This window comes from Humulus lupulus, chromosome 6, assembly GCF_963169125.1.
Source record: "Humulus lupulus chromosome 6, drHumLupu1.1, whole genome shotgun sequence".
NCBI lineage: Eukaryota > Viridiplantae > Streptophyta > Magnoliopsida > Rosales > Cannabaceae > Humulus > Humulus lupulus.
This window is the reverse complement of record NC_084798.1, coordinates 18296160-18368248: the sequence shown is the minus strand read 5'-3', so window position 1 is coordinate 18368248 and position 72089 is coordinate 18296160. Positions and strand designations below refer to the sequence as shown.

Here is a 72089-nt window from a genome sequence, read left to right as displayed (position 1 = left end):
AGGCTGTGCCTCAGGGTCCATCTGCGGGACATCGTCCTGAGGTGCCGGTGGATGCTCGGGCCTTTGTGGGCTCGAGGGTTGGATAGGCAGGCTAGGATTGGGACCCCTGTGGGGTGGCCCATTCGTAGGTTGATCAGGCTGCGAGGGCAGGAGCAGCCTGATTCCTAGCCAGTTGTAGGGCTACCTCGAGGGCTGCCATGGCCTCCCTCTGGCGACGGTCCATCTCCGCCTATCTTTCACTCAGCTCCAGGCGCTGCCATTCAATTTCTTGTTGCTGCTGCGCCATGATTTCAGCAGGACTTTCCTGGCCGGCCCTCAGATTGGCCAGTTCCTCCTGTAATACCCCTAGGGTATTCTTCAGCGTTTCGAAGTCCATTTCTTCCTCATCAAATTCCAAATGTGGCTCATCCTCAGCCACGTTTGGAGGAAGAGGAGGCGGGGGAGATGGTGCAGCGCCGGCCGCCTGTCCAGTTTTCTTGGTAGTTTTCGCCATTTATTTTTCAACGATGATTTATCAAGCTCTCAATGAAAGCACTAGAATGTTGACCCTGATTTTGGTCAACTGACACGGAGTCAAATTTGCTTGATGTGGACAAACACGTTGGAAAGAATGTGATGACGAAAATAATAAAGAACACAAGAGTTTATAGTGGTACGGCCCCAGAATCTGGTAATAACCTACGTCCACTTGAATTGTTATTGATATAGGATTCAAAGGAGTGATCAAAGAACTAGGGTTCAATGAGTTTCACCAACCTCTGAAGAACTTGACAATATATCAAATGATCAGAAAGCGAAAAAGATGAAGATGATCCAGATCCCTTTCCCTTGAGCTCTCCTTCTCTATTTATAGGCTCAAGGAAGATTTACATTAATTTGTTACATATATTATTTCCTAAATAATCAGATACTCAGGAAATCATGGGAGATAATTTCGGATACTATCATAACTGTATAAGATCTCCCCCGCATATAACATGCGTACAGCTAGGCTGGTCGTATGAAGAGATCGAACGTTGCGACAATAGATGTCTTTCTGGTCGAGAGTCGAGCACGAATTCTGCCAGATGTTATCCACGTGTACTAAATGTTTGCCATGTCATCCATGCTTGTTTTTTGGATAACAGTATGAAATTGATTGATATGTTAGGGTATTAATTGGATGGTACATGTTATTGGTACATGTTTATGTTTTCTTATGTAAATTTAGCAATAATTTAGTTGTTTTGGTTTAAAAAACTGCACAGATTAATTTTTTTTTGGACTGATTTTGCAGTGTGCATGCTCGTGATGCATGAAGCCACCACTGGGATCCTGTTGTACGGACGTCCGTACGGATCCGTACAGCGTCAGTGCCGGACCATGTGTTGGCATTTTTTCGCAAATTTTTTTATTTTTTTATTTTTTTAAATTGGATATTTTGTGCAGTTAAGTTTAAAATATTTAAAGTTGATTATCTGATTATTTTAGATATTTTAACTTTTTAAAATATTTTGAATTGGTTATCTGATAATAAGGATATTTTAAGATATTTTTTTATTTTGTTATAAATAAAATATTAAAATTAGTTTTCTTATTATTCAAGAAATTTTTATTGTTTAAAATATTTATAATTAGTTATCAGATAATTCTAGATATTTTAGATATTTTAAATTTGGGTAAAATATATTTTTATATTTTAAAATTGGTTCAAATATTTAAAAAGAAAATATCTTGTCATTCCAAACAACTTAATAGCCTAGGTTAAATTAATTATTGGAAATTGAATTTCGTTTGATAAATTCTATTTTAATTAATTTAATATTTTGCAACTTATTTAATTAATTATATTGAATTTTGTGTGAAGAATTCTATGTCAATTAATTATGGTATTTTGGAAAATAGTATATTGTTATGGTATATTTGCATAATTTAATAATACATGCTTATGGAGTAACATGTTAGGCCCATCCAATTATTAACATATCAAGCATCATTATTAAGTTATTTTTTGCATTTGGGCTTTAAATATAAGTATAATGATGGCCTTATTTTTGTGTTTGAAAAATGTGGGAAAACTCAAATAAAAATTTCATAAAATATTAGGTTTTATTTGGGCCCAATTGAACATGTAAATTTTAAATTCCTCTCTTGTGGGTGGTTCCACTTGTGAAGGCCCATTTGCTTTGCATTACTAAATTGGGCATCATCAATTGAATAATAATTAATAAAACAAAGGTTCAAATTCTAGTCTTTTTAGGCTTTGTGTGGAAGTTAGGGAGCCTTAGTAGCGAGTCCGACATACTGAACCCCACTCTCATCCATGCAAGCTTGAATTGTTAAGGCTCATTTACCTAAGTTGGACTTAATTGTATTAGGTTATATTTTTTAGTTGGACCTAATAATTGATTAGAAACAAATTCATTATAATTTTTTATTTAATTTTCAATGGTAATTTTAGAATTAATGAAAAAAAATTATAAGCTATGGTTTATTAATTTGGTAAGCCTAAGTTGGTTTATTGGTTATTTTAATAATTTTGGCAAATCTAAGTTGGTTTATTGATTATTTTAATAATTTGGCGAACCTAAGTTGATTTTTTTTCTCCAAAATAATAAAATACTAAAATATTTAATAATGAGTTTTAAAAATATTTAAATTTGATCTCCACCGTTGATTTAACAAGGTTAGAGTTCAGTGGGGCCTCATGGCGCTTTGATTTTGTCTCCCTACAGAAGGTGTTCACTAGACTTCTTAACATGGTTAAATTTCTTAAGACAGATGGACCTTCTATAGACTCATCCCTACGGTGACCACAGGAATTAAGTCTATAATAATCGAAACCGTGGGTCAAACTCATAAAGTAAGAAATATTTGTGACTCTCGCCTACCGGGACACATGAGTTTTCGTTACTTTGATCGGATGGAATAGGTAGTTAATAAAAGTCTATGACGTTTTATTAATTGAGATGTTTATCTATTTAACTAAGTGAATATTTGTGACTCTCGCCTACCGGGACACATGGGTTCATGGCTAGTTAAAGTACCTAAGAAATAGAAGATAAGTGTTTCAGTATTTTGCTTATCTCAAAACATTTTGTATGTTATGCTATTTCTAAAAATTTAAATGAATAAATGTTTGTCAAGCAATGCGTTGATTTCTACTTAGTTGATAATCGTAGCTCTAGGCTTCCCACCTCATCCTCTCTCCAATCTCTAAAAGGTTACTCTATTGAGAGAACCTCACGAAATGTTTGTCCAACGTCAACATGGTTTGATTATGGACAACATCGAGTTTGTGATAATCAAAGATATTCCTATTTTTCCTATGCAACGATCACCAAATCCTTCAAAGAGGATTGTTGATGGTGGTTCAAGCAAAGGAAATAATGCTAATACTACTAAACAAGCGCAAGGAGAAGCTGCTTTAAGCTTCTTCTTCAAAGAGGAAGAGAGGAATAAATTCATACAAAAAGAACAAGAAGTCCACTAGCAAGGCACCAAATGCTACAAAGCATTTTCGACCAGGGCCTGATTATAAGTACACAATAAAGGGGAGTGTTTTCCAACTGCAAGGAAACTGGGAATTGGAACAAGATTTTCCAAAACTCAAGGCATATGGAACCCAAGATAATTAAATTTATCTTGGATGCCTGTGATTTTAGATGATGATACTTCAGTTTTGAATCACTGAATCAAGATCTACTAAACATGCATGTATTTTTTTACACATTTTTTTTAGCACTGGGAAAGCCATGAAGGATAAAAAGCCAAAGCTTGGAATCCATCAAGGGTTTTTCATATCAAACAAGGCAAAATGATAAGCTTGAATGAATTTTGGCAATAAATATATTGTTTTAAGACAATGTTTATTTTATTTCGATTTTCAATTGAAATTTTAATTTCAGTTTTTCTTATTACATCAACAACAATTTGTAGTTACTTTCACAAGTAATAAAATCCTATTTCTTTAAATGGATGTAAATTATGGGGTGGATGTATGAAAAATGGGCTATACCTATTGCAACTAAATGAACCCTGTGTTCTAAATAATGAGTTGTTCAAGATGGCTAATTCTAGGACCGTTAAATGACAAAAGATCAATAACGTTAGAAATGACGAACCTTTGGCATTTTCGCTTTGTTCATATTTTCTATGATAAGATTCAAAGACTAACAAAGGCTAGGTTTTTGAGGGAACTCACCTAGGGTGACCTACCTGTTTGTGATTCTAGTCTCGAGGGCAGAATGACAAAGTGTCCATTCTCTATGATAGGAGAAAAGGCCAAAGAACCACTAGTGCTAGTATGTTCAAATGTCGGTGGTTATGAGTATTTCATCACCTTCATTGAAGATTGCTCTAGAGACTCATGTAAGTACCTAAAGCATAGGAATTCTGAGAATTTGTTAAGAAGTTGAAAGAATTCATTGATATGGCCTTAAAACCAAATTAGGTAAAACGTTAAAGATCTTGCGATCTGATAGGGGTGGAGGATATTTGGATAATCATAACCTAGATCATTTAATTGAACTTGGAGAAGTGTCTAAAGCAACTGCTTCAAGGACTCAGCAACAGAACAGTGTTAATGAACGTTGTGAATCACACATTTATGAACATGTGTGTTCTAAGATAAGCTATTCAACTTTACCAACTTCTTACCCATATCTTTTCTGGAGACATACTACCTAGATTGCATGTGAAATTTTTTAAATGTTGTGATGTCTCAATGCTGTCTCCAAGACACCACTAGCATTATGGAATGGTTGTGAACCTGGCTTACATCATTATGGAACTTGGGGTTGTCATGTTTATGTCCTGAGGAAAAAGGTAAGAAAGCTAGAACAACGAATTGAGGTTTGCTTATTTGTTGGTTATTCTAAAGGTACTCAAGGTGTTCTGTTTTATAGTTCAGTAGGCAAGAAAGTGTTTGGTTCTACAAATGTTACTTTTCTGGATAACGACTACATAATTAATTTCATGTCTCGTAGCAAAATAGTATTCGATGGAAAAGCGATAAACTATTTTTCCATCCTCACCGACGCAAGTTGATGAAAACAAGGTAGATTTAGAAACCACTAATCCAAGTCAGAAAGTTATGATGCCTCGTCATAGTGGGAGGGTTTCTCGGAACCTGATACCTATGATATGGATAGTGAAACTCGCAAGTTGGTTGGGGACACAAGTAACAATGATCTATTGGCCTTCAAACAGGCAATGGGTAAGTCTGAAAAAGATCTTTGACTCGAAGCCAAGTACCAAGAAATAGAGTCTAAGTACTCTTAATTTGTTTGAGATCTTGTAGATGTGCCATTGGACTTTAGGCCCATGGGGTGCAAGTGGATCTATAAGAAGAAGAGAGGAGTTGATGGAAAGGTCGAGACATTTAAGGCTCGAATCGTGGCAGAGAGAGAAAGTTGACTTAGAGAAAACTTTTTCTCTAGTAGCCATGTTAAAATTCATTTAGTTTACTCTTATCCATAGCCACGAATCTTGATTAAGAGATAAGGCAAATGGACATAAAAAAAGCATTTTTAATGGCTATCTTGATGAGACCATTAACATGGAACAATTAGAAGGATTTTGAAGTAGTTGGACAAGAAAGTCGACAAGCTGAGTAGGTCAATCTATGGACTTAAACAAGCTTCGCGCTCCTAGAACTTAAGGTTAAATGGAAACATTAAGACCTGAGGTTTTGAACAAAATGTAGTTGACCCTTGTGTTTGAAAACTTAGGGAAAATACATTGTGGTGTTCGTAATCCTTTATGTAGATGATATCTTATTCATTGGAAACAATGTCAAGAAATTATCAAACATAAAGAATTGGCTGGAAACGAAATTCCAGATTTCATTGTAGCAAGTCGTGTTCTTGGTATCCAGAACATCAGGGATAGAAATAACTGAATTAAGGCTCTAACTCAAGAGACCTACTTTGGTGAGGAGCTTGGTCGTTACTCTATAACGAATTCTGAGAAAGGATGTTTAGCATCTTGACATGGAGTTTATTTTTCTAAGCAACAATCTTCATAGACTCCTGAAGAGAAAGAAAAGATGTAACGAATTCCTTATGCATTTGCAATTAGAAGTCTAATTCATACTATATTGTGCGTTGTGACTGGAGATCTATTATGCAGTGGGAGTAGTGAACAAGTGTCAGTAAAACCTTGGAAATGAACAATAGATGGAGGTTGGTATCTTGGATGGACTAGAAACTATATGTTAATTTTTTTCTTCAGGTGGATCTATGAACTTGTTAGGCTACATAGTTTGAGTTTTTAGACTGATGTTGATGACAAAAAGTCTACTTCTGAAAAATGTGTTTACTCTTGGGGGTGGAGCAATGATTTGGAAAAGCGATAGGTTGTCTGCCATCTCAGTAGCTGTGATTTGGAGAAGCATTAGGCTATATGCCATTTCAGAATCCACTTTGGAGGCTAAGCACATAGGTGCGTCTATGGTGGCTAAGGAAATAGTCTAGCTAAGAAAGTTATATACGAATCTTGGTGTTATTTCAGAAATGGATAAACCACTCATTTTATCTAGTGACTGTAATGAGGCAATAGCAAATTCGAAAGAACCTCAAAACTACAAAAGAGCAAAGCATATAGAGAGAAAGTACCACATTATATAGGATGTGTAGCGAAGGCCTGATGTGAAGGTGATGAAGATAACATTGGAAGACAATCTTTCATATCCCTTTACGAAGATATAAGCAGAGATCATAATTGTGAACCATGTAGAATGCATGGTTTTGATAAACATGTCCCATTTTTTTAAAAAGGGAAAGTGGGAGTTTGTTGGGTTTTATGCCCTTATAAACCATGTCGAACATGTAACGTGATTTCATATTGTCGATAAAAGTAGTTGAAATCATTTAGTTTGACAACCGTGTTGTTTGCTTATTTTATTACATGGTTATTGAAATAATACAAACATTTATAAAATCTCGAACATATGGATAGTTACAATTATAGTGACTAGGTCACAGTGGATTATAGTTGTAATTATATGTTCAAAAGAACGAGTCCTAAGATTAGATCAGTGCATTGGATTTTCACTGATTAGGCTATCTACGATATGATCTACTTACACATTCGGGGTGTGATGTCTTGTCCAAGGCATTGGCAAAGTAGATAAGATCGGATGTATTTAGTTACATCGGACAAGGTTCAATATTTATTATTGATAGATAAATAAGTATCGTTGTTATCGAATCTAATCAATGCACAACGTTGACCATAGGTTAAGTCGATCTTAATTCAGAGTGATAATATTCTGCTAGTTATATTATTTAAATCTTTTGACTTGTTCATTACCAGCTTACCCTACGGTCTAGCCCATACTTACATCTTGGAGATTTAGTAGTGTTATTGAGTGGGAGTATTATTTATAGATATGAAATCTATAACTTCTGTATGAGAAGTGAAAAGATGATTTCCTTAATTGCTTTGTTCAAAAGGTTAAATGATTGAGATATCATTTCTGTGATTAAGTTCACGGAAATATCATTTATAAGGAACTTAGTGGGAGTTAAGGATAAAATAATTATAGCATCCCAAATTTGTTAATAAGGCTTAGGGCCTTGATTAGCGTGCCTGGAGGAAAATAATTGATTTATTGTATTAAAATGTGAATTTGATGACTATGTGATTAGAAATGCATGTTTAGGTGAATTAATTATGCATGTGGGCCCCATTTGATTGTTAGGGGCATGTTTGTAATTTTAGCCCGTTGAGGGCATAAATGCAATATTTGTGTATATAGTGGTTGACACCATGTGTGAGTGTTGATATGTTTGTGATGCACGATCCGAGACAGTCCTAGGGAGCGGTTTAGCTAGAACGTCACAACGAGACCCGATACCTGACTCGGGGCTAGTCAAGGGGTACTTTGGGCAATAGACATTTTATTGGGTTGTCGGGTTATGAAAATAAATAATTGCATATACATTTGAAGTTAGAAAGTCTAGGAGGGAATGCTGGAGAAATTTACCATTTTGCCCTCGAGTACGTTTTTGGTACCCCGAGCCTTGGGATAAATTTAGTAACTTAAGGGGCAAAGACAAAGTAGTAGAACACCTTGGGAACTGCCTAAACTGACCCTATCTTCCTTCTCTCTCTCTCTTGTTTTCTCTAGACCTTTCCAAGGAAACCATTGAAGCTAAAAGGATAAATTGGGTTAGAAACACAAGGATTTGAGCTAAAGGTCTTGGGGATTAACTCAGTAGCAGTTTGGGAGATTAAACTTTTATCAAGGTAAGCTTTGAATTATGAGTTTTGATCATTTAATTTTGTATTTTCTTGGCTGGTTCCTAGTGCTCCCAAACTCTTTAAGTTTATGAATTGAGTTGGAGTTTTGATGAGTTTGGAGTTTGGTTTTCTGTTGGTTTTTGTTGCTGGGAACATTTTAGAGTTGTTGTATTGGTTGAATTGTGTTATTGGGGTGATTTTGAGTTGATTTGGTTGGGAATTGGCTGTGGAAAATGGAGGTTTTTATGGGTTCGAAGGGGTCGGGCTGCAACTCTGTTCTTGGTGTGTCGCGGCCCTCTAGATCAGATGGGAGCCAAGGTAGAGGGCGGGTCGCGGCGCCACTATGGCTGGGCCGTGGCGCGTGTATGAGGCTTAGGGAGGCTAAGCCTCTGGTTGAGGCGGGTCGCAACACTAGGGCATGTGGTTGCGACTCTTACGGGCTTTGGACCCCGAGAAGTTTTTGGCTCGAGAACCCAAAAGTTAAGACTCGGGATGGATTTTATCACTCGAATTGATAGAATTCAAGGTCCCGGAAACAAGAACTATATCCCAAAGTTATTTAATGGATTAGAGCTTGATGGATGGATGTTTTCAGTACATTGTGACTAGGTTTTCGGTGAGGCTCAGACTAGGGGACTGTGCTCGGGATATCGGTGCTTAAGAATCTTGGGACAGGTAAGAAAACTGTTGTACCCATAGAGCGGGGCGTGGCCCTATAGTTTGTATTGCAGGGCACGACCCTATGTGATTGAATTCCAGGGCATAGCCCTATTGTTTTTATTCTGTATTTGTTTAAGTATTTTTTGATTATATGCTATGTATTGCATATTTGTGAATGAACGGCGAAGGCTGGGAACGACGAAGACCGAGAACGGCAGGAAGCCGAGTACGGCAAGGGTCCGAGAATGACATTAAGTACGTGGAGTGCAAGGCCTAGTACGGAAAAGGGCCAGGAATAGTGTTAAGCACACGGAGTGCGAGTTGTTAGGGTGAGACCCTTCTCGGATGCTTAAGTCATCCTCACGGTGTAGATCGCAAACCCAGGGCCTGGTAAAGCGCTTGGGACAGCATGGCCGTTATATGTTTATCCTGTTGGCTGCTCTGTTATATGTTGATTAATAGATATGCATATGTTGATTATTTGTGTTGAGTTTTCTTGCTGGGTTTCGGCTCATGGGTGCTCTATGGTGCAAGTAAAGGCAAGTGAAAGGTCGACCAACCATGAGTACGGAGAGCGTGAAGCGACGTGTACATGTTCGGCCTGCTTGATTGCCACGGCCAGGGGTATTTTTGGGAAATGATATGTATTAACTTGAGTTTTGTCGTTTAGTCAACCTTAAATGTATTTTGAGTTGTAAATATTTTCTAAATAGTATTTTGGGATCCCAACTGTAAAACCTTCTGAGTTTTCAATGAGTATTCAAATATTTTGTATTTAATAACTGGAATGGGTTTTATCTTAACTTAGCTACACTTTTAACCTAAAACCTCGATTAGCGAGTGATTAGCACATTTTAAACTCACTTAGTAACGACTATAAGGAAGTAGGGCGTTACAATAATGATGAGGGGTAAAACGGTAATTTGCACCCATCTCGTTTGTAAGTCATCGATAGAGGATTGACTGACTATAATGGTTATAACAATGGATAAAGTATTTATGGTTTGAAAAATACGTTCTATGAATTCAAGAGTTCAATTCAGAGTCTATAGTGGAGTCATGAGGAATTAATAAGGTAGTGAAATTATTCGTAAATAAATTCACGGTAACTTATTGGAGCTTGATTTCATGGATCCATGGTCCCCGCATCACCTTTGAGTAAATCATCAAGAATGTCTCAATTAATTGATTTAATTATCAATTAGGATTTGTAAAGTTGACTAGGTCAATTTTGGAAAAACTTTACTGAGATATGAGATTTAGAGAATAAAAGAGAATCTTCGGGTAAATTTATTAATATTGATAAATTGGTGTCTGTTGATGCGATTTTTCGCCAACAGTGTATTGAAGAAATAATAAGGTTGAATTAGTGCTAAATGATAAAACAAAATATGAAATGAATTCAGAAGAACACAAATCTTTTTACGCGGTTCATAGTCCACGAGTCTATATTATTGTTGTCTCTCTCTCTATTTTGGCAGAGTTTTAGTATTACAGAATAATCCCCTTTCCACTATCCAATATTCTCAGAATTTATAGAGAAATTCCTTGGACAGGTTTGGGTAACCGCGTGAGTCAATCATAGATTTACATATTTATTATTTTTAATACAAATAATTCACATTTATACTGGGATATGATTTGATCATAAAATAAATGGTCTCCTAATGTCTGGGACATTAAATATGACAGGCTGGTCATAAATAATCGTATAAAAGTACCTGAGTCTTTGGGGATTCGCGAGTACGCAATATATTCGAATTGTCACGAGCTGGATATCTCTCCGAGCTCATACTTTGGCAGCCATTTGAATATCATGAGCTCGTGCTTTCACAACCTTCATATCTGTAGCTCGGGTTAAACCCAGGACGCCTAACATCACTCGTGCCTAGGTGAAATCGGAATTTCTTACGTAAATGATAAACAGACGTCATTTCCTTAGTTATTTCTCTGCATATTTATTTGCCAGCTGTACCCGAGCTGAGTGAAGGACTCGTGCTGAAATTAGGGTACAACAGTGTAAATATAAATAAATAATATTAAATCAAGTTTCAAATTATAATTATTTAATTTGAATAAGGATTTAATTAATTAATTAAGAAAAATAAATAAATAAAAGGTTTCGAATTTAGGTCCAATTGGGATTTAAATTCAAAACAAAGAGATTGGGCCCAAGTCCATTTATGGCAGCCCAAGGCTTTTATGTTTTGTTTATTATTTTTAATTAATTTAAATTTAAATAAAGCCCATTAAGTTGTCTATATAAAGAATATGATATCTAGGTTTTTCATATGGAAGGAAGTTAGTTTCAATTGATTCATTGGGTAAGTGAAAACCTAGACAGTCTGACCTTTCTTGGCCACTCTGTCTCCTTCGTCTCTTCTAAATCTCTGTCTCACGTGTTAAGAACCAGCCTAAACTAGTTCTAGGTTGATCAAACGCTTGGTGAGGAAGACTGTGTTTCTGATCTACTTCAATCTCTTGATAATACTCTGCTACAGAAAGGAATCAAGGGTTAGAGAGATTGAATGAAGGAGTTGTTCCAGTTCCGCTGCGTAATGTAAGTTTTTACTTTACTCTCTATTTATATCAATTTCATAGGAGCATGTTCCAGGAATTTGCATGTTTGTTTGATAATATGTAAATTGCATGAAAATAAATAAAGATCCTGCAATATGTATTTCCTACACACTGTACCTTGGATAAAATCATCTAGATAGTCTCAATTAATTGATTTAATTATCAAAGTTGACCAGGTCAATTTTGGATAGTTTCACAAAGTTATACAATTTAGAGAAGAAAAGACAAATTAGGGCAGATTTATTAATTAAGATAAATTGGTATCTAAATTAATAAATAATTTTAAATTAAGGTTCAAATTATAAATAATTAATTTGATAAAGGATTTGAATAATTGTTTAATTAATTAAATCAATAGAAAATAATATAGGCCTTGATTTTAAGTCCAATGGGCTTATAATCAAATGAGAAATTTCACGGGCCTAAAGCCCATGATAATTTCGACCTAGGGCTGATATTATCTAATATTTTATTGATTTTTTAATTAAATTTAATGGCCTAATTCAGTCTTTAAAAGGAGTGCTTAGTGAAAGTTCAAAACATAAGTTGAATCACAAGTTTCTGATAGGTTTTAGGTTCTCTCTACTGCATAATTCTTTTTATAAGCCTCATTACTCTTGTTTTCTTATTCTCTTTGTATCTATCTCATGTGTTGAAAATTGCCCACCCTAGTCTAGGTGATTCTAAAGATACTTTGGAAGACTGTGAATAAAATTTAAGAACGGTTCAATTTCTTTGTAATACTCTGCGACAGAAATGATACAAGTGTTAAAGAAACTGAAGGAATGACTCATTCATTCCACTGCGTATAATGTAAGTATTCTTATCATTATTTCTCTTTGAATTCACTTTTTGAAACATCTTCTAGGTATTCTCATATTAACTTGTTTAATATCAGATCTGCATGAAAATAAATAAAGATCATGTGTAAGTTTTCCCAATAGTAACCATATCTTGAATAATCGTCAATAAAGGTGACAAAATGTTCATACCCTCCTCTTGCTTGCACATTAAGTGGACCACAGACATCAGTGTTTACAAGATGAAATGGTTCTATGGCTCTTGAGCCTTTTGCTGAGAAAGGCCTTTTCTTTATCTTGCCTTCTAGACAGGATTCACATACTGGAAAAGAACCAACAATTAATTCTCTTAAAAGTCCTTCCCTTGCAAGTCTGTTAATTCTATCGAAACAAATATGCCCTAATCTCAAATGCCATATATATTTTTCACAGTTGGATTTAGCTTTTAGACGTTTAATAGATCTTGGGTTTGCAACTTTAAACATTTCAGAGTTGTATACATACGCTCTTTTGCCTTATGTTTATACAACCCATCATCAGATTTTGCATGACATATTTCAATACCAGATCTTGAGATAACAATCGAATTATTATTGAAAGAAATATAAAATCCTTGTTCATGCAACATAAAAATAATAAAGTTCCCAATTAATAATCAAATTACTAATCATAAACTAAAATTTCTAAGATATTAGTTTTCTTTGTTCTAAATAGAAATCTAAAATTTCTAAAACAAAATTAAAGAAATAAAATTGTTCAAAATAGCATTAAATTTCTAAAACTAATGATGGGCCTTCCAGTTGTTCTTTGAAGTCGATGCCTTTCATTTAAAAGTTGACTCTTTTGGAGTAAGAGCCATCATTTCTGCAAGGAACAGAAAAATAATTTTAGAATCATGCATTATAACATTCATAGTTTTAATAAAGCATCAATCACACAAGTGTAAGAGTAAATGCAAATCAAAATTTACCTTTTGTGTCCTTTTTCACCAACTCCCTTATATTTGGTGATCCAACATCTTTATGTATGCCACAATTCATACGGTGTCTTGATGTGTTTGTACTCTTTTGGCAGCTTTTTGAGTATCTAAAAGCGCCCCTGTGATTATTCTTTAACCATTTGGTATATTTTTCATGCATGTTATAGATATGATCTATAGGTGGCTCTTTAAGTGACGCTTGCATACAATATGAGAAATTCCAATTTGGCTCAGAATGTACAACATACAGACGTGGCAAACATGAATTCTTTTTGTATCAAAATCAGCATTTTCAAGAGTATAGTCAATTTGTCGAGAGAGATATTCAGACATGATTGCTGAAAAAAATAAATAACATCACAAAATGAATTAAGCATATATTATGAATATCAGTAAGTTTTTGGAATAGTAAATATGATGCATGAATGCAACAACACATAGAAAATAGTTATTACTAATTTTGTGATAAATTAATTTTGAAATTAATTGACTAGCCTTACGGTAGGTCAGACTAATCTTAAATTAATTTTGAGACACTTCTCAAATTAATAAGTGAAAACTTAAAATCAACTATTTTATCTTTTGACTTACAAACAACCACTTATTTGGTCAAGATTAACTAGTTCGCTCGAAAGCCTAGTTAAGCTTTGTGAGCGTAATCCATTATTTTAGATTAATGACATAACTCAAGAGTGTCCCTCAGGGTCAGTGAAACTTGAAATACATCATCCATCCTATTCATTAAAAAAGTTGTCTTGAATAATAACACAGTCAGAAACCTTCCTTGGGGGGACGTAAGCAAAGGCGCCTCGATGCCCATTCCATGAAACATCGGTGTTAACTAATAATGGAGACGGTAGGAGTTATTGTTATTACCCATTCTCCCACTCACTATTTTAGAATATGTGTTTTCTCAAAACATCCTATGATTTTTAATTAATTAAAGTAATCCAAATAATTTATGAAATGATATTCTAATAATTACTAATCTCATTAAGCATTTAATCATTAAACAAGACTTAATCAAGCTACTAAATAAGCCCTTAAACTATCTAGTCAATAAATGCATTAATTATTAAGAATATCACTTGCTATTATTAAATAGGTCTTTGAATTGACACTTAAAAAATCAATTTACCGGTTTGTTCAAGATTAATTAAATGATTCATTTAATGCATATAATCAAATAGGAAGTTCCTAATTCAAACATGTTTCTACTCGATATGAGATGTATGCTTGAATTAGATATACTGTGTGGGTTATATGAATGATATGTTATAATGAATGACAATGTTATTAAACACTTTTAATACATTCAAACATTTAAATAAATAAATAAATAAAAATAATAAAAAAGTAAATAAATACTAGCCTGGTATTTTGGGTATTTCTAGCAAAATTACAACACTTGCAATAATTTATAAAATAAATAAAATTAAAACCAAGGCATCATGTAGAATCTCCATCTCCATCTTTTGGGCCTTCTATTATCACTACAACAAATTTGATATACAATGACTCCCTACAATGTCTTACACCATTAGTGTAAGACATTAAAACTTATTAGGGATTTTAAATGTCTGATGGTGGGAGTCATTGAAAGTTTTTATTAATGGCTATAATTGGAAGACATTAAAAATGGTGGAAGACTGTACGCCCTGATTTTCCCACGGGCTGCTTAGCAGGCCGAGCTACGGACTAATCATGATTAGCCCACTAACATCCCCAAGACCGGAGCTCCCGTTTCGAGGTCGTACCTTCTTAGCTCGAGCAATCCCTAAGGACTCGCCAAGGTTGCCCAGGACTGGGGGAAGGAATCCGAAGGCCGAAGGTCGGGTCAGGGGAGCAGCACGTGGCACGAGCTATGTATGGAGCTCTGACCCTCTGTAAAGTCAACACATGCAAGATAAACGTGCATATATCTGACATCACGTGTCCGATATCTCCCTGACTTCTCGGACACGTAGCAGGAACGTGCGTGTTCAGATATCCACGGCTGGGTTGGGCCGTGCGGCCCATTATCTCCTTACCTATCGATTTGACCATACTTATGTGTCAGGTTTAGGAATTAATCATGAATGTCACAGAGTTGATATGACAAATAATAAGGTCACGGGATGACCTCCTTACCAACTTCCAGGTGCCTTCTCCTATAAATATGGAGAACCTGGGAGTTGGTAAGGGTTGGGAAAAATAGTCTCTGAATAGATATATGTTTTGTAACCAAATACCCAGAATATATCAATAATATTGACTAGTGGAGTAGAAGGATTTTAACCTTCGAACCACTTAAAAACGTGTCTTGAGTCACCTAGTTCATTCTCTAAGATTCTATATCTGCGACGGTTCTATATTCAGCACTAATCCCTTTCTCTTCTTCTCTTAATTACCTGTTGGCGAAGAACCGCGTCAACAGTTTGGTCCTTTCATTGAGAGCAAGTTCGATTAGTGCTGCCGCAAACATCCAACTATGGTGACCACTCGGTCCAGGCATGGCAACGAAACAGAGCAGCATGATGGGCAGGAGGCTCATCATATTGCCATCCCTGATGAACAAATTCCTGAAGTCCAACAGAGGCCAGGAAAGCAGCCGGCGTGCCAGGACGATACAGGTAGTTCGGCGCCCCGGCCACCTAATCCGAACCCATGTTATTATACTGCGATGGAGATGGAGAATGCTCAACTGAGGAGCCAGTTAGCAGCAGCCGGTCAGCAAATCTAGGATATTCTGGCCCGACTACCCCCTCTCACAACCAACGTTAATGTTGGAGAGAGGCAAGGTGAGGCTCTAAAGTCTCGCCGGGGTAATCGGTCCAGGCGTAGTCGTTCGGATAGACTTCCGGCAGCCAACTCCACCCCTTCATCACACCATCGAGAGGCCAACTTCAGGGAAATGCCTGGGACCGGACAACAGTAATACAGTCGTTCGGTCAGGACGTCAACTCCTAGCTCTCAACCTTCCTCGAAAACGCCCAGGAGAAATCGAGGGAATTCCCGAAGGAGGTCCGGGGAGGGCCCACGACGTCAGCCCGTCCCCGAAGACCGCACTGCGCCCCGTCCAGATCGGCAGGCGCGGGACCAGCAAGTTGGCAGGGCCGAAAGGCCCCCACCAAATTTGATCCGTCCAAACGGAACCAGGATCGCTTCTCCAGTCAGGCATCCTCCATCTCCGATCAGATATCCGTCTCCTCCTCGGCCCGTCCGAGACATCCCAGCTTACGGAAGTAGTAGGAGAAACCCACCATCATCGGGACCTTCCCGGCGTAGCAGGGTGCCTGAAGGAAGCTCAGGTTCTCACCACCAAAGGCGGACTCCAGGCCTATCCTGCAGGAGTCATTGGACCGACAGTCGCCGGAGTGATCTCTCTGGAGGAGACCTGCGTCAGCGACTAAGTTCAGCACAAAGCCACCAAACCACTCAGGGAGGCGACCTTCGAGATCGCCTCAACTCTCACAGAGAGGACCGAGCTAGAGATGGTAGCCAGGCTCGCTCGGGGGGGGGGGGTCCGATCCGAAGTACATAATGGAGGGAGTGTCCCAAATAACCTATCTCAAGATGGGAGGGGCAATAACCCACCTAATATGTACAATGGGCCCAGAGCTGTTGAGCAGCCCCGGAATGACCCAGGATCTCAGGACCAAACCCTCGAGCGCCTAACTCAGATGGAGGAACTGATGAGGAAGCTCCTATTAGAAAAAGAAAAAGACGAATATGATTCGGGAGACGAGATGGAACTCTTCGCCCCCAACATAGCAGCGACGGCATACCCATCTGGTTTTTGTATGCCTCACTGGTCAAAGTTCAACGGGGATGGAGATCCGTCGGACCATTTAGGGATGTTCAACACCCTAATGATGGCCCATAACATTGGCCCGGAGCTGCGTTGCTTGATCTTCCCTTCCACACTGACTGGACCTGCCAAGCAGTGGTTCAAGCAGAGTAAAAGACAGTCAATCAGCTCCTGGAAGACCTTCTCAGCTGATTTCAAAAGGGCGTTCCGCGCCTCTCAGGCCGCCCGTGTTCAGGCCGACTCCCTAGCCGACGTAAGGCAGCAGCCCGGGGAGACGCTGAAAGCCTACTTGAGCAGATTCGCGAATGTCGCTGCTCGGGCCTGGGACGCAGATGATAGCTCCAAGCTCATGGCCATGAGAACCGGAATCCTGGTCGGGGGAGACCTGTGGAAAGACATTCAGAGGAAGGGAGTCAGCTCGGTTAACGAATTCCTTAACAGAGCCCAAGAGTGGATAAACTTGGAAGAAGATGAAGCTTCAGCCGCGGGGACCAGCCAGGTTCCCGAGAAGCCCGCTGGAACGGGGACGGAGATCGTGATGGCAACCCCCGACGTCGCGCAGAACAACCAGCCCGGTGGTGGCAAAAGAAAGGGGAATGGTGAAAATAGTCAGCACGGTCAAAAGAAGAATAAGTCCGTGGATAAGTTCAAACCCGTGTTCACAACATATACCGAGCTCACCCAGTCCAGGGAAAGTATCTTCCTGGCCAACTCTACTCGGGTCCCCTGGAAGAGGCCGGAACCATTGAAACACCACAAGGGAAAGAGAGACACTTCCAAATTCTGCCGTTTTCACAACGACGTCGGCCACAATACCGACGATTGCAGGCATCTAAAAGATGAGATCGAGACTCTCATCCGAGCAGGCCCCTTGGCGCAATACTCACGAAACAGGGTCCCAGCGAGTCGACCCGCTCCAGAAGTCCCAGCCAGTCAGCCCGGGCCTCATGTAGATCAGGACGTCCCTCCTCCCGTGGTCGAAGGAGAGATATCCACCATCTCTGGAGGACCGCACATGGCTGGAACGAGCAGAGGCGCCCAGAAGAGATACGTGAATGAATTAAAGGCCCACAACGGAGCGGAGTTCGTCCCGGAGCCGCGTCAGTCGAAACAGCAGCGGTTAGAAAAGCAACCGATCACTTTTACGGAGGAAGACGCAGACCATGTCCAATTCCCTCATACTGATCCCTTGGTCGTAGCAGTCCAGCTCGCCAACCGGAGAGTAAGGAGAGTGTTGGTGGACAACGGAAGCTCGGTAAACCTCCTATTTCGATCCACCTTAGAAAAGATGGGATTGACTGTCGCCGAGCTAAAGGCGACCTCCATGATGTTGTATGGCTTTCCGGGAGAAGGGTCGGCAGCGATAGGGACGATCGAGCTGGTGATCACCCTAGGAGAAGAATCTCGAACAGTCTCCAAGCTACTTGAGTTCGTGGTCATTGACTGCTCCGCTGCCTACAACGCCATTTTAGGCCGGCCTACCCTCATAGCTTTCGAGGCTGTCACTTCCATTCGACACCGCGCCATGAAGTTCCCTACTTCAACCGGAATCTGTACTATCAAGGGCGATCAGCTCGCTGCCAGGGAATGCTACAGCATTTCCATGAAGGGAAAATCTAAACCCGGGCAGCTGGCAATGGCCATTCAGGGCAAAGAGGAATCTCGGGGACCCTTGGTGGATCCCGAGATTGAAAAACCTCAGAGTACCGAAGAGGAAAAGGTCGCCTTGAGTGAGGACATTGATCCCCGGGTAGGCGAGGACAGATCCGGGCTCCAGGCCATTGAGGAGCTCGAGGAGGTGAACCTCGATCCGCAAATTCCATCACGGATGGTCAAGCTCGGGAAAAACCTCTGTAGCAAGAGGAAGACGGAGCTGATTACGTTTCTCCGGGCTAATTTAGATGTATTTGCCTGGTCCCACGAGGACATGGTAGAAATTAGCCCGAGTGTCATCATGCACACGCTCCATCTGGATAAAAGCGTTCCTGCCAAGTCTCAAAAGCAAAGGCGTTTAGGGACAACCCGAGCTGAAGCCCTAGAAGAAGAGGTAGCCCGACTCAAAAAATGTGGCTTTATCCGGGAAGCCAAATTTCCAATTTGGGTCGCCAATCCCGTGCTAGTTCCGAAGCCCAACGGGAAATGGCGGACCTGCATTGACTTCTCTGATCTGAATAAGGCCTGCCCCAAGGATTGTTTTCCATTGCCAAGGATCGACCAGCTGGTGGACGCCACGACGGGGCACGAGCTTATGTCCTTTATGGACGCGTACTCAGGCTACAATCAGATCGCGATGAATCCGGCGGATCAGGAACACACTAGCTTCATGACCCCGACTAATGTCTATTGCTACAAGGACATGTCGTTCGGTCTGAAGAACACCGGAGCTACCTACCAAAGGTTAGTAAACAGAATGTTCGCGGACCAGATCGGAAAGAACATGGAAGTATATGTTGATGACATGCTCGTCAAGTCAAAGAATGCCGACAACCATGTTTCCGACCTGGAAGAATGTTTTAAAATACTACGGAAATACGACATGAGGCTCAATCCCCAGAAATGCACTTTTGGTGTCGCATCCGGGAAATTCCTGGGGTTCATAGTTAATACCCGAGGAATCGAGGCAAACCCCGACAAGATCAGGTCAGTGCTCGAGCTTCCTTCCCCCAGGTCGCGAAAAGATGTCCAAGGCCTCACAGGAAGGGTAGCAGCACTCAACTAGTTCATTTCCAAGTCAACCGATAAATGTTTGCCCTTCTACAACCTGCTCCGGGGAAACAAGAAGTTTGAATGGACAGTAGAATGCAAAAGCGCATTCCTCGACCTGAAGGCACATCTGGCCGAACCACCTGTGCTATCCAAGCCCAAGGCAGGAGAGTCTCTCTTCCTCTACCTGGCCGTCACTAAGGACGCGGCCAGTGCCGTACTAGTACGAGAGGAAGACCAAGTGCAGAAGCCAGTTTATTACATCAGCAAGAGACTCCTCGGAGCAGAATCACGGTACCCACTGATGGAAAAATTGGCGTTCTGCCTAATCACGGCCTCGCGAAAGCTTAGACCGTACTTCCAGTCCCACTCGATACACGTCATGACCGATCAGCCTCTAAGGCAGGTTTTGCAAAAACCTGAAGCATCGGGGCGTTTGTTAAAGTGGGCGGTCGAACTCAGTCAGTTCGAGATTTTCTATACTCCACGAACTTCCATAAAAAGTCAGGCCTTGGCCGACTTCGTGGCAGAGTGCACGGGATTCCAGGAGGATCCATCAGAAGGATCATCTCAGCTCACCTCGCCCGAATCGTTGTGGAAGATCTTTGTGGATGGTTCATCCAACGAGAACGGTTTCGGGGCCGGAATCATTCTGATCTCCCCCGAGGGACATAGGTTCCACTCGGCGCTAAGGTTCGGGTTCAAGGCCTCCAACAACGAGGCGAAATACGAAGCTTTGTTAGCCAGGTTGAGGATAGCCAATGAGTTAAAGGCGAGCTCCGTCCAGTGCTTTAGTGACTCCCAGCTCGTGGTAAACCAGGTTCTGGGCGAATATCAGGCGCGGGGACCCAAGATGGCCGCCTATTTGGCAAAGGTAAAATCCGAGCTGTCCGCATTTGAGCGAGGATCGATCGAACAGATACCTCGAGAATAGAATGCCAATGCGGATGCCCTTGCCAAACTCGCCACCTCGGGAGAGACGGAGACCCTGGGGTTGGTGCCAATAGAATTCTTGGAAAAACCAAGTATAGAAGGAGATCGGGCAAAGGTCGAGATGATTGATGCTCGACCGACCTGGATGACCCCCATTCTTGAATATCTCGTCGAGGGCAAGCTGCCTGAAGGACGTAACGACGCGCGGCGAGTCCTATATCAAGTCCCTAGATATACAATAGTTGATGGGTTATTGTACCGACGTGGGCACTCCCTACCTCTCCTCTGATGCGTTCTTCCAGGTGAGGCGAAGGCCATCCTGCAGGAGATTCACGAAGGATTCTGCGGAGACCACACTGGGGGGAAAAGCCTGGCCTTAAAGGTTCTCAGGCAAGGTTATTACTGGCCAACTTTGTCCAAAGACGCGATCTCATACGTGAAGAAGTGCGACAAATGCCAGCGATTCGCTGCAGTTACCCGAGCCCCTCCAGTCGAGCTGAGGATGATCTCGGCCCCTTGGCCGTTTGCTGTTTGGGGAATAGACCTAGTGGGCGCTCTGCCCACTGGAAAGGGCGGGGTCCGTTACACCGTGGTAGCCATAGACTACTTCACTAAGTGGGCCGAGGCAGAGCCGTTGGCAACAATAACATCGAAGAAGGTACTCGACTTCGTGGTTAAAAGCATCATCTGTCGATTCGGTCTACCAAAGAAAATCGTCTCCGACAACGGCACTCAGTTCGATAGCGACCTGTTCACCGAGTTTTGTGAAAGGCACGGGATTGTAAAAAGCTTATCCTCCATGGCCTATCCTCAGGCGAACGACCAGGTCGAGGCTGTCAACAAGACTCTAAAGGTGAGCCTCAAGAAAAGATTAGATGAGGCAAAGGGGGTCTGGCCAGAACAGCTCCCCCAGGTCCTATGGGCATACCGGACCTCGCATCGGACTCCTACGGGTCATACTCCTTTCTCCCTAACCTTTGGGAGTGAAGCAGTCCTCCCCGTGGAAGTTGAGGTTCTGTCACATAGAGTCCAGTCTTACGACCAAGATCGAAACCATGAGCTCCTGTGCCATTCCCTCGATCTAATTGATGAAAGGCGAGAGGATTCGCAACTCCAGCTCGCCCATTATCAGCAGAAGATCACTCGCTACTTCAACTCTAAAGTTAAAAAACGCGCCTTTAGCGTTGGCGACTTGGTCCTAAGGAGAGTTTTCCTGGCCGGAAAAGATCCCAAAGATGGAGTGTTGGGACCAAACTGGGAAGGACCATACCAAGTCATCGAAGTCGTCAAGGAGGGAACTTATAAGTTAGCCCGACTTGATGAAGGAGCCGTACCACGGACCTGGAACGCCATCCACTTAAAGAAGTATTATCAATGATCCACTTGTAAGGCCTGGAAGGCCACTTTCTATATATTTATAAAAATCAGCTTTTTACGCACATTTGCAATTGTAATCTTAAAGTAACCACGAAAGACCATTTCCTAGTTACTTGGGGGGCATATGGTACCTGGATATAACCAGGTCTCCTTAACGACTTAGATGTTGGTTTTTATCTATGGATCGTTGCTCCTCTTAAAGAGCTCGAGACACGGATAAGGGTTAACGCCAACTAAGTCCTATCCTGGTTTTAACTAGGTCATAAAACTTGGAAGTTAACTTAAATTTATTGATCATGGTTCTTCTTAAAGAACTCGAGATATGGATAAAAGTTAACACGAACTAAGTTTTCAAAATAAGTTCCTGGTTTTAACTAGGTCATAAAAACTTGGAAGTTAACTTAAATTTATTGATCGCGGTTCTTCTTAAAGAACTCGAGATATGGATAAAAGTTAACACGAACTAAGTTTTCAAAATAAGTTCCTGGTTTTAACTAGGTCATAAAAACTTGGAAGTTAACTTAAATTTATTGATCGCGGTTCTTCTTAAAGAACTCGAGATATGGATAAAAGTTAACACGAACTAAGTTTTCAAAATAAGTTCCTGGTTTTAACTAGGTCATAAAAACTTGGAAGTTAACTTAAATCTATTGATCGCGGTTCTTCTTAAAGAACTCGAGATATGGATAAAAGTTAACATGAACTAAGTTTTCAAAATAAGTTCCTGGTTTTAACTAGGTCATAAAAACTTGGAAGTTAACTTAAATTTATTGATCGTGGTTCTTCTTAAAGAACCCGAGATTTGGATAAAAGTTAACACGGCCTAAGTTTTCAAAATAAGTTCCTGGTTTTAACTAGGTCATAAAACTTGGAAGTTAATTTAAATCTATTTATCGTTGTTCTTCTTAAAGAGTTCAAGATATGGATAAAAATTAATACGAGCTAAGTTTATCAAAAAAAGATATATATATTGTAGCCGAAAGCATGAAAAAATATGAGTTAAAAGCGCAAGGCAACGCCTCTTTGTCGAGGCGAGCTTGGAACTTCACCAACAGGCGCGCCCAGAAATTCGGTGGCATGAAAGAGAAGTCAGCCTCCGGATTATGGAGCCAACAGTGGTAGAATAGATCCTGCATGGACTGCTCCGAGATGGTCCTCTCTTCCTCCAGGGCTGCCTGGGCGGCCTGGATTTCTGTCCTCGCTGCCTCAAGGTCCGCCTGCAAGGTGGCAAGGGATGTCTCGAGCTCCTGGACCTTCGAGCGGGTCTTCTCCAGATCGACCTGGGCCCTCTCCAATTCGCCCTTCGAGGCCGTCAGGGCATCCTTGGCCGCCTTAACCTCCTGAAGGGTGGCCTGGTGCTCGGTCCTCATGTCATCGAGCTGAGTCCTGGCCCTGATGATGCTTCGGTGAAGGGCGACGACACCCTGCGAGGAATGAAAGATAAACTGGCTCAGAGAAAAAATAAGGCAAAGTGTAATGGTAAAAGCTTTAAAAGAATAGGGCAGCTTACCGTTAGGGTCATGCTCATGGAAGAGTCCATGACGTCAACCGGGCTCATCGTCTCAATGGTCCGGAGTTCCTTCTCGGTGAACTTGTAGATATGGTTAACGGCGTAGCTCGCCGATTCGTACACCATTCCCCGAAAGACCTCTGGGATCTTCTCCAGGTCCTGGGGATTGACCGGGATGCGCACATCGGAGACCGCCGCAGACGAAGTCCCGATCTCCATTCCTCCGTCCTGGGGGGCAGGCGGAACTCGCTGAGGCGGTGGAGGCATTTGTCTTGCTCCGGCAGTTGGAAGGATCGCCCCCACGACCTGGGCTGGCGGGGTTTTCTCCTTCTCCTTTGCAGGAGATTTAGTGGAGACCCTAGCAGAGCTCTTGGAACCCCGGAGCCTTTTCGCTCTTGGCCCGGCTGGGGGGTTCCCCCCGAAGACTATGCCCCGCAAGCTATCCTCGGGCTGAGACATCTCTTCTGTCAAAAAAAAAAAAAAAACATGGTTATTACAAGTTAGCAATCATACAAAGATAAAGACAAAAGGTTAAAGCTAAAAAAGCATATGAATACTGAGGGAGCCCTACCCCCCGAGCTGGAAGAACCTAAGACGATTATTTCACGAACTGGCGCAGGTTCTAGGTCTGGTTCTAACTCAGGGCTAGACTCTTCTACATATTGCCTAAGCCCCAGAGCATAGATACCCCTCTGGAGTGATGGCCATGTGCGTAGGTTAGTCCCATACTCCTCGAATAAGATCGACCTAAAAGCTAGGGTGTTATCTACTACTACGGTACCCCTAGGCCGGCTCTCTTGGTGATCCAGCACAAGCCGGTCAACACAATGGAGCAGGAGTGTGTTCAGGTCCGGATTCCTTCGGTGACGATGGACGATCTGCCTAGGATTGAACCTAACCAGCCGGGGGTCTGCAGTGGCCCTATCTAGACTCTTAAACAAGTAAGGGTTACCTTGGCCAGAAGGACCCGCGGCTACTCCGGATTGGACCCTCTCCTCGCCCATCCTCTGGGCGACCTCCAAGGTCCTCTTCCTATTCCTCACGAGCGGAACTTCAGCCGCCTCGCCCTCCTCGTCTTCCTCTGCTGCGACCTCCTCCACGATGATAGGTCTGTTGTCGTGAGCTGGGGGCGGCCCCCGGGGCCTCTTCAGGTTCAGGGTCTGATTTGGGAAGATCAGTTTGCAGAACACCATCGTCTCGTCCGTCACGAGCACACGATAGTCCTTCTCACTGGGGGGCAAGCCCGCCAGTGTTTCATATTGGCCCCCGAGGGTCACAGACTTTTCGGTCCTCGCGTAGATGGCTGCAAGATTGGCTGGAATCAGAATGGAATACGGGAGGAGCTAAAATAAAATAACACTTAAAAGGCGAGCTAAGATCAGGGATTACTTACGAGGACGATTGAAATAGTGGTGGTCGCAGTTCCGGAACCCAGTTGACATGAAGAACTGGTCCTTGAAGTCATTTGGGTGGCTGGGCAGCTCGATCACCGCCGCCGTATTGGGAAAACAGGTTAAATAGTAAAACCCGTCACCTCGCCCCCGCTGATCCAGGCTGGCTTTGAGGCAAAAGAAATATAAAATATCAGCAGGAGTAGGGACCTCCCACTCCTGCTTCTTGAATAAATACCTCAACCCTGCCAGTAGACGGTAGGAGTTGAGGGGGAGCTGAAAAGGGGCCAACCCCACGTAGTTCAGGAAATCAGCGAAGTACTGATCCAGGGGAAGAAAGGCCCCTGCCTTGAAGTGTTCACCGCTCCAGGCCGCGAACGATTCATCGAGCGGCGTGCAGCTCCGCTCGCCATCCGCGGCAGGTCGGGCAATAACGGAGGCTTTCCCCAGTGGAATGTTGTGAGTGAGGAAGAGTTTGTTGATCTTCGTCTGGTCGGTTACCTTTGAGATGATTCTCTCTGCCTCAAAGAATGCGTCGGGGGCCACCTCGACCTCCTTCTCCACGGCTGGCCCGAAGCGGGGGATCGGGGAACTAGGCATCACCGCCTTTCCTTTTTCTTGCTGGGAGGCCGAGCTTCCAACGTTCTTCTGAGGGAGGTTCTTTTTTGGAGCCATCTGGTCGCTTAGTGAACAAAAGAAAACACTTTAGAAAAGGCGACCCCAGCAGAAGAAAGAAGCAATTATTATTTGCACGAGCTGAGGTAAGCCCAGCTCGTGGAGAGTGGAACCACGCGGTTCAGTGAACACGCGCGTATGCTCCCAACAGATCCCAGATTACTCGGAATTCGGGTGTCAGGGGATTCAGAATAGAATTTTCCTTGGGGGGAAAGTTTCAATAGGCAGAAAATTACAAAACTGCTTATGAGGCGTGTTCCCTAAGCTACCCGGTTTTGCACCCAAAAATTCCCAAAACTCCTACCCAGAAATTTGTCCAGAAAAAGCACCCTGAAACCCATACTCTAAAGCGATTTCTTACAACAAATGTGCCCTAACCTAAAAAGGGCTGTCACCCTCCATATCCACACAACCCAAAAAACTCTTGCATGCGGCTACAGTGAAATTTTTTTCCCAAGCTACAGTAGCATGTTTTCAAAGTGAACAGGGTCAGGAAACTTACAGTGTATGGCTGGGAGGTAGACGAGGGCGTTGCGTTGGTAGGAGCTTCGTCGGTGTAGTAGCTTCCAAAGCTTTGGAGAAATCCGTGCGCCTAAGCTTCGTGAACGATGAAAATGGCAGCAACAGGGTTGAGGGTTTCATTCTTCTGAAATATGGAGAAGGAAGAGAAAAGGAGATTTGGAAAATTTTGAATGAAAGGGTGGCCCGTGCGTGGGGTGGCCACCCCTTTTTTATATACGTGAAGGATCACGTGTAGAAGGCTCTTGGGTGGCCCTGGTGAGGGATCCGAGGCCTTCCACTCGAAATACGAAACGACGGCTGGGCATAGGCTAGGCCATTAAATGAGGTTCTCGTAAGACGTACCGTCACCACCCACGGCGTTCCACGTATTAGACGCCTGCGTAAAGAGTGGAATGTGAAGAGTTTATGGGGAAGTCTAAAAGCCCCTACTGTGGTCTTATATACGACGTCATGTACCACGAGCAGGAGCTTGGGGAGCAGATGTACGCCCTGGTTTTCCCACGGGCTGCTTAGCAGGCCGAGCTACGGACTAATCACGATTAGCCCACTAACATCCCCAAGACCGGAGCTCCCGTTTCGAGGTCGTACCTTCTTAGCTCGAGCAATCCCTAAGGACTCGCCAAGGTTGCCCAGGACTGGGGGAAGGAATCCGAAGGCCGAAGGTCGGGTCAGGGGAGCAGCACGTGGCACGAGCTATGTATGGAGCTCTGACCCTCTGTAAAGTCAACACACGCAAGATAAATGTGCATATATCTGACATCACGTGTCCGATATCTCCCTGACTTCTCGGACGCAGCAGGAACGTGCGTGTTCAGATATCCACGGCTGGGTTGGGTCGTGCAGCCCATTATCTCCTTACCTATTGATTTGACCATACTTATGTGTCAGGTTTAGGAATTAATCATGAATGTCACAGAGTTGATATGACAAATAATAAGGTCACGGGATGACCTCCTTACCAACTTCCAGGTGCCTTCTCCTATAAATATGGAGAACCTGGTAAGGGTTGGGAAAAATAGTCTCTGAATAGATATATGCTCTGTAACCAAATACCCAGAATATATCAATAATATTGACTAGTGGAGTAGAAGGATTTTAACCTTCGAACCACTTAAAAACGTGTCTTGAGTCACCTAGTTCATTCTCTAAGATTCTATATCTGCGACGGTTCTATATTCAGCACTAATCCCTTTCTCTTCTTCTCTTAATTACCTGTTGGCGAAGAACCGCGTCAACAAAGACGTTGAAAATAGGCTGGATACGTGGGCAGGGGGACATCCAACGTCTCCCACTAGGAGACGTAAGACACGTGGCATGACTCCCATTGGGAGACGTTAGATGTATAAGGAGGATATCTAACGTCTCCCACTGGGAGACGTGCCACGTGTCCCACGTCTCCCAATGGGAGACGTTGGATGTATAAGCGAGACATCCAACGTCTCCCACTGGGAGACGTGAGACACGTGGCATATCTCCCAGTGGGAGACGTTGGATGTATAAGAAAAATGGTCAGTGCATATATTTCTTTCTCCCACGTTTCTACCAATAACTAAATAACATTAATTAAAACATTTATTTATTTTAAAAAGCCAGCTATATAGCACAACACACACTCTCTCTTATACGGTTATTTGTTATTTTCTGTCTTTTTATATTAAAAATAAATCACAAATAGTGTAAAACAAATAAACAAACCCTACAACTCTCACTATCTCTTTCTCTCATTTTTTCCCAGCCGCCCCTTCCCACCTCCCTCATTTCTTTCTCTTTTTTCTCTCAAGCCTCTTCAGTTTCTTCCTCTCCATCTCTATATTCCTCTCACTTTCTCTTTGTTCATATGTAGATAGCGGCAAAGATTGAGTTCCAGTGACGATGGGTGCGACAACGATGGTGCAAGGATGGGCTGGGCACGCCGAAGTCGGCAGCGAGGGTTGATGGTCTATTTTTCTTTTTCATTCTTTGATTTTTTTTCCGGGCAAATTTGGGTGCCAATGGAGTTTAAAAGACCTTCAAATGATGGAGCTTTTGTCCCCATATTTGATTTTTGTGTTTCAGAGTTTATTTGAGATATAGGTTTTAGATTTGAACAATGTTTAGTGATTTTTTTTCTTTTTGAAATGGATTTTAGGGTATGTATGTTAGTTTTGGTATTTGTATTTTATGCATTTTTCAGATTTGAGATTGTATTGTATTCTTGAGTGTATCAATAATAAATTTGATTATGATCAATTTTTATATTGATTTTATAATGTGATAATGAAATTACTTTGTAATGATTCAGGAAAACAAAATGAATATTAAATTAATTGATTCAATTTCATTATAAATAACAATATATGAAAAAAGATATAATATCATCCGTATATTTAATATCTAATATCATCAATTTATAAAAGAAATCTGGGTATTATAAACCGTGTATATTTAATTAATTGGAAATAATTTAAAATGAAAAAAAAAGATACAACGTCTCCCATATAGAGACATAATATATATAATACTTTAATACATTGAGACTTTCAATGTCTCCCACTAGGAGAGGTGAGAGACTTCTCACGTCACCTAGTGGGAGAGGTTGAAAGTCCACGTTTTTGGACGCCTTTCAACCTCTCCCACTGGGAGACGTAGGATGTCTCTCACCTCTCCCATCGGGAGACATGAGATATACATTTACAATGACTCCACCTACAACGTCTCCCCATATGGGAGACATTGTAGACTTTCAATGTCTCCCAAATAAAGTCATAAAACACATATTTTGTTGTAGTGTATTTTTATGCCATTTAGCTCAAATTTCAATTATAAACGATTTCAATAGTTTTAAACAATCTTTTAAATTTTTTAGTTGATTTAGACATTTTAGGCAATGTTGGGGTAGTTTGCATTGGAGATGCTCTAAGAACTTTTGGGAAATTTCTACAGTAGGAGCTTAAAAAAGAACTTTATCGGTGAGATTTTTTTATGTTATCGACGTGTGAATATTTTTCAGCATGATTTTTTTTATGACCGTATATATTGTAGTTATTTAGAGCATTCTGCAAATTTTCAAAATATTCCAAATAATTTACACTACCAAAAATTAGTTTAAAAACAGATTGTTGTATGCGTGACTACTTTTTTACGCGCGTAAAAAATAGTATGTTTGAACCCAGTTTTCGATACCGTAAATTATTCAAAATTTTCTGAAAATGTACATGATACTATAAATAACTATAATATACACGGTGATAAAAAAAATAATACTAAAAGCTATTCACTCGTAGAAAATACAAAATAACCCTAACGGTTACTCTTTTTAAAGTGCCTACCATATAATCCTCCCTAATTTTGATACCTCCTTTTACTTTTGGTTAAATAAAAAAAAAAGTGAAAAAAGATAAGATAAAAACGAATAATGGGGAAATTTCCCACAATAGTGTTTTGATACGTTAGTGCAAATACAAACAAATCATCCAAACAGATCACAGCAGCACCGCAGTAATATTATATAGAAATATAAATATATTAATATTAAAAATAATGAAAGAGAGAGAAGGACGTGGAGAGAAGCTTGTGGATTGTGGCGACTGATTACCCCAAACGCCAAAACTCTCATTCACTTCTCTCATCACACCCATTTGTTCATCTCTCTGTCTTTCTAGAGAGAGAAAATCCGAGTACAGAGAGAGAGAGACACACACACAGAGCCTAACAATGGCTGAAGGAGGAGGCTGTTGTCCCCCGATGGATCTGTTCAGGTCCGAGCCGATGCAACTCGTTCAACTCATCATCCCTATCGAGTCCGCTCACCTCACCGTCTCCTACCTCGGCGACCTCGGTCTTCTCCAGTTCAAAGACGTATGTTCCTTCTCCTCAATCCCCTTTCCGAAAACCCTCCTTACTTGTCCCTTCTCAATTATGGATTTTTTTTTTGCTTGTTCTGCTGGCATTAGGTTCGGAGGTTTCGGAATCGCGATCGGTTTTTATTTTAGGATTCGTGGTGTGGTTTTTGAAATTAGGGTTTTAGCTGAGCCTTTTTGTGGTGTGGATTGATCGATAATGTGGTTTTTGATTGATGGATTGAGTGAAGGGGTTCAATTTGGGGGGACCTAGTTGAGAATTTGTTTTGATTGAATTTGCTTCCGTAGATCGTGGATTGATATGATCTTGTTGCGGATTTCAAATCAAATGCTGCTGCGATTAGATATTGGGCTCGTTAGGTGTTGCAAGTTTTGAATTGTTAGATTTGGGGTATGTTGCATCTTTGGCTCTGCTAGCAGTGATGGTTTAGAATATGACTGTATGAATGTGGAAGGAGCTAGCTTTTTCGGTTTGCCATTAGTCAGTTGTAGTTTTTTTGTGAATCGATGAATTACACTATTTGAAGTGGCATATTACTTGTATTTAGGAAAATTTTACTTCTTTATCTTACCATTCATGCCTAAGTTGGGTTGAATGAAATCGTAAGGAAGGGGAGAAGTGGTACTTATATCTTTTGATTACCAACCAATACTTGTTTGGAACTGCTGCTGAAGGAAAAGACACTAAATTTATTATTTCATTAAAAAAAAGTGGAAATTTAGAGCTTAAGGAGATGATGAGAATGAATAAGAAATACCAGATTAATGTAGTAAATTGACATGCTCTACAGCCTCTCTATGTTTCTTCTTAATTGAATTACTATGATATGTAGCCTTGAACGTTCTCCAGTTTCTCACTCCTTGTATTTTTTTTATCACTATATTTTGTTGCAGCTCAATTCAGATAAGAGCCCATTTCAGAGAACTTATGCCACTCAGGTGATTTTATGTTCTGTATTTTTAGTTTTAGAATTATTGCATTGCAGATCTTAATTTTATTATTACCTGATTATCTCAAGTGGATGTTTTTTAATATCAATAATGGAAGTAAACAACTCACAATAGAATCTAGATTAATAAATTTGCAAAAATTTACAATTCTGTTAAATCTTCAACATATAACAAATAGATAGATATTCATCGGTGGTGATGGGTTTAAGGGTTTTCTAGGGCTTAAGTTTGGTTTTTTGTTTTTACTTCTTTGGATTTTATTTACCCAGTTAATTATAATTAGCACATTCAATGCTGGTATTTGAAGGATCAACTCCACTCAGTTTAGGACAAGTATTTAGTCATGGTAACTTATGTTACCTAGTGTATTTTTGGACTAAGCTTAAAGAAGTACAAGGACATCATTCTAGGTTTTCTTGGGTTTTTGAAGTAATTTTATTTATTATTTTTTATTCTGATGTTCTCTCATCTCATGTATCTTACAGCTGAGATTATGCTATTTTATGTATGCTAGTCTATTATTGTTGAATGCACTATTGTACTAGATGTGCTGGTTGTACCACCTGCTGTTTCTCCCTACCCCTCCCGCTGCAGATATAACTTGTTTGTTATTATAGTATGGAAAATGCTCAATTACACCTTTATAAATGCAGAAAGCTTTCCTTGCTATTATGTGCTCAGGTTAAATAGTTTTTATTTATTTATTTATTTTTCTGTGATAATCTATTACCGAGGCTTGGCCAATTCAGGGAGACTGATATCAAGTATCAACTAGCTAGCCTCTTAGGTCGCTTTAATGTAGAAAATGAGACCAGAATATGTACATAATATAGCCATATTCTGATTGTCCATATCTTGAATTGTTAAAATAAAATACATGGTTTTGATCATGTGTGTTAATATACTACTTAATTTCTATCTTTCAAATTATTATTTTTTTGTTATTGTATTTAATATTACTTTTCCAATAAAGATAAAAAGATGTGGAGAGTTGGCACGCAAACTACGGTTCTTCAAGGATCAGATGTCGAAGGCAGGGTTCTCTCCAAAGACACCTACAACTCGAGCTGAAATCAATTTGGATGACCTAGAGGTAGACTATGAGTTCAAGACAACTATTACTTTATCTCCTGTATTTTTCTCTTATTGTTGTTTAATTGCCGTGTTTATGTTCATGCTAGGTTAAACTTGGTGAACTTGAGTCAGAGCTGATTGAAATGAATGCAAATAGCGAGAAGTTGCAACGTTCTTATAATGAACTTGCAGAGTATAAACTTGTCCTGCAGAAGGTACAATCTTCTTTTGCATTCTTTATTTGTAAAGTTCAATTGCAGCTCTTCCTCGTGAAATATCATGAGATGGGAATATTTTTATTATTTGATGCACCCATGCTTTTGTTAATTCCTAGTGCTGATTCTTACACTAATGGGAAACCGTTAATTTAGAGGAATGGATAGTGCCCCTTTCTTATTCCCAAGTTGACATTTAAAGATATATGATGTTTGTGAATTGATAATAAAATGGATAGATGCATTTTCAAGATAAATGATAACTTAAACTGAGATGAAGTAATAACATGGTATCAAACTTAATTATATTCTGCTTTTCAGGCAGCTGATTTTTTTCACTCAGCTCATAGCAGTGCCCTGGAGTTGCAGAGAGAATCTGAATCACGTCAAGCAGACGATTTGCTGGAAACCCCTCTATTATTAGACCAAGTACGAGGGCCAACTTTGATTTTATTTAAAGTTGTATTGACAACAATCTTTCAAAATTAAATAATTGTTTCTATTTGGCTGTTCATCTAGGAAGTATCAACTGATTCATCCAAGCAAGTGAAGTTGGGGTATCTCACTGGCCTTGTTCCTAGGGAAAAGTCAATGGCATTTGAGAGGATATTATTTCGTGCTACTAGGGGTAATCTTTTTCTGAAGCAGGCCACATTGGAGCATCCTGTTACTGATCCCATTTCAGGAGAAAAGGTAACTGACATTTTTTTCAATAGAAAAACTTAAATTGTGAAAATATGAGAAATAATTGAAGTGCAATCATAACTCAAAGTATTTAAGTCCCCCCTTCCCCCTTTCTCTCTTTCTCACTTAGGTTCATAAAATTATTAACAGAATTCACAATTATTTATATCCGTGACAGTTTATTTGTACTGTTCAATTAATTTTTTACTTTTGTTTTGAAAATTTTCCTGTCCATTTGTTAACTGCCATACTTGAGCAAAAGTAAATATTGTGCTTATTGTTTGGTTATAATTTTAATTTTCTTTGTTGCATGCCTCATTTTTCTCTGACATGTGATTGTTAATGCGCAGGTTGAGAAAAATGTTTTTCTGGTTTTCTACTCTGGAGAAAGAGCAAAGAACAAAATTCTTAAAATATGTGAAGCATTTGGTGCAAATCGTTATCCTTTTACTGAGGACCTGGGCAGACAAGTTCAATCCATCAATGAGGTAGGGGTGCTGCTTGCTTGTTTGCATTAGTTGTTATCATATTGTTGGAACGTAGATCTCTTTCTTGACATGAGTTTCTTCATTTTCTTATCTAAGCCTTGGTGATTCTAGTTCTTGCTTCTTTGTTAGTCTTGTCTTAGTTTGATGTGGGCGCATTTATCTTTGATTAGTGCGATGTAGCACATACTCATTAAGGGCGGTCATATCATGCTTGGTCTGCAAATTTTGTATTTGGGATGTGCTTAGTATACATCAAGCAATGTTAACTGAATATGGTGAACTCTATGCCAGTTGAATTTGTCAGAATTTTCTACTTTCAAGCATAAGATGTTGACTAAGGTTTTCATTTTCTATAAAACTAAATAATTGTTGTTGTTCTCTGGCTTAGAAGACTTCTACACGAGTTGATGCATTGCTTTTGCAGAGAATGCCCTATTATGTTGGTTCGAAATGAATGAGTTAGGTAAATATTAATAGGCGTCGAGCATCAAAAGTATGAGATTATTTTAATTAGAAACATCATGCGTGACAGTAATAGCTATAAAGGTCTCATCCTAGTAGAATTTGATTTGATATTAGCTACAAAGTTCAGGTTAAATAATTGGACTCAAGAGAGGTAGGTCAAATGGTCAAATATATGGTTTGCTCCCACAAAGTCTGAGGTTCGAGTCACTCCTAAGCACCTGCATAGCAACTGTTATAGTTTCCAGATTATATAAACTTTATTTACTGTTTGTAGTCTAGCCTCAATTGAATTGTTAAAAGCGTAGTTTATAGTATTTTATGTTTCTTTACAGTGAAAAGCGTTTATGAGATTTATCCTGATGCAACAGTAGGATTAAGCTTTAGATCATATTTCCTGCAATTATTTTTCCTTCCAGCCTTGTTTTTAATTATTTCATCACTGTTTGCCTTTGTCAATATCACATGTTCTCTTTCCTGCAATGTGCCTTTTATCTCTCTTTTTCCTCGTAGTCATTTTCTCAAATTCCAGGTTTCAGCAAGACTCTCAGAGCTGAAGACTACTATTGATGCTGGACTGCTGCATCGTGGCAATTTATTACAGACTATTGGAGATCAATTTGAGCGGTGGAACCTTGTGGTCTGTTAAAAATTCTTTCTTTTATAGACACCAATTTGATCATAAATTTGGTTTTTGGCTATGTTGCTACTATGCTTACCTGTTTAATGGTGATTCTTAAATTTGTGAAGGTGAGGAAGGATAAATCCATATATCACACTCTAAACATGCTTAGCCTTGATGTAACAAAAAAATGTCTTGTGGCAGAGGGGTGGAGTCCAATATTTGCAACAAAGCAGGTAATATTCTTTTTCCTGCTGCTTTTGTGATTTTAACACAGCAAACATGAAGTATAGTTCTTAGCTGTGATGGTACAAGTGAAATATATATTTTGAATTCATATCACTTGGAGTTGATAATTGCAGATCCAAGATGCGTTACAGCGGGGTGCTTATGACTCCAACTCACAAGTCGGAGCTATTTTCCAGGTTTTGCATACAAAAGAGTCACCTCCAACTTATTTTCGCACAAACAAGTTCACTACTGCTTTTCAGGAAATTGTTGATGCATACGGGTCAGTTTTGCTCTGAACATTGACAGCATTTTTCTTCTTTATTAGTTGGATGTGCATATAAACCCCACATTAGCAAAATAAATAAACGTGACTAATCAATCGCTACATTTTTTTATTGAAACTTCCTTTAAAATGTTTCTGATTTGCTTATACCTGGGACGTTATGGATGATAATTCATGGAAGTTCTGCAGTTGACCACTAACTACTTACTCTAGTCATGTTGTCTTGGGGCTTATTTTAACAAGAGGAATCCTGAATAGGAGAACATATTGGGAAAGCTGGCTAAAATATGGCCTACTTTTGTTGCTTTGATTTAATAAAAGTAGCCTGTATTTAGCTTGTGTTGCAACCCCATCTATACTTATGTACGTATATAAGTATATGTAACTATATAGTCTGTTCTAGGGTAATATGGTATAAAACTAAGCTGTTTTTTTTAAAAAAAAATAATTAATTCCTCAATTTTTATATATTTATATTTTAGATTTTAAAATTAAGGAAACCAGAATTTGAAAATAAAAAAGCTGGGTTGATTTTTCTCTTAAATGACCAAATTATAGGACATAAGATCCAAAACTACTAAATTTCTTCATGCTAGCTATCACATTTTCATTAATCACTTTTTTTTTAGTTCGAAAGATTTGAGAAAGAACTATTCTGGAGTAGGATGTGTAAAGATTGTATGTAAATGCAAGCCATTTTTCTTGTAGTCTTGACTTTAGCAAAAAATTATTTACCTGTGACAACGTGGTGAACTATTAATTGTCTGCTCTTATGATGTCCAGGCGCATGCACATGCATGCATAGAAATAATAATTTTAGGTTTATTGGAATGTTTTAAAAAAATATAGTATTCTGGTCAACTTTTCATTATATTTGTTTTTCTGTCTTCCAAACTTCTAAAGTGCTATGACTTGAAAGATTCCTTGTTGCTCTCATTTATATTTTGTCTAAATCACCTGATTGCTTGAACATCATTATTTTATGTCTTCGCAGGGTGGCAAAGTACCAAGAAGCAAATCCTGGTGTATATACAATTGTTACATTTCCGTTTCTTTTCGCGGTCATGTTTGGTGATTGGGGCCATGGAATATGTTTGTTATTGGCAACACTGTATTTTATAGTCAGGGAAAAGAAACTTTCTACCCAGGTAATAATTTTGTGCTTTTTAATTGGCTATTTTATAGGAATTTAAACAACAGCAGGGTAGATTAATCCTGGATCATGTTTATTTTTAGTGTATCATGTTAATACCCTATCCAAAAGAAAAAATGGAAATAAAGTGCTTATTATATACGCCATTCACTGCATGATACTTTATTTCAACTTGATTGTCAGTATAAAAAATTCTCTTAATTGCATATTTTAATTTTTTTGGATAGAATGTGTGGAAATCTTTTACCTCATCACTGGTTACTGTAGCTTAATAATTTTCACATCCATTTTTCTCATTAAAGTCATGCCTTGACATTGTTCTGGACTAGGATGATGATGTTGCTGTAATTTGTTATTATGCAAGTTCACGACTTTTTTCATATTGATAACATCACTTTTTCTTTGCTGGAATCTAATAAAAATATAATTATGGGTTTACAGAAGCTTGGAGACATCACGGAGATGACCTTTGGTGGTCGATATGTCATTTTGATGATGTCAGTTTTCTCGATCTACACAGGTTTGATTTACAATGAGTTCTTCTCTGTCCCATTGGAACTGTTTGGTCGCTCGGCATATGCTTGCCGTGATCTTTCTTGCAGGTATATTTTTTGAAGTTTGTGCATTATACTGTTTACCTCCACATACGATCCCTCTCTTTCCCTTTATACCCTAATTGTTTTTGTGTATGCTTCTTTTATAGAGATTCTACTACAGAGGGTTTGATCAAAGTGCGCCCTACTTATCCATTTGGGCTTGATCCTGTATGGCACGGTACCCGCAGTGAGCTGCCATTTCTCAACTCTTTGAAGATGAAGATGTCCATTCTCATTGGGGTGACTCAAATGAACCTTGGAATCATAATAAGCTATTTTAATGCCCTGTACTTTAAGAATAGTATCAACGTTTGGTAAGCCATCTTACTCTGAAGTTTTGCTTTTAGAATTCAAACATCTCGTCAGTCATAGTGATCAATATGTTTCCGAAACTGTAAAATCAAGAGGTGCTAATATGTACTAATATGTACTGTAAAAGTATGATTTGCATATGCAAATATTAATTGTTCATTCCATGGTCATCTCGAACTGATTGTAGCTGACCAACATTACAGGTTCCAATTTCTTCCCCAGCTGATATTTTTAAACAGTCTTTTTGGCTATCTCTCTGTTCTCATCGTTATGAAGTGGTGCACTGGTTCACAAGCTGATTTATACCATGTAATGATATACATGTTCCTGAGTCCTACAGATGATTTAGGTGAAAATCAGCTCTTTCCTGGGCAGAAACTAGTACAGGTATTATTGGTCTTGCACACCTAATTTGCACTTGGATATATATATTTGAGAAAAAAAAAACAATTTGAGACTAATAACTCCCTTTCCATGTCTTTTCTTATAGCTCGTGCTATTGTTTCTGGCTCTTGTTGCTGTACCTTGGATGCTTATTCCGAAGCCTTTTCTCTTGAAGAAGCAACACGAAGCCGTACGTCCTAGAATCTCTTTTTAATTTCTACCATAACACTTCTCTTTCATTTTATTTCTATAACTCCCGGTTCTTGTCACTGCAGAGGCACCAAGGTGAATCCTACGCCTTACTCGAGACCACAGAGGAGAGCTTGCAAGTAGAGTCAGCCAATGGTTCCCATGGTGGCCACGGGGAGTTTGAGTTCAGTGAAGTTTTTGTCCACCAACTTATACACACCATAGAGTTTGTCCTTGGTGCTGTCTCAAACACCGCTTCATACCTTCGTCTATGGGCACTGAGGTTAGTCTCGTATGAACTTTATTATCAGTAATATTTTTATGCCAATCATAGTCTATTAACTTTGCCTTTTCCCCTTTTTTTCAGTCTCGCTCACTCGGAGTTGTCAAGTGTCTTCTACGACAAGGTTCTGCTTCTTGCTTGGGGGTAAGTAGATCTTCCATTATTTTTCTTTCCTTTCCAAATTTATATTTACTTATACGAGCATCGTCATATACATGTTATAATTTTTCTTTTTCTTGAATATCATACACAGGTTCAACAATGTCATCATCCTTGCAGTGGGGATCGTGGTGTTCATCTTCGCAACAGTCGGGGTTCTGCTAGTGATGGAAACTCTGAGCGCTTTCCTACACGCATTGCGTCTTCACTGGGTCGAGTTCCAAAACAAGTTTTACGAAGGAGACGGTTACAAGTTCCAGCCCTTCTCATTCTTAGTGACTGAGGAGGAAGATGATTGATAGAGAATTGAAAATGGTATAAATATCTTAAAAGTACACTACTGAGGTGGATTTTGCGTGTGGATAGGCAATGGATTTGATTCTTTGATTTGTAATTTGATGAGTTAAGTTAGGCAATTGGGGGTCGTAATTGAATTATTCAAATTGTTGGGGGAGGAAAGAAGATTATAGGAGCTTTTACTCCCCACTCCCTTTTGCTTGTTTATTTATTATTGAAAAAGGAATAAGCAGTTCTTAGGCCTGTGGCTTTGATGATATGTGGTAGCGTTATTTGGCCGTATTGTATCAATAAATTATCCATCCAACTATTTATATAAATAATATTTACATTATTAACATTCTCATGCACTCAATTTTATTAATTTCCTTTCTTTTTTATCTCTCAAAAAATATTTTACACAATGTGGTGTTGATTTTTTTTTTTTTTTTTTGAACGGTATATTTAATTGAAAAGGCTATAAATCAGCCATAAGCAAACTAACGAGAGAGCTGGGAAACCCATGCCACCAAGCATGTTCATGGGCCATAGAGAAGGCCATTTTAACAAGAGCATGAGCTACACAATTGATCTCTCTAAGACAATACAAATAATGTTTGATTTGGGGGCTAATTTGCTTGTTAGCCCTATTTCTATACTTCGTAATAAATTTGTACAAATTCAATAGGGCTAACAAGCAAATTAGCCCCCAAATCAGGCATTATTTAGATAAATGTCTCTTTTTAAAAAATAATCAATAAATGGCCAATTTCAACAAATTAATACAGTAAAATTCCATATGTGCCCTTCCCATTTCAACAAATTAATACAGTAAACCCTAATTTACACCTTTCATCTCCTCTCCTATGTCTTATGGTTGAATCTCTGCTCCAACCACCATCATCGCCGAAAATAAAGCTAAGCTCTCACGTAGCCATTGTCGAAGACTGAAGCTAAACAGCTCACCTCCATCTTTGTTGAATTATCTAAGCTCTCTGTAAGTTCTCTCTCACAATATCTCTTTATCTCTTCATTTATTATTTTCTTCAGATTTTCTTCGTTGACCATTAGTTGAGCTATTTGGCATTTTCTTTATCTCTTTGATCTGATTGCTTGGTTTTAGGCATGCTTGATTACTTCATGATATTCTTCTTGTGACATAATTCCAGAAAGATTGAATACCTTCAAAAAATTATCAAACAGAGATTTTCTATAATTTTTTGAATAATAGTATATTTATCTTGTGCTCTTTTTTGTTTTCTGGTACATGTACTTTGAATAATGTTATATTTGTCTTGTTCTTTTGTATTTTTTTGGTATATGTATTTTCAATAATGATATATTTATCTTATTCTCTTTTTTATTTTTTGGTGTGTATTTTGAAAGATTATATATTTGTCTCGTGATCTTTTTATTTTCTGGTATATGTATTTTGAATAATGGTATATGTATTTTGAATAATCATATATGTATTTTCTACTATATGTATTTTGAAGAATGTTATATTTGTCTTGTGATCTTTTTATTTTCTAGTACATGTATTTTGAATAATGATTTATATATTTTGAATAATGGTATATGTATTTTCTAGTATATGTATTTTGAAGGATGATATATTTGTCTTGTGATCTTTTTATTTTCTGGTATATATATTTTCTAGTATATGTATTTTGAAGGATAGTATATTTGTCTTGCGATCGTTTTATTTTTTGGTATATGTATTTTGAAGGATGATATATTTGTCTTGTGATCTTTTTATTTTCTGGTATATGTATTTTAAATAATGGTATATGTATTTTAAATAATAATATATGTATTTTGAATAATGATATATTTTTCTTGTGCTCTTTTTATTTTATGGTATATGTATTTTCTAGTATATGTATTTTGAAGGATGATATACTTGTCTTGTGATCTTTTTATTTTCTGGTACATGTATTTTAAATAATGATATATGTATTTTGAATAATGGTATATGTATTTTCTAGTATATGTATTTTGAATAATTGTATATTTTTCTTGTGCTCTTTTTATTTTCTGGTATATGTATTTTGAAAGATGGTATATTTTACTTGTGCTCTTTTTTTTGTATGTCTTTTGATGAATGATATATTTGTCTTGTTCCTTTTTATTTTCTTGTATATGTTTTTTAAAGAATGGTATATTTGTCATGTTTTCTTCCATGCATCTATCTTAATAGATGCATTTAATAATATTAATTTATTGTTCTTTCAGCACATAGATATTGTGTTCTATTATTTGTGTAAATTTTTTAGACATAATAACACAAGGTGCACAACAATGGATGCCATATGTGATCGCTACATCAACAAAGTTTGGGAGACATATATCAACAATCCAAGCAATTCAGTATATATATAATAAGCAATTTATATAAGATCGCATGAATGTGAATTATCAATTCAGTATATAAGGAAGAGAAATAAATATTCATTTCAATTTATATAATATCACTAATTAAGTTATATATATTTGAGCAATTAATTTAGCAAGAACACTTCAGTTTATATAATATTACAAATAGTCTCTAAACCATTTACACTGGAAAATATGTATACTAATAAAAAAGAAAAACAAAAAATAATGAAAAGGAAGAGAAATACCTCTAGATTTGTGGAAAAATGGAAGAATGATCCGAAATATTGGATGATGGCCTAAAGAAAGCAAATATAGTCTAATTTTTGTTTCAAAACACCGAAAAGAAAATGGAAAATGTTGTAAAGATTAGAAAATGGAAAATGTTGTAAAGATGGAGAGGGAAATATGAAACAAGTGAAAGTTAACCAAATATTATTCTTTACTGGAAAGAATGGAGGAAAGTAGATTGAGATTCAATTGCCGGCGACCACAGAAGGAAACAGTCGACTTCTCCCTCTCTTTTTCGTTATTATTTTTTTTTTGCTGAAATTTTTTTTGGTATTATCACTCTCATTCCCATTGTTTTGCTGAGAAATATGATAGAAATAATATAGAAGGGGTAATTTAATAAATTAATTATCTAAAATGCAATTTTTCTACCATTTTTAAAATGGGCACATTGAGCTTCAAATCCACTTAATTTGGCCCATTTGTTATAAATTCTCTATAAAGTTCTGCCCAAGTAATCTAATAGCATTGATGCAATCAGACTCAATAATGACGAGAATTCCAAGCCTTCGAGCCACAACTTGATAGCCATGATTGGGAAGCTTGAAGAAGCTGCCACATTCCCCAAATGGTCTCTCGGAACAGCCCCAAGTCCGACCCTGTTGTTGTGTTTGTCCAAGGCAACATCAGTGTTAATTTTGATATAACCATCCGGAGGAACTCCCCCATTTAGTATCTTGCTGGGCCAGTGAAACTGCCACCCTCTCCTGCTTTATTAGCTTCTTGGTATTTGTGTAAGTAATCCATAAACCAGTTAACAATCATATCATCAAGCAGTAAAATCTCCTCATGGATTACTTGGTTTCTGCTATACCAAATTATCCAAACTAAAACCAGAAAAAACTCCAAGTTTGACTGTTGAAGATTAATGGAATAATCAAGCAAAAATGACAAACAATCAGAACAAGCTTCCCATATGGGCCGAATAGACAAAGGAATAGAATGAATGACCTCAACTTCATGTGGTAAGAAAGGCCCTTATCAGATTTGTTTTCTAGTTCTTGTTAATTAATTATTTATTTATAAGTACATTAATATACAAAATAACATGTATATATTCTCATATAATTTCATAAATAATTAGAAAATTAAACTAATAAATAAATTTGACCTTGTTTGAAATGAAAAGCAAGATTGGATGTAATTATATTAAAAAATATAAAAGAATAAATTAGTTACGATTTGCCCAAACCAAATTAGAGAAACAAATTGAATACAAACTTGCATATGCGAAGATTGGAATTCGATGTGATAGAACTATTTCTAAAAGAAAATTTGAAATCAGATTTTTTTTATTTTTATAAAAAATCTACTTAAAAAAGAATAAAAAACAAAGTGAAAATGGAACGACACAACCAATACACAATTTCCACAAATGGTTAGACATATCATAATCTTTCTTTTCTTACATTACACCACAAAGTTGCCACAATTACTTGCACGTTCCAACTTGCAATTGTGAGAGTAAAAGCAACATCAGTTTATGTTCGTTCACATAAATGAAAATGACATAGAAAGGATTTTCTTCGGTCTTTTTTAAATCATAAAACATAAAAAAGCTGAAAAATCACAATACATGGCCTTGCCTATGTTTTTAAAAAAAACACAGATATTTACAGACAATTGGGTCCTCCTCCCCATAGCCATGAGGAGCTAAATATATAAGGTCTCCCCCTTAAGTGTGAACAGCAGCAACAGTCGAAACCATAGAGTCCACACCACACACATTTCGGCCTCTGCATATCTTGTAGAACCCTTTCTCACCCCAATTCTCTCCCCACGAGTTCTTTATAATCCAATATGGCTTGTTCTTCAACCTAGAAGGAGCATACGCAGATGCACCATAACCCACCAACAACACACCATGATCAAGTCTCTTTGAGCATATGTATGGGCATGACACCCCACCTACGTATGTTTGCATGAACACTGCGTTGATGGCCACTGCAAATCATAGCCAATTAAGAATAAACCATTGGTCATTAGTCTAATCAGTAAAACAAACAAACCCTTTTGAGCAGTGAAAGAGATTTTATTTCTTTACCTGCAAGAGGACCGTTCTTAACCAAGTTAGCAGCGATTTGATCCTCGTCGAGGGAGACAACACTGAAGTTGGCCACTGATGCTGCAATCTTCTTCTTGTCGAACTTGCAGGTTCCTCGGTCGGTGCCTGTGTAGGGATAGTCTTTCTCTTTCATTAGTCCACCGGCTTTGAGTGTGTACTCAAAGGCACTGTTCATTAGCCCACCATTGCACCCTGAGTCGCATGACCCTTTCTCTTCTGGATCACACTGTATAAATAGAGAGAAAATACAAATCTATAAATAAAAACACATCCAAATTATCTATCAAATCCTAATCCCTAATTGGGTTTAGCATAGAATCATAATGTTAACCTAATAATAATGTTACAATCCAAAGTCCAAACTCTCTCTTTTTAAGTCGCTTTCAAGCTAAAATAACCTAATAATAATGCTATTAAATTCTAATGAAACGACAAAAAGTTTGGAAAATTAGTCACTTTCCAATTGAGTATATCCTGATTGTGATAATAAAATCCCAAAAAAAAAAAACTCCATTTTAAGCTAAGAAAAGAAAAGGTTAAAAGTGAAAAAGAAACAAAAAAGATCAAACCTCGTGATCACAATCCACAAGCTGTTGCTCGCTAAGGCTAACAAGCTCTCCGGTGGAGAGGAAGTTAGCACCTTCCAAGGCACCAGTCGTACTGAAACTCCAGCATGATCCGCAAGAACCCTAAAATCCAAAAAAAAAAAAAATTACAAAAGAGTATAATATATGCTTATATATAAAAATATATATGGTAAGAAAAAATACCTGATTCTTGACTGGGGTAACGGCACCACGATCTCTCCAATCAAAATCCTCGGGGAGATCTTTAGTGGGAAGAATCGGAGCCGTATTAGCGTCAGAGGGGAGTCTAAGGTGGCTCCTGAGGCCAAGGAAGGTACGGCGAAACTCAGCCGGAGTTAGGTCGGAGAAGCGAGTCACACCATGGTTGGCTGAGGGGTCAAGCCTCTGGTGGCGCCTAGCACGGCGGAGGTTAGCCTTGAAAACCTCGAACCTGTAATCGTGCTCCTCCTGAGAAGCGTAGGACTTTCCAAATTTGGTCTTGAAGAGCGAGAAATGGTGATCGGCACCGAGCCGAACCTCGCCGTTGTCGTCCACCACCTGCCTGATCAGAGCATCACCATCTTCGCCGGAAAGAACCTCCGCCGTGACGTAGACGGCGAGGAGAGAGAAAAAAACTACCAAGAGAGAGAAACGTTTCGCCATTACCAAGATTTCAGAGAGAGAAAGGTGTTTGGGGCCCTATGAAGGTCCTCAGGCGTGACCCTTTTTATTGGTGGAATAAGCCACTGGGTTGGGTTACCGTCAATATAATCCTCTACGGTCGGTTTCATATATAAAACGAATCTCAACCGTCGATTTTATCAGATCGATGATACGATGAATTTCGATGGTTTGGGTTCGGTAGTATTTTGTACCTTGTTGTAGTGGATAATTATGGTATTTGCTTAGGGAATGGGGTTAGTAAAAGGAACGAATAGAAAGTTGACAAGTGGCAAAGATTGAGTACTTGAGTTGAATAGTAGGTAGTTGGTTTGGTTGCTTTTTTGTTGGGTTTCGTGATTGTGACTCGTTTATTTCGTTTTTTCTTTATTATTATTATTTTTTAAAAAATAAATAAAAATAAAAAAAGCAAAAAATCAGTCACGATAAGATTGGGCCGCCTATTTTAGAGGAGCATCTTCTGAAAATAGATATTTATAGAATGGTAGTTAAAACTTAAATTCCCTTTTAAAAATAAAGATAAAAAGAATGGTAGGTAAATATTTTAATTTAATCAAGAAGTTCTCAAATTATTAATTTCTTAAATTGAATTATACATATTAAACCAGCAGCCATGATAATAGTTTAATTTTTGTTAGAAAAGGATCTAATTGTTAAATTCTTAATTGTAAAAAATGTATAATTTTATGGATTAATTAAGGTAAGTGGTACAATTTACAGACAAATAACTCCAAATATCTAAATTGGTTTTATTTGACATTTTTTTTATTATATAAATTGTGCATTAAGACTTGTTATGCAGAATTGTACTTAAATTACTTTATTCGATGAACTAATTTAATATCTGATTTTATATATTCTAATTTAAAATAAAATATGTATAATCAATATTTATCAAGTAATGTTAGACGCTATAATACCTTGTAGTAATACTCTTTTGTATTTGTATCATCATATAAATTACTTTAATTAATTTTTAACATAAAATAATAAGGAAATATTTTTAATTCTATATTTAAGGATGATTATTGTGTTAAATTTGAACCTAAAATTGTTAATATATATAGTTATACTTAACTCTAATTTGAATATTTTAGTTCTAAGTAGCTTGGTTTGGTAAGTGAGAATGTGAATTGAAAATGTCATCCTTATAATAAATTAATTCAATTAATTGAATGTGGACTTTATACCTCTTTATTTAGTTAATATAAAAGAAGAAAATGTGGATAGAGCTAGAGTGTAGATTTCCAAAACTCGATGTTGTTGTAATCGAAGCAAATATGAAATAAAGTTAGATGGGGCAAAAAATTTAATATTAAATTTATACTCAAATTTGGCAAAAACATTGGCATTATTTATTGCAGATAATCTAAATTATCATTGATAAATTATAATTTATTTAGTTATGATGACAATGTAGTCCATCCTAGTTAGTCTTTAAAAATTTGTCATTAATAATTTATAATTGTCATTATCATAGAATTAACTTTTTGAGAAATTGGTGAAAATAGACTATTTTTTTTTAAGTGTTTTTGCATTCTGGCTGATAATTTTTTACAAAATGATCTTTGTCTAAAATTTGACTAGTTGTCTAAAATTTTCGACCAGCTATTTAAATTTTCGTCTAACTGTCTAAATTATGAGATGTCATTTTGTAAAAAATTATTAAAACTAACCTAGAATGCAAAATAACTTTAAAAAATAAGTAGAAATCCTAACTTTTTTTTTGTCTTAACCTTATGAGGTGTTGTGGAAGAAACAAATATAGAAAATTAAATAAGAGAACAAAAACAAGAACGAGAAGAGGTCCATTTATGAGGTCAGAACATTTAACACATATTTTTGTATAGTTTATTAATTATTGGTTATTTTTCTTTGAAAATGGAATATCTTAACCCCAAATTTCAATGCTTTCAATGGAGGCCAATGAACTTTCCCGGGAAAATGTCTTAAAGGAAATTTGGAGTTGATTTTAATTATTTTGTGCTGACAAAATAATGCATATCCATACCGATATATAGCGTTCTTTGCCTTCTTTGTCTACCTTAGTATAAAATATAATATAATGTAGACGATTTTTAAAAATAATAATTAATTACATGTTATAACTTGATGCATACATTGGAATTAAGATGTCACTTATTTTCAATTATATTTACAATATTAATCCTCAATTCAATACAATCTATTAGAAATATATATATATTTTTTTGGTGATTGCATAACTTTTTTAAGTTTAATTTTGATCTTCAATGCTGGTTGGACATCCTTGATACAACTCTAAAAGGAAGGAACATCAAACCTCTTTACAATGAGATGGTACATGAATAACACCACAAACATAAGGGATTAGCAATACCACCTAATAATTACGTAGACAACATATATAATATATTCATATGTATATAGTTAGTTGTATAATATGTAAAATGTTAGATTTGAACCCTTCACCTTGGTTAGCAAGTAGTGGTGTAGTCAAATTATTGATATACGGGGTAGCAGAAGAGAGTGTCTCTTTCTAAAATCAAAAGGATTTCAAACCAGATTTGCAGGTCGGTTCATGTTTTCGATCTTAGAATATAACGAGTATCAGGCCAACTCATCTAATAATGTGGGCTCCATACCTGGCATTCAAACACTCCCTCCTCTCTCAGTCCGAAATATCTCTCATTTCTCTCTCAGACAAAACTCTCTCTTTCTCTCTCTCATCGTCAGAGCCAACACGCCACTGTTGCCACCATCTTCTTCGTCAACGGAAATGACAAACTCATTTTTTTTTTTAATTTGAATCGTAATGTATAAAATCGATGAAATGAGTTTGATTTTAATCCTAATGTAGGATTGTTTAACGCCCAAAATATGACTATTACTAAGCAGTAGTTGTAGAAAGATCGGACGGTCGATCCATAAAGAGGTAACCTAAAATCAAAAGATTAGTAGAAAATAACACAAAAAGTTAGTAACAGGAAATAAATAAAATTGTAAATGAAAAGAAGTTTGAGATTTTGGTATTGTCTTTTTGATAAAGTGATAAAATGAGATAAGTGAAATAATGGTAAGATGTAATCAAGAGTTTGAGAAAATGAAAGGTTTCAAGAATCATCCATATGCTTGTTTAGTTACTTGGTTACTTGATTTACAAAAATACACAAGTAAATAGTTCACATCTCAACATTTACTTGGAAAATCTAACATTAAAGTCCATATTCTTTTCTAACAAAAGTTCATTTGAGTTATAAAGTTTTTTACTTTAAAAGCACAATGTTAATCTTATGAAAAATCTAAAAATGACAAAATACTCAAAAACAATAATGCAATAGAAGATTATACATAAAATTAGGTATCAATATTACTTTTATTAATTAGAATTACATAGAAAGAGCATGACTAATCCTATATACTATTAGCATAAGTAAATAAAAATAACAAAATAAAGATGGAGATGAAAGAACATAAATAACTCAAAGATTTTACATTAAGAACATAGTAAATCAAAGTAGCAAAATAACATCACTAGCATATGGAATAATCCCTAACCTTCCTAGGAAGATTATGACATTATGCTCATGATTCTCACAAAATTCTAAGAAGAAAGTTAGTAGAAATTTTGCTATAGTTTCTTTACTCTAAAAATTACATACTAAGTGTGAAGAAGGAGTCCCTATTTATAGAGGGAGAAAATGACTAAAAAGAAATTAAACAACAAAATGAGGTTTACAAAATAAATCTGAAATATTAATAATAAAATATGATTTTGAAAAATTAAATCTTATTATTAATATTAACCTAGCTATTTTGGTGTATGGTCATTTTTTTTTTTTTCAAATACCACAAAAACATGAGCTTTAAAGCTCAAAATAGCGATTTTGCAAAGCCCAATACCCACAAAATATGGGTTGAAGGTGGCTGGTGGCAGTTATGGGTTTTGACCCATTCCCGGCCAATGAAAACGTGACACGTAGGCAGGCTGCTGAGCTGTTGGGCAGCTGGGCTCTTTGGGCCGAAGTGGGCTTGGGCGCTGCCTTTGGGCCGCTGGGAGCTTGGGAGAAGCTTGCTGGATTGGACACGGAATGATGAGGGGCGTGTGATGTTGCTGAGAAGAAAATTGGGCTGGTCACGTTGGCTTGCTGAAAGAAAAGGAGCTGAAGGTATTGGGCCTTCTTAGGATTAGGCCAGCTGGTTCACTTGGAGTGAAGCTTCTTCGGATGTGTTAGTCGTTGGAGTTGCTGCTTGGGTGCATGGCTGAAGGGAATTTAAGGTTGGCAGGGACACGTGGCGTGCTATGAGAACGCCACTTGGCAGCTGGAGGTGGAGCAGAACATAGGCGGGCCTGGGCTCTTTTGGGCCTGTTTCTGGGCCAACTCTCTTAAAAAATGCCCCAATTTCAAGTCATTTTTTTTTTTTCAATTTTGATTCTTTCTTTTTCTGTGTTTTTAAGTGTCAAAAATACCAATTAAATCCTACAAAATAAAACAAATTAAATTAAAAATAAATATTTTCATTTATAAATTAAATCATATTAATTTCATGAAAATATTAATTAAAACTTAATTTATTTTGACTATTAAAATCAATAAATATGAATATTTGGGCACTAATCAAGGATTTTAATCTTTATTTGGCAAAAATATAGCTTGAAGTGGGTTTGATTCTATGTGCATTGTTTTGGAAGATTGAGTTTAAATTCTGCAAAATTTTGGTCGGTCAATGTTCTTTCGATGCTTAATTGATGGTAATTCGATGACATCCAGTGCATGCATATATTTTTGAATAATCGATGTTGTGGCATCGATGCTCAATTGATGAATTTTTGATGGATCATTAAATAAAGGCGATAGTACAACGATGCTATATCGATACTATTTCGATGCTTGCATAGTTTTCAGTTTTCATTTTGTATAAAATCGATGAAATTTCGATGTTGATTCGATGGTTTTTTAGTATTAGTTGTTATTTGTTAAATGTTCATCGATGCAATTTCGATTCTAGTTCGATGGTATTTCAATGCTTTCTTGGTTTTAGTGTTCTTTTGATAAATCTAATAAATTCGATGCTATTTCGATGGTTGTTCGATCCCATTAATTTAAATGGTGATGCATCGATGCTATGTCAATGCAATGTCGACGACTTTTTTATATTATCTGTTTGAAAGATATTTGATGTATAATTGATGCTAATACGATGGCATATCAATACATTGTTTGTTGATTTTATTTTGTATATAATCGATGCAATTTCAATGTTGATTCGATGGTGACTTAGTTCAGTTGTTATTTGTTAAATGTATATCGATGCAACTACGATGACATATCGATAGTCTATTTTTTGATTTGTAAAATTAGTTTCGATGGTATTTCGATGTTGTTTCGATGGATACTTGTATATGTTGATTTTTGTTGTTTGCTTCGATGCCAAATCGATTGTAATTTGTTGACATTTCGATGACAACATACTGAGTTTTTTTTTTTTGTTTGTAAATTTAACTAACTCTCTCTCTCTCTCTCTCTCTCTCTCTCTCTCTCTCTCTCTCTCTCTCTCTCTCTCTCTCTCTCTCTCTCTTTTGGATATTTTGCAAATGTCATACAAATGTATCCCACCACTTGAGATCCCCATAGATGATCATGATGTCGGTCGTATGACCTATAAGGGTTCCAGGAGGTTAACTAAATTGAAGAAAATGTTCGAGGAGCATGTATTGCTGGGGAGGGTGAATGAGTCTATTTTTGGACCATTCTCACAACCCTTGCATTTTCGTTCTCTAGGGCATTAGTGCACACACTGCTTTTGAGGAAGGTGAAGTCTCCGCGTGACGATCAGGTGCACTTCTTGATGAGCCAAAACTTATGTAAGTTTGGGGTGCATGAGTTTGTCATTATAATGACATTCAACCTCACCTTACGTCCACTAGGGGTGAACATTTGACCAAAAAAACCCGCAACCCGAAAACCCATTTTTTGGGAAACCCGTTGAATTCGGGTTAAATTCGACCCGAACCTGACAAAAGTCGGGTCGGGTTCAGGTTTAAAATTTTTTAAACTCGGGTTCGGGTTCAAACCCGAAATCCGAAAAAATGGTATTTTTGAAAAAAAGTGTAAAAAATGGTATTTTTGAAAGAAAAAAAAAGTATTTTTATAAAATTTGGCTTTTCGGCCCAAAACCCAATAGTCCCAGCCCAACCAGAAATCAAACCCAAAATCTGAAAAAAAAAATAGTATTGTTGAAAAAAAGTGTAAAAAAATGGTATTTTTGCAAAATTTGGCTTTTCGACCCAAAACCTAATAGGCCCAGCCCAACCCAAAATCAAACTCGAAACCCGACCCGAACAAACCCGAAACCCAAAACCTCACAAAAACCCGAATTTTTCGGATCGGTTTCGGTACCATTTTTATCCACCCGAAACCCGCAAAACCCGAAACCCGCAAAACCCGAACCCGATACACCCGAAACATGAAAATGCGACCCGTGTACACCCCTAACATCCACCTCACCACTTGTCATTATGTTGATGGGCCCAAACTTATGTAAGTTTTGAGTACATGAGTGATGAGGTTCACCACTTGCCGTAGCATTCAACCTCACCTTACATCCTCTGCCTACTCGATATATTTCAATGTGGAACCGAGAATGTGGCAATTGCTTAACTTTTTTAAGTGTGATTTTCATCTTCAATGTTGGCAGCACAATAATGGTATATCAATGTTGACTAACAATTTTTTTTGTACTAGACAACCCATCTTACTTTTGCAACAAAAAAGATACCAAAAAAGTATGATTACAAAAGTATTTGCCAAGCCATTAGGCAAAAATGCACTACGTTTCCATCAAGTAAAATAATGTGCTTTACTCCGTAAAATAGGGGCAAGTATCATTTATGAGGTTTTGTGGAAGAAACAAATATAGAAAATTAAATAAGAGAACAAAAACAAGAACAAGCATAGGTCCATTTATGAGGTCAGAATAGTTTATTAATTATTGGCTATTTTTCTTTGAAAATGAAATATCTTAACCCAAATTTCAAGGCTTTTAATGGAGGACAATAAACTTTCCCGGGAAAATGTCTCAAAGGCAAGATTGGAGTAGTGACTTATGATTATTTTGTGCTGACAAAATATGGCATATCCATACCGATGTAGGATCCTCTGCCTTCTTTGTCTCCCTTAATATAAAATATAATATAATGTAGACAATTTAAAAAAAAAAATTAATTACATGATATAATTATGATTCATACATTGTAATTAAGATGTCACTTATTTTCAATTATATTTACAATATTAATCCTCAATCCAATACAATCTACTAGAATAAAAAAATTTGGTGTTTGCACAACTTTTTTAAGTTTGATTTTGATCTTCAATGCTGGTTGGACATCCTTGATACAACTCTAAGAAGGATGAACATCAAACCTCTTCACAATAAGATGGTACATGAATAACACCACAAATATTAGGGATTAGCAATACAACCTAATAACTAGGTAGACAATATATATATATATATAATATTCATATGTATATAGTTATATAATATGTAAAATGTTAGATTTGAAACTTCCACCCTTGTTTAGCAAGTAGTGGTGTAGACACATTATTGATATACGGGGAAGAAGAAGAGAGTATCTCTTTCTAAAATCAAAAGGATTCTAAACCAGAGTTGCATGTCGGTTCAGGTTTTCGATCTTAGAATATAACTAATATCAGGCCAACTCATCCAACAATATGAACTCCATGCTTGGAGAATTCTAAATGGGGAGTGTTGTGCCTTAAACAAATTTATACCTTTATTTTTCATTAAACTTTTTATTATGTTGTTTTTTTTAGGTTATTTTGTTCGTGCTTCACAATTAGGATAGACACAAGTTTAGAAATATTGTTGTATGACCGACAATTTTTGTGTGTTTTCTATTGAAGATATACAATAATTCTGCTTTTGGCCTATCATATCAATAGTGTGTTTTCTAGATACAATTATAAGAATGAAATGAATATTATTATACATTTTTTGTGTGTGTATTAGATAAGTGATAATATTTAAATTAGTGCCACTAAATGATTTTTCATTCAATAATGAATTCACACTAAATATCATGCAAGGCTAAAATATTATCTTTCCAAAAATATCTCTACTAATAAACTCTTTAGCTATTCATAAATGAATTAAAGTTCTCTTCTACCCTATCTTGATATTAATAAAACTTTGAAATAATATTAGACCGAAGATGTGAACATTACAACCCATCTTTTTTAAGCATTTATATTTTCCAAAAAGTATGTGATTAAAAATGCTTTAAGTGTAAATTTTCAATGTCAATATTATACACAGAAGGTAAAATCAAATATGTTAATATATATTAAGTGTATAATTAAATAAGCAATACGTAAAACATTATACCAAGAAAAAGAAAGAAAAAATCAACCGTTCTTTAACTATATACCAAATACTAAAATCAAGTACAAAATAACCGTTATTTCTTGTTTTGATATATTTTTTTTATCTTTAAAGAAAAGGAGAAAAACTAATTTAGCTAATTTGCCAAAGTTACGTTACAGTACGTTGTTGAGTAAAATTTTAGGTACTTTAACATAGTTAATTTTTTTAAAATGCCAACATTTATTATCTTAAATATATGACATTTCTAATTTTTTGGACAAAAACATCCCTAACATTCAAACACTCTCTCCATTTCTCAATCTGAAACATCTCTCATTTCTCTCTCAGGCGAAACACACTCTCTCTCTCTCTCTGACCCCTCACAATCTCACTCTCTCTCTCAGGAGAAACTTTCTCTCTCTCCCCGTCACAGCTAGCATGCTGCCGTCGCCACCATCTTCTCCGTCAACAGCAACGGCAAGCTCGTTTTTTTTAAAAAAAATTTTTGAATCATAATGTATAAAATCGATGAAATGGGTTTGATTTTAATCATAATGTAGGATTTTAATCTCTATTTTGCAAAAATATAGCTTGAAATAGGTTTGATTCTATGTGCATTGTTTTGGAAGATTAAGTTTAAATTTTGCAAAATTTTGGTCGGTCGATGTTCATTAGATGACATTTCGATGCTTAATTAATGGTAATTCGATGGCATCCAGTGCATGCGTATATTTTTGAATAAACGATGTTGTGTCATTGATGCTCAATCAATGAATTTTCGATGGATAATTAAATAAAGGCGATAGTAAATCGATGATATATCAATGAAATACCGATGCCATTTAGATGCTTGCATAGTTTTCAGTTTTCATTTTGTATAAAATCGATGAAATTTCTATGTTTTTTTAGTATTAGTTGTTATTTGTTAAATGTTCATCGATGTAATTTCGATTATAGTTCGATAGTATTTCAATGCTTTCTTGGTTTTAGTGTTCTTTTGATAAATCTAATAATTTTGATGCTATTTCGATGGTTGTTCGATCCCATTCATTTAAATGGTGATGCATCGATGCTAAATCGATGCCATGTCGATGCGATGTGGATGGATTTTATATGTTATCTGTTTGAAAGATATTCAATGTATAATCGATGCTAATTTGATGGCATATCGATACATTGTTTGTTGATTTTATTTTGTATATAATCGATGCAATTTCGATGCTAATTCGAGGGTGGCTTAGTTCAGTTGTTATTTGTTAAATGTATATCGATGCAATTTTAATGCCATTTCGATGGCATATCGATAGTTTGTTTGTTGATTTGTAAAATCAGTTTCGATGGTATATCGATGGTATTTCAATGTTGTTTTTATGCATACTTATATATGTTGATTTTTGTTGTTTCCTTCAATGCCAAATTGATGACATTTCGATAACAACAACATACTGAGTTTTTTTTTGTTGTTGTAAATTTAACTAATTCTCTCTTTTTTTTGGATATTTTGCAGATGCCACCCAAACATATCCCATCGCTTAATCCCCAAAAAGGATCATTATGTCGGTCGTATGACCTATAGGGGTTCCGAAAGGTTAACTAAATTGAAGAAAAAGTTTGAGGAGCATGGATTGTTGGGGAGGGTGAATGAGTCTGTTTTTGGACCATTCTTCACAGCCCCTGCCTTTTCGTTCTCTGGAGCATTGGTGCACACACTGCTTTTGCGAAAGGCTAAGTCTCCGCGTGACGATGATGTGCACTTCTTGATGGGCCCAAACTAATGTAAGTTTGGAGTGCACGAGTTTGCCATTATGACTGGCTTGAGCTACTCTTGTCCACCACTTGCCACTGACATTCAACCTCACCTTACGTCCTCCCGCCTACTTGATACATATTTCCATGTGGAACTCGAGAAAGACAGTAGGTTCTTTATGTTGGACACACTGCTTTTACGAAAGGTGAAGTCTCCACGTGATGATGATGTGCACTTCTAGATGGGCTCAAACTAATGTAAGTTTGGGGTGCACGAGTTTGCCATTATAATTGGCCTGAGCTGCTCTTGTCCACCACTTGCTGCTGACATTCAACCTCACCTTACGTCCTCCCGCCTACTCGATACATGTAACGCCTTGCTAATTAGGGTCCGTCACCAAGTGTGTTTAAAACCAGTGTTGGACTTGCTAAACAAGTCATTTGGACTAAACGTGTGATTAAGCCACTAAGGTTTAGGTATTAAAATTTTTGGTCAACTCATAAGAATTTTGATTAAGTTAAAAGCATGTTCTTTACACGGGATCCCAAAAACATCAGTTTAAAAGTTGGTTACAACACTCAAGTTACATAATAAGCCGACCTAGGCGGCAAAAGCTGAGTTTAACCCTAGTTCCCTTGAGCATCTCTGCCGTGGTGGTCGAGCAGACTGTATATGTACATGTCATTACTATCTCTCTCCGACTCATGGATGGCTGAGCTTCTCCTTACCTTTACCTGCATCACAAAGCACCTGTGAGCCAAAAGACTCAGCAAGAAAACGTATTTAACAGTTCACAGAGTAGCATATCCATCAAATGGTAATAACTGAAACTGGCGTATTCATTATACAAATTGGCAACTATGGGGTCACGCAAGCGCGTGTCGCACTTCCTTTCAACTTGTTGCATCCGAGCCAGTCAAGTGCATATTGCACTCCCAGGGTGGCCCAGTCATGGTGGCCTGCACTGCACGCGCACAATGCCAAACTCAGCTTATAAACTGAGTCCCTTAAGTCCTTGACTTATAAGTCAAGCCTCACATGCCCTCGACTTATAAGTCGAAGCTTTAGGACCCTCGACTTATAAGACGAGCCTTTCGAAGTCCAATATACCCGCGACTAATAAGTCGATCCCCATTTAACATCCTAATAACCATCTGGTTTATAAACCGAGCTTTCCAGTCACAACAGACAATCACATATCTCATATAGCATGGCATAATCATAATTATGCACATCCCAGTGCTCCTAATCAGATATCCACAAACATAATTATAATCATGTTCATTAACAGAGCCAAAGCCTTAATCATTCCTATATTCATCATTGACTAAGCTCCAATCACGCATTCATATAATGGGTGCAGTTTTCTTACCTTCTATCCGGATGCAAGTTGCTAGCGACGCTCCTCTGAGTACGATCCTCGATTCAAGCCCTTAGCGTAAACCTAGTCAAACCCATAATAAGGAATTTCATAAACAACAGGAGAATAAAAGCTTCCAGACCAAATACCAGCCTCTGAGACATCAAATTCCACTCAACAAAGAAGTAGAATCGACCCCGAGCCCAACTGGTTAAGTTCCCGATCTAAAAAACTCATTAGGGCCAAAAATCCCCTTAAGGGCCGCGACCCTAAGGACCCATGCGGCGGCCCGCCTCTAAATCAGAGGCTCGGCCTCCCTGGAAAAACAACACGCGCCGCGACGCTCCCTTGAGGCGCTGCGGCCCACCTCTGCCTCCAAGCCCTCCTGGCTCATTCTTGCTTCGTGGGGCCGCAACATACCAAGAACAAGGCCGCGGCCTAGCCCTTCGAACCCAGATTTTCTGGGTTTTTCCCTTAGTCGAACCCAACCAAAAACACCCAATTCTCTCCCAATCTTCCAACCCAATTCCCATAATCAACACAACCCTTTCCAGCAACAAAACCTAACTAATTACCATACTAAAACTCATCAATAATCTCAAAGCTCATCCTCACAACTATCAAACATGCAAAACACCATTGCCCCTATAGATAAACATAACTAGCATAGAAACTTCAGTTCAAAACCCTTACCTCAGTTGTAAGACTTAAGTGCTATTTGCTCCCAACAATTCCCTGGTTTCAAGCCTTCCTTCCAAGCCAATCTCCTTCAAATTGACCCAAACCACCTTAAGCTCCAAGAGATGAGATATAGAACGTGAGAGAGAATGAGAGCTGCTGAGACTCTTTTTCCTTAAGTTTCCTAAGTCATCTAAGGGGTTCTCAGCCAACCAAATCCTAAATTGAATGGAAATGACCAAATTGCCCCTTGCCCTTAGCCTATTCATCAAGTGTTCACAAGGGCAATTTTGTCCTTTGCCTCATATTCCGCTATTCACAACTTATATCCTATATTTCCCGTTACTTCCAATATTCTCACATGATTACCAAATAATTTCCCATTACCCACTAATTCCCGGTAACGTACTGATAACTCTACGAAATAGAGTTATTTTACCACTTTTTATGTGCTAATTATTGCTTAATTCTTGAGTTTTTAATTGATTTATTAAGTTTTTAAGTAATTTTGAATTTATGGGGTTTATTTTGATTTTATAGATTTTTGTGTATTTTTATAGTTATATTATTGTAAAATGTTATAGTTTAATTATTTAAAATTAACATTGTTAAGCTAGGAGTAAAAAGATGCAATTTTGAGCTTAAATGTTTAAGTAAATTAAGTTTTAATTAATATTTTTATGGAACTTTTGTTGTATATTTTATTATTGAAAATATTTAGTTTTAATTTAATTTATGTTTATTTTGTAGAGAATTTGTTGCATTATTACTCTTGAAAAGAAAGAAAAATGAAGGAAAATGTGGTATTTTCAAGGAAAAGAAAGAGAAAAATAGCATTTTTCCAAATGGCTTGCTGAAGCCTTTGCCCAGGCCCAACTCACCAAGGCTCACCTGATCACCTTCTTCGGCCCAACACCAACACCAAGCCCAGCTGAAGCCCCAAGTCAAATGCCACCCGAAGCTTCCACCTGATGCACTCCTTCAACAAACCGACTTCAGCCTCCATCTCTTCAGCCAACGCCTCACACTTCCCAGCTGCACCACTAGGCCTGCCACCAGCCCCATTTGTGCCTCTTGAGCCCAACAAATGCACTATGTTCCATTGTCCCCTTTTGCCCAAAAATGCCAACTTTTTACCCAATTTTTCCACATTTTACCCCAAAACATCATTATTACACCCTATAATTTACCCCTATTTTCCATATTATAATTAATTAAATTAATTTAATCAATTTAATTAATTTATATTGATTATTTTAATACCTCATTTTTTGGCTATAAACAAAGGATTTGGGGTGCTCATTTAAGAGGTTACCACACTACACAAAATTCTACACATTTCAAAACCTCTCCATTCTCTTCATCTTCTTCTTCTTTTTGGTTATTTTTCTATGTATTTTTAGAGGAACAATTTGGGGGTTTCTCCTCCAAATTTTCCTATCTATGTTTGTAATTTTTTTTGTTTGTATTTTCTATTTTAGTTATGAGTTTCTAATCTTTTTAAGATTATTAAGTTGATGATGAAACAATATGTAACTAGATAGTGTTTATTTTGTATATTGATTTCCCATTTTGTGCAACAAAATTTATGGAATTTTCTTCTTCAAATATCTCCTTTCATCTTAAATATCATGTATTTTGGATTGTTAGCACATATTTACACTTTGTTCTACATTAGTGCAAAAACATAATATTCTTTGTGTAAGATGTGTCATTAAATTGTACACATCCATGCTTAGAACAAAAATATTATGTCTTGCCTTATAAATAATGTTCATTGATTTATTTGTTATTTCATTAGATTGATTTACACTAAATGCTTTGAAATTATAATTTTGAAAAGTGAAGAAAAATCTTATCTTTTTAGAAGTAATTTGTGCTTAAAATTATAAATCTATTTGGAAAATGATAGTTTGATTTATTTTAACTATCACTAAAACTTGGGAATCAATGTACTTATAAATATTATTGAATTTATATTTTGTGGATTCTATTATCTTAATAATCTTTCTTTTACCATCTTGATTTCTATTACTAATTTATGTTTATATATTGTCTTTAATTTATTTATTATTGTCTTTTATTTTGTTTTTATTGTTACAAATTTTCATCAATCTTTGGAGCTAGGTTAGAATTTATTATTTTTTATTTAAAATAGTTTTATTTTCGATTTTAGACAACTTCTTTGGGTTCGACATCCTTGCTTACACGATCACTATTATATATGAACGATTCGTGCGCTTGCGATTTATAAATATTTAAAACATACCCGTTTTGGGTCCATCACGTACTATATTACTAAAATACCCCCCCCCCAAGCTCACCCCGAGCCGGGTATAAAACCCCGTTGTGAATTTTCCGCTAACTTGCTCATCGGGATCGCCTCGCGTTGAGTAACCCAAATATATCCACATAATAATGTGGTCTCAATCACACAAACACATATTTAATATTTCTAACATGCAAGCATAATTATATTATAATATAATTCACATAACAACTCAATTATTGCCTCTCGGCCCCCTAATCCAGGCACTAAACCACATTAGGAAATTTGGGATGTTACAACTATCCCCTCCTTATAGGAATTTCGTCCTCAAAATTTTACCTGAACAGCTCGGGGTACTGGTCCCGCATAGTTGTTTCCAACTCCCAGGTCGCCTCCTCGACCTTGCTGTTCCTCCATAATACCTTCACTAAAGGTATAACTTTATTCCTCAGGACCTTGTCCTTCTTGTCTAATATCTGGATTGGCTGCTCCTCAAAGGACAAATCTGCCTGCAGCTCCAGATCTTCATAACTCAGCACATGAGTCTCATCAAAAACATACTTCTGTAGCATCGAAATGTGATATATGTTGTGCACGGCCGACAACGCCGGAGGTAATGCCAACCTATAAGCCACCTGACCAATCCTTTCCAGAATCTCAAATGGTCCTACGAACCTAGGGCTCAGTTTTCCCTTCTTACCAAATCTTCTTACCCCCTTGAGTGGCGAGACTCTAAGGAAGACATAGTCTCCCACCTGGAACTCCACGTTCCTGCGCTTCAGATTCGCATAACTTCTCTGCCTACTCTGCGATGCGAGCATCCAAGCTCTAATCTTCTCAATAGCTTCATTGGTCCATAGAATCGCCTCAGGACCCAAGTATCTACGCTCACCCAACTCATCCCAGTGAATAGGTGTTCTGCACTTCCTACCATACAACATCTCATAAGGAGCCACTCCTATGGTCGCCTGATAGCTGTTGTTGTAGGAGAACTCTATCAGGGGTAAATATTTACTCCAAGACCCCTCAAAATCCAGTACACATGCTCTCAACATGTCCTCCAGTATCTGGATAGTCCTCTCAGACTGACCATCGGTCTGAGGATGATACGTTGTACTGAACTTTAGTTGCGTGCCCATTGCCTTCTGCAAACTTCCCCAGAACTTGGAAGTAAAGGTGGGGTCTCGATCTGACACAATCGATATTGGAGCTCCATGAAGATGTACTATCTCTTTTACATAGAGATCTGCATACTGGTCAATAGTATAGGTTGTCCTCACTGGTAGAAAGTGAGATGATTTAGTATATCTGTCTACAATCACCCATATTGAATCATGTTGACCCACCGTCTTAGGCTATCCCACCACAAAATCCATTGCGATGTCTTCCCATTTCCACTCTAGAATGTCTAAGGGTTGTAATAATCCTGTAGGTCTCTGATGTTCAGCTTTGATCTGCTGACACATCAGACACTTGGCTACATACTCAGTTACATCACCCTTCATTCCCGCCCACCAATACAAAGTTCTTAAGTCCTAATGCAAGGAATACGGAGTGGTATGAGATTCATCCAGAATCTCTTGCCTAATAACAGCATCCATCGGAACCCAAATTCGACCCTTATATCTCAGCAAGCCCATGTCTGATATAGAATAGTCCCTAGGTGCTCCAGCTAGAACATCCTCTATAATCTTCACCAACTATGTGAAAGTCATAATCCCATGATCCGTAAGGGGAAAGACCGGGTAAGCTGTGCAATCCCACACCGCCTGGGGAAAGTCAAGTGTGATGATTCTAAGACTGTGTAGGTATGGGACTACACAGTTGAAGATGGCTTAAATGGATTAATGGGTACTACCTATATCAACAAGATGCATCTTCTTTTTGGTAGCCCATTATTTGAGAACTCCAAAGTTAAGCGTGCTTGACCTGGAGTAATCTAAGGATGGGTAAACTTCTGGGAAGTTTTCCCAGGAAGCGTGCGAGTGAGGACAAAGCACGCTGGAAAGACTCGTGTTGGTTTGTAGGGCCAGTCGGCATTCCAGGAAGCATCCATAGTAACGTGGGGCATTACAAACTGTGACTCTCGTAACTGACTCTCCTTTATCCTCTCTAGGAAAGTAGACTGCAGGGTAATGTTGGCTAACTGGCCCACTACTAACTCAATCCCTGGCCTGGTCATATCCTCTGCTAACTCATTGGATATCTGTCTTACACTATACAACTGCCCTGGACCTCTCTGACTTAGGGCATCAGCCACCACATTGGCTTTCCCTGGATGATAAAGAATATCGCAGTCATAGTCTTTCACCAGTTCCAACCAACGCCCTTGTCTCATATTCAAATCCTTCTTTGTAAAGAGGTACTTGAGGCTCTTATGGTCTGTATAAATCTCACACTTCTCCCCATAAAGGTAATGCCTCCATAGCTTCAACGCAAAGACCACAGCTGCCAACTCTAAATCATGAGTTGGATATCTCTGCTCATAATCCTTCAACTGACGTGATGCATAGGCAATCACCTTTTCTGCCTGCATAAGGACACAGCCTAACCACTGCCTCGAAGCATCACAATAAACCATAAACTTCTCCTGACTAGTCGGAAGACTCAAGACTGGGGCGGTAATCAAACGCTGCATTAACTCCTGGAAGCTATTCTCACACCTATCTGACCATGTAAACTTCTGATTCTTACGTGTCAACTCCGTCAGTGGGGACGATATTCTTGAGAATCCTTCTACAAATTTCTTGTAATAGCCTACCAATCCAAGGAAGCTTCTAATTTCCGAGGCATTCCTTGGCCTCGGCCAGTTCTTAACAGTTTCAATCTTAGCTGGGTCTACCTTAATCCCATCTCTACTAACGATATGACCTAAGAATGTCACTTGAGGTAACCAGAATTCACACTTCTTAAACTTCGCAAATAACTTATGCTATCTCAGTCTCTGCAAGACCAACCGGAGGTGTTGCTCATGCTCCTCCTCTGACTGTGAATAACCCAAGATATCGTCGATAAAAACAATCACGAATCGGTCCAGATAGTCCTTGAACACCCTGTTCATCATGTCCATGAAAGCTGTCGGGGCGTTAGTCAAACCAAATGACAACGAGGAACTCATAGTGCCCATATCTGGTACGAAAAGTTGTCTTGGGTATGTCTTCATCCTTAATTCTCAACCGATGATAACCAGATCGAAGATCTATCTTTGAAAATACCGTTTTACCTTGCAGTTGATCAAATAGGTCATATTTCCTTGGCAGGGGATACTTGTTCTTAATGGTCAACTTATTCAATTCTCTATAGTCTATGCACATCCTTAGAGAGTCGTCCTTCTTCTTCACAAATAACATTGGCGCACCCCATGGCGAGAAACTAGGTCTAATAAAACCCAGATCCAAAAACTCCTGCAACTGCACCTTGAGTTCCCTCAACTCTGCTGGAGCCATTCTGTAAGGTGCCCTAGACACTGGCTCTGTTCCTGGTGCCAGCTCAATAACAAAGTCGATCTCCCTACACGGCGGAAACCTTGGTAAATCTTCTGGAAACACATCCAGGAATTCACAGACCAACCTAGTCGCTGATGGTCCCACTGGCATGATCTGAGTGGTATCCACCACATTGGCTAGGAATCCTATGCAGCCTCCCTGCAGTAGGTCTCTATCCCTTAATGTCGAAATCAAAGGTATTCAGGGTCCATGCACAGTGCCAACGAATACGAAAGGTTCCTTACCCTCAGGTTCAAAGGTTACATCTTCTTTTTACAATCAATGGTCGCTCCTTATCTAGTTAACTAGTCCATTCCCAAAATCATGTCGAAGTCGGACATAGCTAACTCTATCAAATCAACCGATAACTCCCTGCCATCTACCATCCCTGGTAAAGACCTAATCCACCTCCTGGAAACCACCAATTCCCCAGTGGGTAGTAACATCCTACATCCCACAGCATAAAATTCACAGTACCTACACAGACTATCAATAATCCTACTAGATACATAAGATTGTGTAGCACCAGAGTCAATCAGCACAGAAAAGATATGCTAGCACTAGAAAGCTGACCTGTGACCACTGAGGGCCTAGCCTCTGCCTCAGCTTGTGTCAAGGCAAATACTCGAGCTGGAGTTGAGCTGTCTGGCTTCTTAGGTTCTTCTTTCTTCAGTCTTGGGTTATCTTTCTTGGGATGCCCCACAAGTCCACATACAAAATAGGTCTTCACCTGAAACTCACCCAGATGACGTCTCCTGCATCTGGCACACTCCGGATATGTCCTCCAATTCTCATTGCCATCCTGACGGCCAATCTGTGCACTCTATGGCCTCCTATCAGGTCTAGGAGCTGAACTAGTATCCAAAGTCTTCCTTTTCTGGTCGCTGGGGCCTTCGCCCCTACTTGATCCCGAGAAGGGAGGTCCTGTCCTCCTCATATCCCTCCTGGCTGCGTTATCGCGCTAGATCTTATTCTCAGCTCCCTCTGTAGTAAGAGCTCTCTCCACTACCTGAGCATATGATGTCACTCCAGGTACAGTGGTAATTCTGACATCCCGGGCTATCATAGGCTGTAGCCCCTGTAGGAATCTTTCCTTCCTAGTCCCATCAGTGGGCACCAAGTCTGGAGCGAACTTAGCTAATCTATCGAATTTTAGGGCATATTCGGTCACTGACATACTCCCTTGCCACAATTTACTGAATTCCTCGGCCTTTGCAGCTTTAACAGTCTCATTGTAATACTTTTCATTGAAAAAGGTTTTAAACTCTTCCCAACCCATTGTAGTTACATTTTTAGTTTGGGACACCACCTCCCACCAGATTTGGGCATCCTCCTGAAACAAGTACGTGGCACACGCCACCCTTTCATTGTCCACAACTCTCATGAAGTCCAAAATAGATGTAATCATGGCCATCCATTGTTCTGCCTTAGTGGATCTGCACCACCCTCGAAAACAGGAGGGTGTTGCTTCCTGAATCACTCATATACCAGCTCCCAGCGGTTCTCCAACTATATCTACTGTTGTACGACCGGTACTGGAACAGCAAATGGGCCCCCTGATGCAGCGTTCCCAGCCGGAACTTGCTGTTGCCTCAACTGTTGAATCTCTTCATTTTGTCTTTGCAGTTGAGCTTGTAAGTCTGCAAGCACCTGTTGCCAGTTCTCAGGGGCTGGCGAAGGGTTCTGACCCTGATCATTACTTTCGGCCTAATTCCTAGCACTGGCTGGTTCATTAGATTGCCCTGGAAGCATACTTCCAAGTCTATCTGCAATCAATGACTAGGCTTATCAGGCAGTAATATCAGTATCTCACATCAACCCACAGTTCAAAACCGATCGAATAAACATCCACATGTATTAACAATGCTAATAAGCATCCCAATGATTCACATACAATAATCATGCTAATAAGCAGAGAAATTCATGATATCACTCAAACAAGATGCTAATAAGAATTTTCTGGGCATGCATAACCACTTAACAATGCTAATAAACATTTTCCTTTAACATGTAATGGCACTGATAAGCATCCTCTATCCAGGGTACACATACAGCAGCGCTAATAAGCGTTTCTGACATTCATCAAGTTCAATGACGCTAATAAGCAATCCTATAGCATTTGCAAATATCTATCATGCTAATAAACATGTTCTCAACCTACATACAGTAGTCAAGGGCCAGGCCCTATTAGAATAACTCATGCTTCTTATTTAGACTAGCAGGTAAAACACACATAATTCATTTAAGCAAATATACACATAACTATATTAATAGTTACCCAACCCTGAGTCGAGCTTGTCTTTAGCAGTGAATGTACATGCCCAGTCCAACATCAGGAACCCTTAAACCTTGGCCGCTCTAATACCAAGTTGTAACGCCCTGCTAATTAGGGTCCGTCACCAAGTGTGTTTAAAACCAGTGCTGGACTTGCTAAACAAGTTATTTGGACGAAACGTGTGATTAAGCCACTAAGGTTTAGGTATTAAAACATTTGGTCCACTCATAAGCATTTTCATTAAGTTAAAAGCATGTTCTTTACACGGGATCCCAAAAACATCAGTTTAAAAGTTGGTTACAGCATTCAAGTTACATAATAAGTTGACCTAGGCGGCAAAAGCTGGGTTTAACCCTAGTTCCCTTGAGAATCTCGGCCGTGGTGGTCGAGCGGATTGTATATGTACATGTCACTGCTATCTCCCTCCGACTCATGGCTAGTTGAGCTTCTCCTTAACTTTACCTGCACCACAAAGCACCTGTGAGCCAAAAGACTCAGCAAGAAAACATATTTAACAGTTCACAGAGTAGCATATCCATCAAATAGTAATAACTGAAACTGGCGTATTCATTATACAAATTGGCAACTATGGGGTCACGCAAGCGCGTGTCGCACTTCCTTTCAACTTGTTGGAATCCGAGCCAGTCAAGTGCATATTGCACTCCCAGGGTGGCCCAGTCATGGTGGCCTGCACTGCACGCGCACAATGCCAAACTCAGCTTATAAACTGAGTCCCTTAAGTCCTTGACTTATAAGTCAAGCCTCACATGCCCCCGACTTATAAGTCGAAGCTTTAGGACCCTCGACTTATAAGACGAGCCTTTCGAAGTCCAATATACCCGCGACTAATAAGTCGATCCCCATTTAACATCCTAATAACCCTCTGGTTTATAAACTGAGCTTTCCAGTCACAACAGACAATCACATATCTCATATAGCATACATATCATTAACTACAATGCATTAGAATACATTCAAACAACGGTCACAGGCATAATCATAATTATGCGCATCCCAGTGCTCCTAATCAGATATCCACAAACATAATTATAATCATGTTCATTAGCAGAGCCAAAGCCTTAATCATTCCTATATTCATCATTGACTAAGCTCCAATCACGCATTCACATAATGGGTGCAGTTTTCTTACCTTCGATCCAGATGCAAGTTGCTAGCGACGCTCCTTTGAGTACGATCCCCGATTCAAGCCCTTAGCATAAACCTAATCACAACCATAATAAGGAATTCCATCAACAATGGGAGAATAAAAGCTTCCAGACCAAATACCAGCCTCCGAGACATCGAATTCCACTCAACAAAGAAGTAGAATCGACCTCGAGCCCAAGTGGTTAAGTTCCTGATCTAAAAACCTCATTAGGGCCAAAAATCCCCTTAAGGGCCGCAACCCTAAGAACCCATGCTACGGCTCGCCTCTAAATTAGAGGCTCGGCCTCCCTGGAAAAACAACACGCGCTGCGGTGCTCCCCTGAGGCGTCGCGGCCCGCCTCTGCCTCCGAGCCCTCTTGGCTCCTTCTTGCTTCATAGTAGGGCTGAGCATCAGTTGGTTTGGGTGGTTTTTTCATATTACGAAATCCAGAATTCGGTTTTTGGTTCGGATTGGTGCAATCCAAAAACCGACCGACCAAACCAATTAAAGAAAAAAACCAACCGTTTTGGACCGTGGTTTGGTCGGTTAAACCGACCAAACTGAAGTTAATTTTTTTTTTTTTTTTTTTAAATTCCATAATTTTTTAGAAAGTTTTAGTTAAAAAAAACTAAAGTTTTTGGATTGTTGGAATCCATTTTGGTGCTTTTTTAAAACATAAATACATAGAGCATAGTTACATTAACAAATTTGAAAGTTTGAAAACATAATTAAAAGTCCATATGCATAACATAACCTATATATATTTATAAGTTCGGTCGGTTACGGTTCAAACCAGTCGGTCCACACGGATTTTTCAAATCGATCGAACAATGGCGGTTTACGCCGTTAACGGTTTTTTCGGTGTTCAATTTGATTGGTTTGGGTTTTTTCGGTTTTTCAGATTTTATGCTTAGCCCTACTTCGTAGGGCCGCGACATACCAAGAACAAGGCCTCGGCCCAGCCCTTCGAACCTAGATTTTCTGGGTTTTTCCCTTAGTCGAACCCAAACAAAAACCACCCAATTCTCTCCCAATCTTCCAACCCAATCCCACAATCAACACAACCCTTTCCAACAACAAAACCTTACCATAATCTCCAAGCTCATCCTCACAACTATCAAACATGCAAAACACCATAGCCCCCTATAGATAAACATAACTAGCATAGAAACTTCAGTTCAGAACCCTTACCTCAATTGTAAGACTTAAGTGCTATTTGCTCCCAACAATTCCTTGGTTTCAAGCCTTCCTTCCAAGCCAATCTCCTTCAAATTGACCCAAACCACCTTAAGCTCCAAGAGATGAGATATAGAACGTGAGAGAGAATGAGAGCTGTTGAGACTCTTTTTCCTTAAGTTTCCTAAGTCATCTAAGGGGTTCTCAGCCAACCAAATCCTAAATTGAATGGAAATGACCAAATTGTCCCTTGCCCTTAGCCTATTCATCAAGTGTTCACAAGGGCAATTTTGTCCTTTGCCTCATATTCCGCTATTCACAACTTATATCCTATATTTCCCGTTACTTCCAATATTCTCACATGATTACCAAATAATTTCCCATTACCCTCTAATTCCCGGTAACGTACTATATTACTAAAATACCCCCCCCCCCAAAGCTCACCCCGAGCCGGGTATAAAACTCCGTTGTGAATTTTCTGCTAACTTGCTCATCGGGATTGCCTCACGTCGAGTAACCCAAATATATCCACATAATAATGTGGTCTCAATCACACAAACACATATTAAATATTTCTAACATGCAAGCATAATTATATTATAATATAATTCACATAACAACTCAATTATTGCCTCTCGGCCCCCTAATCCAGGCACTAAGCCACACTAGGAAATTTGGGATGTTACAATACATATTTCAATGTGAAACTTGAGAAAGACATTAGGTTCTTTATGTTGGAATGAGCTCTTGGTATGTGCGATGTACTTGATGATTTGTACAAACTCGGTTTGGTTTACTTTGTGGAGGGGATACTATTGGCCGATGAGAACAACAATGCTATTTGGCAAGATTCATTGTCGTTGATCGAGGATTTAGATTATTTTGAGAGGTATCCATGGGGATCTCTTTCATTCGATACAACTGTGAAACAATTCAATAGAGATATGAAAGTGATTAGTGCTACAATACCTAGTAAGAAGTCGAAGAAGACCACTAAGGTGGAGTCTTTAAGGGTGTTCAGGTGGAGGCAAAGTACACCTGCAAGGGGTATCCACTAGCATTGCAATATTGGGCATATGAGATGATTCTTGATTTGTAGAAGGAATACGCCAAGCCCTGTGGATTCAAGTTCCCTATGATGCTACAGTGGGAGAGCACAGGCTAGCCGAAGCATTCGCATGTGAAGGATATACTTGCGGAGGCGTGTAAGTTATTTTAAATTTAAAAAAAATCCAAAAACTTTTATCTTATACTAATCAACTTATGTCGTTTCTAATTTGCTTGTTTTGTTCCCATTACAGTTGTCATGCATTTCTATCCCAAGGCCTCGACCAGACAAGCGAGACTTATTTGGCACCATATATAAGAGGATAGAGGGGGATGCTCCTAGGTATGAGATGCTGCAGGATATGATCCAGCCTGCGCCAGAGGATGGAAGACCTTACAATTCTAAGGTAGAGGCTGTTGTGGTGGTTGAGATAGCCGTGGAGGCTGGCATATTTGTGGAGGATGCCCCAACAGAGACTGCTCCATATACTAGTGCATTACCTACTTATGCTTCTGCTCCTGGGGCTTATGTGGTTGTGTTGGGTGAGATGGCTAGACTATTAGGTGCAGTGGGCAAGGTTAAGGTCACTCTAGGTGTCCTCCTTAAGAATCAAGAAGTTATATTGGACAAGCTGGCAGCACTTGGTGGTATCCTCCCCACTCCTACTCATGCACCCACTCCAGTAGAGGACGTACAGTTCGATGTCCTCCCCATATGTTACGAGTCTTCTGTTGGAAAAGCCACACCTCCTTAGCCAGTGCAGCCGGCCTTAGGTACTACTAATCCATGAGTTAATACATTTTTTAAAAATGAAATAGATTATATACTAATTGCTCCCGTTACAGGTAATCACACTAGACAAAGACAAGTAAGGTACGAGGACTATACTCCAGCAGCCAAGAAACCAAAGTTCAAGGACTCAGTTATGATCCATCATTTAAAGGTGTTGGATCAAGATATGTTGACAACTTTTAATCGATGGGTACTCAGTGAGATTGATAACAGTAGACCGAGGAATTTGGAAGGTTGTGATGGCACCCCTGTTTGGTTCCTGAAGTTGAAAGTGGCAAAAGAATGGTTGGCAGAAACTATAAGTCTCTTATATTCATTGTTAACACATTTATCTCAGTTTAACAATACTCTATTTTAACGATACTCTATTTATTTGCAGCTTCTTGACGCTGTGAATTATCTTATATGGAGACGTCTTTTTGAGTTGTCGAATACGTACCCCATGAATGCCACCGTACTTGATTCATCATTTGCACAGTATATTTCTGCTAGATATGATGACTTCAAGAACAAGAATAGGACTTACCAATGGGATGAGGACATTCTTAATTTCACGAAAGGAGATGCTAAAATATAAAAGAAGCCTTGGGGTGATTGCAATGAGATCTACTTCCACTGCCTAGAAAATCGTCATTGGGTCCTTTGCGAGATAAAATTTTCTGATTGAATGATCACTGTATTTGACTCAGATCATTCAAACTCTTGTCATGATAAGTTGATTGAGTTGATGGAGTCTTGGACTAGGATGCTTCCATCTTTACTCAGTGCTTTTGGTATGTTTAAATGACACCCCAAGTTAAAAATAGCTAGACCGAAGATCACCGTTCCAAACTTTGATTGGCGGCGCATGTCCACTGATATTGTCCCATAGTCTAGAACCAGGTATTTAGACGTACTAACTTTAGTTTGTCATAACCCTGTTCTCCTTATATTTTCAATAAACTCACAAATGTGATTTCTTGATTTCGACGGAGATTGCAGTGTATTCGCCATCAAGCACTTGGAGTTTATTCTTGGAGACATTCCCTTATCATATGCCATCGAGGACCACATTCAGTATTTCATGGATAAATTATGCATAGACATTTTTTACGAGAATGTGTACCCTAGACTTTTTCTATCTGTTAGAACATCTATTTTGATTTCTCCTTAGTTTTGTATATAAAAAATGTCACATCGATGTCATTTCGACGGCTATTCGATAGTAACTCAATAGTATATTTTTTATAATTAAAATTGTTATATGATATCTCGATGCCACACGATGTCGTTTCGATGGCATATCGATGGCAGACTTCCATTAAAAATTGCACATTTTTATTTCGATGTCACATCGATGGTATATTGATGCAACATCGATGCTTATGACTAAATGATTAAAGAACATTGCATTTAGACACGTGTTGTGTCAATTTTGGCTATATTGACATGGTTTGTGTTGTTATGTAAAGCTTGTTTTGTGCCAATTTATAACTTAAGTTTATTTCAATTATCTAGTCATCTTTAAATGTACTAAGTCAAGTAATATTTAACAAAACTCTCGTGGGGAAAGTTCTACAAAGTTTCTAATAATAATTCTACCACTATAATGTTGAAATTTTGTGTGCAAGACTAATTTTGTAGTCATTTTATGGCACACTTTTGAGTAAGTTCCTTATAAATTAGTGAAGTAATTTTGTAAATTTGTGCTCTCATACATGAGTACATCAAATTATTTACTTACCGAAAATGAATATGTAGTAAATGAGAAATTATTACGGTAAATGAGAAGGTAAAAATTGGGATGCTTTAGAGTCCCACATAGAAAATGGAACTCCATCACTTACCCTTTCAAATCTATAAAAAGAGAGCATTTCCTTATCTAATTAGCCAACTCTACCTCACTTAGATAAGATAAAAGAGAACAAATTGTTTGAAAACAACTTAAAATTTTATTTAAACGCTGAAAAAAATCCCAATTAATGAAATGCATTTTTACCAATAAAAAAAACCGACAAAATAATAAAAATTCTTTGTACTGCAATATTATACTAAAATGATATAATTTAAAAATATATATAACTGTGTGTATTTAATAGTTTTTTTTTGTTAACTTTAACAAATATTTCATACCGATATGGATTGAGATCCTCCCTTCTATATCTCCCTCAATATATAATATAATATAATATAGAGAATTTACAAAAAATGACATGTTATAATTGTAATACGGAAGATGTCATTGATTCTATTAATCCTTAATTCAATATAACCTACAATTAAAAAAAATACTTTTCACCATTGCACAACTTATCTAAGTTTAGTCTAGATCTTCAATGCTAACAGAACATCCTCAGTACAACTACGAGAAGAAGGAACGTCAAAGCTCTTTACAATAAGAGGGGATATGAATAACACAGCAAACTTAGGGACTAAGTGGTGGTGTATATATGATTATATATATATATATATATTTTCTATATAGTAAGTGTGTAGATAGCAGTGAGTCTCAGGTTTCTCTCCATCCATGGCGAGGAGGCGTAAATCTATGCAGAAGCCAACCAAACAAGATATTATTCAAGAGCTCCCTTCAACCAATTCTCTTCTTCCATCTCCGGATTAGGAGATTACGAAGGAGGACGATGTTGTTGATGCAACTCATGGGTGTGGACCTAGGGAGTTTGTCGATAGTGCGATGGAGGATGATGATAATGATGCGCAGCAGGAATCTGATCCATGGGTCTCTGTAGGTATTTCGAGGGGGATGCCTCATTCTGATGATGAGCAGGGTTCGGTTTCTTGGGCTAATGAGGTTGAGACTTGGAACTTTCAAGAATCGGCAAAAGCAAACTGGGCTAAATTTAAAGAATCTCTGCCTTCATATGGGGGTATGCAGTTGCAATACTCGGAACCAATGCATAGGGATGGTCAGATCATTGTTAAATTGGACTTGGAAGAGATCGAAGGTGAAGCATCCTTTTGGAAATCAGCTTTGATTTGTGTTGTGATAGGAGTTAATCCTCCATTAGCCATCTTTGAAGGATTCATAAAAAGGATTTGGGGGCAAACTTGGTATTGAGAGAGTGGCTCACCTGAATTCAGGTTTCACCATGGTGAAATTTCGTGATGAAGCTACCCGTGACTTGGTTCTCGAAGCTCGTGTGGTTCACTTCGACAAGAAACTTGTCATCTTTCGACCTTGGACAACTGATCTAGACTCCTTGAGGTCAGTAAAAACGAACCAGTGTGGATTAGATTACCTGAACTTAGGTTACAATATTGGGGTGTCAAGTGTATGAGTGCTCTTGTTAGCACAATTGGGAAACCAATTATGGTGGATAAGATTACCAAGGATAGGACCATGTTAAGATTTGCCCGAGTCTTGGTGGACATGGAAATAGCTGATCAACTTCCTCAATTTATCAACTATCTCAATG

General features: G+C 38.2%; 2 protein-coding genes across 2 annotated transcripts; one reads left to right on the top strand and one right to left on the bottom strand.

Annotated features, from left to right (window-relative positions):
* The first annotated feature begins 29694 nt into the window (after nt 1-29694).
* On the top strand, nt 29695-38708 carry LOC133781792 (V-type proton ATPase subunit a3-like). The gene is made up of 18 exons (XM_062220870.1): nt 29695-29983; nt 30880-30924; nt 31910-32029; nt 32118-32225; nt 32547-32654; nt 32745-32918; nt 33260-33397; nt 34392-34499; nt 34610-34717; nt 34844-34992; nt 35990-36143; nt 36590-36750; nt 36852-37058; nt 37260-37443; nt 37547-37630; nt 37716-37912; nt 37997-38056; nt 38166-38708. Exons 1-18 carry the CDS (start codon nt 29840-29842, stop codon nt 38368-38370), a joined length of 2454 nt encoding a protein of 817 aa, XP_062076854.1. The 5' UTR covers nt 29695-29839; the 3' UTR covers nt 38371-38708.
* Nucleotides 38709-42373: 3665 nt separating this feature from the next.
* LOC133781791 (probable cysteine protease RD19B) lies at nt 42374-44362 on the bottom strand. The gene is made up of 4 exons (XM_062220869.1): nt 43850-44362; nt 43649-43768; nt 43059-43305; nt 42374-42958 (listed from the first exon to the last, which is right to left on the bottom strand). The coding sequence occupies exons 1-4, from the start codon at nt 44306-44308 to the stop codon at nt 42690-42692; spliced, it is 1095 nt and encodes a 364-aa protein (XP_062076853.1). The 5' UTR covers nt 44309-44362; the 3' UTR covers nt 42374-42689.
* Between the last annotated feature and the right edge of the window lie 27727 nt (nt 44363-72089).

What these genes read in the sequence shown, in the direction of transcription:
- LOC133781791 (XM_062220869.1), bottom strand. Translation starts at nt 44,308, where the DNA reads ATGGCGAAACGTTTCTCTCTCTTGGTAGTTTTTTTCTCTCTCCTCGCC. An exon ending in TTACCCCAGTCAAGAATCAG is followed by an intron (nt 43,769 to 43,849) that starts GTATTTTTTCTT and finishes TTTGGATTTTAG; the next exon opens with GGTTCTTGCGGATCATGCTG. An exon ending in TTGTGGATTGTGATCACGAG is followed by an intron (nt 43,306 to 43,648) that starts GTTTGATCTTTT and finishes CTATTTATACAG; the next exon opens with TGTGATCCAGAAGAGAAAGG.
- LOC133781792 (XM_062220870.1), top strand. Translation starts at nt 29,840, where the DNA reads ATGGCTGAAGGAGGAGGCTGTTGTCCCCCGATGGATCTGTTCAGGTCC. An exon ending in TGCCGTGATCTTTCTTGCAG is followed by an intron (nt 36,751 to 36,851) that starts GTATATTTTTTG and finishes CTTCTTTTATAG; the next exon opens with AGATTCTACTACAGAGGGTT. An exon ending in AAGAATAGTATCAACGTTTG is followed by an intron (nt 37,059 to 37,259) that starts GTAAGCCATCTT and finishes CCAACATTACAG; the next exon opens with GTTCCAATTTCTTCCCCAGC.